General features: G+C 46.2%; 1 protein-coding gene across 5 annotated transcripts; it reads right to left on the reverse strand.

The window, feature by feature from the left end:
• Positions 1–15,862: 15,862 nt before the first annotated feature.
• On the reverse strand, positions 15,863–47,199 carry PMP22 (peripheral myelin protein 22). Of its 5 annotated transcripts, none has more exons than XM_069483201.1 (5): positions 47,026–47,199; positions 42,604–42,708; positions 41,306–41,405; positions 24,676–24,816; positions 15,863–17,138 (listed from the first exon to the last, which is right to left on the reverse strand). In XM_069483201.1, the coding sequence occupies exons 2-5, from the start codon at positions 42,679–42,681 to the stop codon at positions 16,975–16,977; spliced, it is 483 nt and encodes a 160-aa protein (XP_069339302.1). In that variant the 5' UTR covers positions 42,682–42,708; positions 47,026–47,199; the 3' UTR covers positions 15,863–16,974. The 5 variants fall into 5 exon arrangements, with proteins under 5 accessions (XP_069339302.1, XP_069339298.1, XP_069339297.1 ...); XM_069483197.1 differs by having other exon boundaries at positions 42,604–42,712; XM_069483196.1 differs by lacking the exon at positions 47,026–47,199 and adding an exon at positions 44,389–44,515 and having other exon boundaries at positions 42,604–42,712.
• Positions 47,200–72,089: the final 24,890 nt, after the last annotated feature.

Here is a 72,089-nt window from a genome sequence, read left to right on the forward strand (position 1 = left end):
TTTTCTGGATAGAGCTAGAGCCCATTCTACCAAGTGAAGTATCCCAAGAATGGAAAAACAAGCACCACATGTACTCACCATCAAATTGGTATTAACTGATCAACACATATGTGCACATATAGTAGTAACATTCATCAGGTGTCGGGCAGGTGGGAGGGGGAGTGAGGGATGGGTATATTCACACCTAATGGTGCGGTGTGCACTGTCTGGGGGATGGACACTCTGGGGATGAAGCTCTGACTTGGGTGGGGGGTAAAGGCAATATAGGGAACCTAAACATTTGTACCTCCATAATATGCTGAAATTAAAAAAAAAGATAAGGCTGAGCGGCTGAATTTTTGTCAGACACGATACAAATGAAAAGACTATGGAGCAACATCTTTAAAGTACTGAAAGAAAGAAACTGCTAACTAAGAATTCTGTACACAGGAGAATCAACTTTCAAAAATAAAGCAAAATGAAGACTCTTGAAGACTGAAAGAAATTATCTCTGACCTGCACTATGAGAAATGTTAAAGAAAGTCCTTCAGTCAGAAAAAAATGATGCTGTATGGAAAATAGATCTATAAAAGGATGAGAAGCACTGGAAATAGTGACTATGTAAGTAATATATAAACACATAACATTTTTCTTATTATTTGAATCTCTGTAGGAGGAAATTGATGACTTTGTTCTGGACAAAATGGCATAGATGCCTCTCTCCTTGTTCCTCCTCACTAAGTACAACTATACACCCAGGAAGTAATAACATGAGACAACCAAAGGAGAATGCCGGCAGGTAGAGAGAGAGAGGCAGGTTGGTTTAGAACCCCAGGACTGGAGGACAACATAGTGGCAGGGCGTTGTACGACCCCTCCTCCCCCCAGGCCTTCACAAAACAGAAGACTATCCAGGCCCGACATTTCCCAGTCCCCACCTAGCAACAGAAGACGACCCAGGTAGCCTCCTTCCTTCCTCAAATCAAAAGGCAGTCCCAAGGACAATCCCAGGCAAGCCCTGCAGATGTGTCAGGGGAACTGAACCTCCGCTGCAACCCCTCCACCAAGAAGCAGCCTGGAGAGCGGCATTCTTCCCTGCTGGGCCTGAGATGCTCCTCCTCCACCCAGGGACACTGCGCAGCAGACACACTGGCAAAGGGAAACTGCACACAACATTGCCCAGCTCGGGAAGCATCCTCTTCCACACCAGACCTGAAAATCCCCACCCACAGCAAGAGACCCGGAATTGCCAGGGGCTGCAGCAAAAGGGATTTCACCCCAGGAAGCACCTGGCCCAGGAAGTGTTCTTTGTCCCTGTGGGTCAGTCTCTCACTTGGAGGCATCAGGAGGCCCAGCTTGGGGAAGCTCCAGCCACGCCCTCAAGTCGCATCAGCAGGGACCAGTGGGAGCCATGGCAGCCTCAGACCAACAGAACAGACCAAAACAGCATCACACAGCCTGTGGAAACTCAACTGCCATTGGAACCACAGCCCATAGCCATAGGCCAGGACCTGTGTGCTCTAAACAGTGTGACTTCCTGCTAAAATTTAAAAATTCAGAGTCTCCTAACTTAGTAGCCACATGTCCAGGATAACAACAGAAAATCTCCTGTCATACCAAGAACCAGGAAAATGACAACTTAAATGAGAAAAGACAATTAACATGAACATGGACTTAAATCAGAGACTCGATTTATCTAACAAGGATTTTAATGCAGCCATCGTAAAAATATTTCAATAAGCAATTACAAATTATTTGGAACAAAAAAGACAAAAATCTTATCAAATAATTAGAAATATTTTTAAAAAGCAAATGGAAGTTTTTTCTTTTTTTGTTTTTTCAAGATAAATATTATTGTATCTATTAAAGGTATATAAATGATGTTATGGAATACAGATAGACAGTAAAATGGCTAAAATAGTGAAGAAAATTGACATATCCATCATGTCACACAGTAATTCATTTTTGTGTGTGTGATAAGAGCAGCTAAAATCTATTCATTTAGCAGAAATCCCAAATAAAGGACAATTTTATTAACCACAGTCCTCATGTTGTACACTAGATCTCTAGACTTGTTCATCCTACATATTCACTACTTTGTATCCTCTGATCTCATCTCCTCATTTCCTCCCCTCGTCTCCATCACTGCTAACCACTGTTTCATTCTCTATCTTGGAATATCAGACTTTTTTTAATTCCACGTATAACTGAGATCATGCAGTATTTATCATTCTGTGTTTGGCTTATTTCACTTAACATAATGTCTTCCAGGCAAAACCATGTTGTCATGTTGTGTCAAATGGCAGGATCTCCTTTTTTATGGATGAATAATATTCCTGTGTGTGTGTGTGTGTGTGTGTGTGTGTGTATGCGCACTCGCGCACTTTTGGTTTCCATTTGCATGTAATATTTTTTCCCATCCTTTTACCTTGAGTCTGTGTGAGTCCTTGTGGTTTAGTTGTGTTTTTTAGGTTGTGTTTTTTCATCCATTCAGCAAGTTTATGTCTTTTAATTGGGGTATTCAGAGCAACATGTTGAGTGTGGCCCACCAGTTGGCATGCAGGGCTGGGGAGCGTGGCCCACTGCACAGAATGTAGGTCCACAGGGGCATGGTGCATAGGGCCTAGAGGGCTCGTTCTTCCAGTCAGTGTATGGGACCGCAGGTGCACGGCCTGCTAGTTGGTGCTTGGGTCTACAGTGCACAGGGCAGGGGACCTTGTGCTGCTTGTAGGCACACGGGGCTGCAAGGGTCTGCTTGCTGGATGGCTGGGGCTCGCTCCTCACAAAAGTCCTGCTGAGGCTGCTACTGTGGGACCTCTAAAGCTCCGTTCCAGTTCCCCAGTGTGGGGGCGGGGGCACTTTGCTCCTAGTCACAGGTGTGTGGAGCATCTGCTCTCCCTGCACCCTTCCCAGCCTGGCAAGGGATGATGTCACGGCAGCTGCAACAAAGCTGACCCCTGTGCAGACTGGGAGCTCTGGACCCGAGAGCTTAGGGGGGCGTCAGCTGCGGCAACCTGGGAGCCGAGGCCAGTGGGTCCCTGCTGAGCCTGCTCTACCATGCAATGTTCTCATAACGTCTCCAAGCAGTTTGATCAGCACAGAGGCCCCCAGTGGTTGGGGTGGGGGGAGAGGGTCGTCGCAGCTCATGTGGCAGTGACCACGTGGGGAGCATGAAGTCCTGGGGCTATCTCCTTTATCCCTTCCCCGCGTGTAGAGTCCTCCCCCAGATACCTCTGATCTTGGCAGGTGGAACTCCCTGTCCCTGCCTCCTTCACTCCGAGTGTCCCCATGGTTCTCTGATTTGCAGTTATCTCGCTCTCCAAGAGGGCCCATCCGTAGGTGGGGATCTACTTGCAGTTTTTGATCCTCTCCTAGAGAGCGCGTGTGAGGGCTGTTTCTAGTCTGCCAGCTCGGCCCTCCCCGTCAAAGCCACTTTCATTTCATTCCCTAGACAGGTCTCAGAATGCTCCACCCCTGAGGGAACTAGGGGAAGCTCGGGGTGGGCTTTAGCACTGACCCTTGCCAGGGATCCATCCACTCTTCAGTTTTCTCATTTGTGGCTTCATCTGAAGCAGCATGATTGTCAAGAAGGCTTTGCGCAAAAACCTTTCAAAACTGCATCCCAGACACCCATTTGAAGCTTCTCAGCCTGTTAATAAACATGTCTCTTAACTTCAGAATAAGTGCAGTGGGACCGACGCGCCCCGAAGACAGAGGGAAGGAATTCCACACACTCCCAGGCCTTCACGGCCAACTACCAGCCACCAAATCCTACACTGAACCCAGCCTCCTGCTCCAGGGTCTAGATGTAGAAATGGCCATGTGGTTCCTGTCCACCAAAAAAAGTATTTTGCGCTTCGTGCACAAGTACAGCTGGAGGTGGAAAAATTATGAAAATGAATTCTAATTAAAATTTTTAGTTTGTGAGTTTGCAGTTAGGTAAGTAAGAGGAACAAGGAAGCAAATGGCCCCTCTGTTCCATTACCCAAGCAGGGGCTCCCTCTGCTGGAAATCTATTTGAAATCCATAAATTGTAAATGTCACCTTCTTGAATAACCTATTTGGTAGTAGAATAAGAAAAGCACCCATAATTTAAACTTTTAAGACTGATACCATCTACCTACGTAGGTAATGAGAGCTTTTCCAATACTTCTGGAGCTAAAATAAATGAAAGAACTTCAATTTGCTTTAGTATGAATTGCTCGAATATAGAATGGTACCATAAATCTTAGGAAAATGCTAATAGAGAATGCTTTTGTTGTTGTTATTCTTAATTTGGCAGCTCAATAAAATTGTCTTGGGAAATACCTAACAGAACCCAAAAGAGAAAAGAAAGTGAAAGGAGTGATTTTGTACTCAACACCCTGATGGACGATTAGGAAATGTTTCTTGGCTGCAGTCTCTCTGAGATGTGGACTCATTGTGTATTTCTTAGAGATTTAGGTCCTGACTAATCATGTAGGTGCTTCAGGGTGATTGCCATACCTCTCCAACTCTTAAACCTGCTTGCTTGAATGAGACAAATCAACAGGGAAGATTTTATATCGTAAATCTCTGATGCAGTAATAAAGCTTGAGCATTTAAAAATCTTATATTACCTTGGCTCCATTTGAAATTTTTTTTTAAAAAGGAACAATATAAATTCTAAATAATATAATTTGAAATTCTAAACATGTAGATTTAAGTTTTGGAAGGCACAGAGTAGATTGTGAGTGATACAGTCTAAAAGGCATTATCAGCTATGTCAAATCAATAGACCAATCAATTGTGACTTGTCTTGCAAGTCACAGCAGTAACTGGTAAAAAAAGTGCACACGTGAAAACTGCCAAGTATACAGAAAATGACTCCCTCCATAGAATGGCCAACAAAACTAACATTTTCTCTGTATTAATAGAGACTGAGTTTATATCATATTAAATATTTCCATCCTCAACACACACGTAGACACACACACACACACACACACACACATTGACACTCATGCAGTCTAACCAGTTGGAAAGCTTGGACATCAAAATGAGAAATCAAGATTCAATTCAACATTACTGAGTTTCTTCTGTGGACTCCCTGGGAGATTTATAACAAGGAGCCATGTCTAAAAGATGATAAAAGGTAAGTGCATAAGGTATGTTCACAAATAAACTTTTAGAGTGTGAGCTAAGTACTTTATTCATTTTACATTGAACTGGAAATCGATCCATGACTCCATTAACATTTTGGCTTCTGATATATTCCAGTTTAGAGAAGTGTTCTCCCTTACGGAGCATACAGCCTGTTCAAAGCTGAAGCCATGAAATCTACTATGGTATTGTAGATAATCAACAAAAATGTACTGAATTAAGTTGAAAAGAGTAGAATTATATTGAAATACTGTCTTATAGGCAGTTTTTATCATTTTACAATGCATTGTGATTTTATTCCCATTTTTATAAATATTGTTCTACATTCTTAATGTCTGATATTTTATTTTATGTATAAATCATCATTTATTTAAATATACTTTTATTATTGTTTCCATGTTTTCCTATTATAGACAAATTTGCAAAGAATATCTTTGAAGCTAAATCTTTGCATATGGCCTTAACTATTTCCCTAGAGTAAAATCCAATAGACAGAATTGCTAGGTCAAAGGATATTTTCATATGTAATAATTTTGATACACATTCACAAACTGTCCCCAAGGGAGGCTATATCAGTTTATAATCCTATACTAATGTCTCTTTTCTAATTTAGTAGCCAAAAAAAAGAATCTTAATTTTTAATTTTTGATTCATGTTTGGCACCTTTTATAATTTTTCATTTGCAAATTACCTGGTTGTAGTCATCCATTTTTCTATCAGCATGTTCATTATTTCTTATTCATTGGCAAGAAATTTTTATATTCAGTATCGTAAATGAGCACCCACTGATATATGCATTAGAAACATTTTCCCATTCATTTATTTGTATAACAAATATTTAAGTGTCTACAGCATACAAATATATATATACCAAACTCCATAAACAACATGGGAAAAAATCAGGTAAACTTTAAAAGAACAAAAATATCACCATTCATAGGCTCCTAAGATTCCACACTGAACTCCAAGAGGTAAGAGATCAACTAGCATCTTGAGGAGAAAATTTGTGAGCTCAGCGTTTCATATCCAACCAATGCAGGTATTCAAGTAACAGAAGGCCATTGTCATTTATTCACAGATTCAGAAAACACTGCACCCCCATTTTCTTGAAAAATTAGCTGAAAATGTCCTCCAACAAACTAAAAGATGAAGCACATGTGAGAATTAAGGAATGAGAAAGACATGGCCTAAAAATACTTGGCAAACTCAGAAAGCCATGAGAACAGTGATAGTAAAACATTTGCTGATACAGTTACAAACTTACAAAAATGATCGTTAGTGTTACAACCTATTTCCAAGTATATGTATGTGACAAGGTACAGGAAATGCTATGCCTTTTGGGGGTACCTCGGCACACGGAGTATTTTAAGCTGAAGGAAATTGAGAAAAATGCAGAAAATGGTCATTCTGACACTTTCTCTTGAAGACCCTCCGGTGACAGGTATCCTGTCCTATATCCACAGGGAAGGAATGTTACACAGAGAGGCCAAGAAGAATCTGAACAAACAGGATTTGCTAAGTTCCCCCAAGTTTATTATCATTAGGTCATACTCCCTTTTTGGCCAATCCTATTCTATACAACTATCCATTCTTCACCAAATCTAAGCATAAAAATACACAGTTTTCCCCGGGTGTTTGGGTCTTCATTTCTGAAGGCTCCCGTGTCAGGTAAGACTTTGGTAACATAAATTTGTAATGCTTTTCTCTTATTAATCTGTCATTGTTACAAGGGTGTTGGCCATAAATCTTATGAGTGAGAAAAAAGATATTATTTTTTATACGCAAAAATAGTAATATGAATTTTAAAAACCCAGTTCATCTTAATAAAAACTGAGAAATGGTGAATGGGGGGGAAGGGGTGAGAAGTGAGATGAGAGGAAAAGTGCATATGACACTTTTCTATTTCACGGAAGTCTGAAAATCAAGGAAATATAGGTTTGAGAGCTTAGAAACCCAACTGTAATGACTGACATAAAATAATAAACAAGAACTATGTCCTCCAAAATAGTGAAGAAGAGATCATAGTAAAGAACATATAGCCTGTGCCAAAGGGGGGATTAAAAAGATGTTTAATATTAAAAGCAAAGTAAAAGTCTGAGCAAAGGTGTATTGAAGAAATACAGACAAAAGGAAATGGCATGGTCAGGTTATATTCATAGAAAATAAAATGCCAGGCAAAAAACATTAAAACAAACAGGGCCATGTTACATTCTACAGAGTATAATTCAGACAAAGATACAATCATAATTATTCCTTATACAATAACTATCACAGTATCAATACTAAAGAAGCAGGAAATTATTAGAGATCCAAGGAAGAACTGATGAAGAAAAATAACAAGTTGAATGAAAGCAGGAAAGGAAAAGCAAGAAATATAAGCATGCTAGTGATTTAGAAAGAAATATGTGAAATTGATACATATAATATTTTTCAATAAAATAAGAGAGAGAAATCATTACCAAGAAGAATCAACAGAAAGAGAAAACACAAATATGTAAAATTAGGAACAAGAAAATGGATACAGGAGATTTAGAATGACTATTAGAAAATCTTGCATGACTTTATGAAAATAAAATAGAAAATCTGAACAAAATATATAATTTCCTAGAATATAAGAATTATCAAAATAAATCAGGAGTTCAAGTGCTTAAATAGGACACAACTCATGGGACAAAAGTTTGAGAAAGGTGTCAGTGTCCTGTTCTTTAGTTGGTAGGATAAGTATCCAAGAGCCACAGAGTTTTCCCTGCTGAGCTCTAACAAATCGTCAAGACAACCAATAACACCTGCATTACATACACCCTTTAAGCACACATACAAAAGACAGAATGGTTTCCATTCATGTGACAGCCCTATTATAATCCTATAATTAAAACCTGTTAAACATAGCACACAAAAACACTTAAAAATAAACCTCATCTATAAACATAAACACTAAGAAAATCCATAATAAAATGCTAGCAAATATTTCCCACAATATGTCAAAAGAATAATGCACTGGTAAGAAGTCACTTTTATTTTGTTAAAAAAAAGAATGATTCATTATTAAGAAAACCGTTGGTAAGATTCACCACAGTAATTGGTTAAAGGTAGAAAAATAAATATGCTCTTGATAAAGACTAAAAAAAGTGATAACATTTACTATAAATTATGATTAAAATTCCTGTTGAGAATTGAGAAATATGTACTTACTGAAAAAAAAATTCTAAATAACTAAATTATAAGCACTAGCATTCCCATTAAATTCAGGCGGAAAAAAGAAAATGATGCCTGCTCTCCCAGCTATTATTTGGCATGTTCTGGAAATTCTAGGTAATAAATAAGGCAATTAAAAAATTAAGAACTATCAATTTGGGAAAGGAAGAGACAGACACATTATCTCTTTTTTTCTGTCTTTGCTCCTGCTGAGATTATTTATGTGAAAAGCCAAGATAGGAAAAATATTGGAGGAAAAAAGACAATTCATAAGGGAACCAAGTATAAAACGGGGTTAGAAAAATCAATTGTTTTCCGACATGCCCACAATAACCAATAAAATACAGTGGAATAAAATCAATTCACAAATGCCATAAACCATGTAAATGCCTAGAAATAAAGTTAATATATTATAAGATATTACATTTATTAATGAAATTCATTAATATATAGTTATTTTTATAATGAAGACAAAAAAGTTCACTAGAGTTTAAAAGAAGAACTGAATAGAGTTATTCATACCCTACATCTGCTTGAGAAGGTATCAATTTTACTCCAATTAATTTATAAGCTTACCATAACTCCTTCAAAATAGCAACTGAATTTTCATTTCCAAAATGGAGGGGCCTTCTCTACAATCACGTGCCGCAGATAAGTTCTTCTGGCTGAGAATTACGGGAAAATCTGGATAGAATTTTTTTAAAAAATCTGCTTGAAAGCATCCAGAGATACCAAAGTCACCAGGACCTGAGAAGCCGGTAGATCAGAGAGAAGAAATCCCATTGAAGTGAGCCCAACACTCTTTCCTGAATTTCCCCTTAAGGAATTTGCCAATTGATAAACAACAGACCAAGAGCTTGAGAAGTTGTCCAGAAAGAAGATGCTAAGGGCAGAAAAGCCAAGCACAGTGTTCAGCACCTAAAAGAGTTAGGGAGACAAAATCGGAGTTCGGGGCTGCATAGGTGGAGCACACGATCCTGGAAAGAAGAGGCGAATGCCAGCAAGCAAGCCTGGCACCTTGAGTGAGCAGCTATTTCCCCCAGTGCACTTGCCACTTTGTAAACAAGACGTTCTCAGAGTCTGGAAGCAGAGCAGAAAGCAGCTGCTAAGAGGGTAGTTTCTAATCAAAACTCCATTTCTGTAAATTCCTAAGATTGAAATATTTCTCAGAAGTGCTCAAGGATGGAAAATAAATGTCATTGAAATAATCCCCTGGGAAAACCCAAGATTCTGTTAGCGAAGAAATATGTTAACTGTTCATCTCCAATATCCTGTTTCGCTTTATACTGCTCAGAAGGAATAAAAATCTTATCCCTTTAGAGAAAATAACCCAAACCACAAAAATAAAAGGTGTCTTACTTTTTAAACTGAAAGAAAAGACTTAATAAGAGAATTAGGAACATCTGGAGCAGACAGCTGTCTCTTCTTTTTTAACAGGTTTATTGAGATATAATTCTCATACCATACAATTGACTCATTTAAAGTATACGATGCATCAGGTTTTAGTATATTCACATTTGTGGAAAGACGTGCAGCCATCACCACAGTCAATTTTAGAACATTTTCATCATCTCAAAAGGAAACATCGTACCATTTAGCTGTTACAACCTCACCTCCCATCCTCACTGTCCAGCCCTAAATGACACTACCCTACTTTCTGTCTCTATAGATTTCTCTGTTCTGGGTATTTCATATAAATGGAATCAAATGTGGTCTTTTGTGACTGGCTTCTTTCACTTAGCATGAAGTTTTCAAGGTTCATCCATGTTGTAGCATGAATCAGTACTTCATTCTTTTCTAGGGACAAATTATACATTATTATTGTAACGTCCTAGCATCGTTCCAGGCATCAAGTAGCGTTTATCTGTTCATCAGTTGATGGGCTCAAGATGATGCAGGAAAGTGGCTCCCAATGCCAGGAGCCACTTGGATTTCAAGTTAGTCCTTGGCTTCACATAAGGAAGAATTCAGGAACGAGCCAACAAAATAAAGGGAAAGCGAGATTTATTCAGAAACTATAGAAAGCTAAAGTTTACTCCACAAACAGAACAGAGGCAAGTTCTCCCTGCAGAAGAGAACCAGCCCCCTGGTTCCTGTTGTCTTTCTGTTTAAGCAACGGGCTAAACAAGGGGGGGAGTATTCATGGCAGGGCTGGGTTCCTCCACCATCTTGGTTCTAACCAGTAGGAACTTGCCCTGTCTTCATCTTGTTTTGATCAGGGCAATTAGAAACTTTGTTTTGAGACTTCCTGATTCAGTAAGGTAATGCTGCAGCAATGCCCAAAGCAATGCCGTGCCCAAAGGTTGTTTCCACCTTTTGGCTATTTTGAGTAATGCTGCTATAAACATCTGTGTACAAGTTTTTGTGTGGACATATGTGTCCATTTCTCTTGGGTATATATCTAGGAGAGGAACTGCTGGGTCATATGGTAACTCTATGTTTAATCCTTTGAGAAGCTGTCAGAAAGTCTTCAGAAGCAGTTGCACCATTCACATTCCCAACAGCAGTGTAGGAGAGTTCCAGTTTCTCCATGTCCTCACCAACATGTGTTATTATCAGACTTTCTGATTCTAGCTAACCTAGTGGGTATGAAGTGGTATCTCATGGTTTTGATTTGCATTTCCCTGATGATTAATTACATGAAGCATCTTTTCATGTGCTTACCAGTCATTTGTGTATTTTCTTTGGATAAATGTCTTTTCAAGTCCTTTGCCCATTTTTGATTGGGTTCTTTGTGTTTTTGTTAAAGTGTTAAGAGTTTATTATATGTTCTGGATACAAGGCCCTTATCAGATATATTATTTGCAAATATTTTCTCTTGTGTAGTAGGTTGTCTTGTCACTTTGTTTTTGTTTTTTGTTGTTGTTGTTGTTTTTGTTTTTTTTTTTTTTTGAGATAGAGTCTCACTCTGTTGTCTAGGCGAGAGTGCTGTGGAGTCAGCCTAGCTCACAGCAACTTCAAACTCCTGGGCTCAAGCCATTCTCCTGCCTCAGCCTCTGGAGTAGCTGGGACTACCGGCACACCACCATGCCCAGCTAATTTTTTTATTTCTATTTCTAGTTGCCTGGCTAATTTTTTTCTATTTTTAGTAGAGACAAGGTCTTACTCAGGCTGGTCTCAAACTCCTGACTTCAAGGGATCCTCCCCCTTCAGCCTCCCAGAGTGCTAGGATTACAGGCGTGAGCCACTGTGCCTGGCCTTCACTTTTTTTATAGTGTCCTTTGAAACACAACAATTTTTAATTTTGTTGAAATTCAATTTATCTACTTCTTTTGTGGCTCATCCTTTTGGTATTATATTTAAGAATCCTTTGCCAAATGCAAGGTCATAAAGATTTTCCTACAAGCTTTCTTCTCAGATTTTTATAGTTTTAACTCTTACATTTAAGTCTTTGTTCCATTTTGAGTCACTTTTTGTATATGGTGTTAGGTAAGAGTCAAACTGCATTCTTTTGCAAATGGATATTCAGTTGTCCCAATACCATTTGCTGAAAAGACTATTCTTTCCCATTGGATGGTCTTGGCATGCCTGTCAAAAATCAGTTGGTCAAGATATGTGAGTTTATTTCTGGACTCCCAGCCCTATTTCACTTATAAATATGTTGCTGTGACAATAACATACTGTCTTGATTACCATTGTTGTGTAGAAAGTTTTAAAATCAAGACATTTGCGTCTTGCTACTTCGTTCTTCTTTTTCAAGATTTTTTAAATTATTCTGGGTCCCTTGTGATTCCATTTGAATTTTAGAGTCAGCTTGTCAATTTCTATACAGAAGTCAGCTGGGATTCTGATGGGAATTGCACTGAATCTGTAGAACAATTTGGGAGCAGTGACATCTTAATAATGTTAAACCTTCTGATCCATGAACATGGGATGCTTTTTTTGGGTGTTTAGATCTTCTTTAATGTCTTTCAACAATATTTTATGATTTTCACAATATAAGCTTTACACTTATTTAGTTAAATTTATTCCTAAGTATTTTATCTTTTTGGATGCTAAATAGATTTGTTACCTTTATTTCATTTTTAAATTTTTCATTACAAATATAGAAATACAATTTATTTTTATATTAGCACTGTATCCTGATACCTTGCTGAATTTGTTTATTAGTTCTAATAGTTTTTTAGTGGATTCCTTAGGATTTTCTATATACAAGGTCAGGTTATCTGTGAATAGGGATAGTTTTAAAGTTCTTTTCTCATCTGAATGCCTCATATATTTTTTTAATTGCCTAAATACACTGGCTAGAACCCCCTGTATAATGTTACATAGAGGTGGTGAGAGCAGACATCCTTATCTTATTCCTGATCTTAGAGAGGAAGCATCTAGAATTTCACTAATAACTATATTAGGTACGGATTTTTCATAGTTGCCTTTTATCAGGTTGAGGAAGTTCCCTTTTATTACTAGTTTGTTGAGTGTTTCTATAGTGAAAGGATGTTGGATTTTGTCAAATGCCTTTTCTGAGTCTATTGAGATGATCATGTGATTTTTGTCTTTTATTTTGTTGATACGATGTTTTACATTAGTTGATTTTCAGATGTTTAACCAACTTGTATTCCTAGGATAAATCCCGCTGTTCACGGTGAATAATGCTTCTTATATGAAGCTGGAATTGGTTTGCTAGTATTTTGTTAAGAATTTTTGAGTCCATATTTGTAAGAGATATTGGTCTGTAGTTTTTATTTCTTGTGATGGCTTTGGTTTTGATATCAGGGTAATACCAGCCTCATAGAAAGAGTTGGGAAGCGTTCCTTCTTTTTCTATTTTTTTGGAGGAGTTTGTTAGGAATTGGTATTAATTCTCTTTTAAATATTTGGTAGAATTCATTAGTGAAGTCATCTGGGCCTGGGCTTTTTTTATTTGTAGGTGATTTATTTTTATTACTACTTCAATCTCTTCACTGATTATAGATCTATTTAAATTATCTATTTCTTCTTGAGTCAGTTTCAGTAATTGGGTCTTTCTAAAGAATTTGTCCATTTTAACTAAGGTATCTAATTTGTTGGCATACAATTATCCGTAGTATTCTCTTACAGTTGTTGTTTTCTTGTTGTTTCTATAGGATCAGTATATTGTCCCTTCTATCATTGCAGGTCTCCAGGCAGACAGTTTCCCAAGGCAGTGAAACTGGACCGTGGGTGGGAGATTAGTAACAACCATGTCCAAAGAAACTGGTAGCAGATAAGCTGTTTCTACTCAAGTGTTTTATTTTAACGCTTCTCTGTTCTTGGTGGAATCCATGAGTTACATGTTGAAAGTAGGGCTCAACTGTCAACTGGAACTGGCATAATTTTTCTGGAGACTAAGCTGGTAATACCTATCAGATTTTTAAAAATATGCCTGCCCTTTGTCTTGGCAACATTCTTACCAGGAATTTAACACTTGGACACACTTTAAAAATTCACTAATATTCATGTATAAGGATGTCCACTGAAACATTTTGGGTTATAATAAAAATAGGGACACAATCAAATGCCTATCAATCAAATGCCAGCCTATCAATGGAGGCTGGTACATAAAGGTTTGTACAGCAACACACTAAAATACTACGCAAAATTTTGGAAGAAAGAAACAGTGCTCATTAAAAAGAATGAGGTATATGCTAATATAGAATGATCTCCAGTTTTTATCATTGAGTGAAAAAAATGTACAGAACCAAGTGAGTAGTCTGAACACCTTTGTACAAATTTTTTAAATACATAAATAGATGTATATATGTGGGCATTTTTTTTCCTGGAAGAAATTATAAAAAACTATGCTTTATAGTTACCTTTGGCAAGACATTATGGGTAGGTGGGAAAGAAACTTTCAGGTTTTATTTTTCCCTCTAAAAACGGTCAGGATGTTATAAACTTGGATATATTTTACTTTTTTTAAAATGCCAACAAGGTTACCTGGGTAGGAAGATCTGGGGACCATTTCTGGTTTTATTCTCTGTTCTTATCCATGTTAATTTTTGATGAAATGTTATAAAAGACAGCCTATGAAATTAAAACAGATGCTTTCAAAGTACAATCTTGTGAAATAAAATTCTTAGTTTTCTTAATCACTTAGTCTCATATGGCCACCTGTGCCACCTTAAAACTATCTTAGTCAAAAGCAGAATAGTGGGTCACTACTGAAGACCTTGGAAAGGAGAAGCCCGTCTGTCACGGATGCCCAAAGACAGAAGAACGTGAGGTGCCTGAAGCTGGCTTCCAGCTGGGCCCTTGCTACTCAATGCATGGGCCACGGACCAGCAGCCCCAGCGCCACCCAGGCACTCGCTGGAAATGCAGAATCTCACCCCACCCAGACCTACTGGACCATAATCCACATCCTACAGGATTCCCAGGTGTGTCTAGGTGATCGTTAGCACGTTGGTCTGAGAACTCCTGGACCATCTCAGAGGTTCCATCCTTAGTTACATGCTATCGTCCCCAGAAGCGTTCTTTAAACCTCTCAACATGGACTCACAGAATCTGAATCTCCAGCGTGAGCCCCTCCCTGCATGTGAGATTCCAATGTGCAGCTTGATACTGAGAACACCCCATAATAATCAATATTTCCTTCTTCCGTGCTCCTTTAAATACACTCCTATCATAACATTTGTGAAAACCATTCTAATTCACAGAGTGCTTTCTAGGTAGCACTCACTACGCTAAGCATTTTACCTGTATCACTTCCTTTTAATCCCTGCAACCCTGTAACCTTGATGTTGGCATCCCCGTCTTACAGATGAGAAAACTGAATCTTAGAGTTTAAGTAACCCTCCCAGCCCCCTACAGCTGGTAAGTTGCAGAGAGTAGGTTCAAACGCAGGCTGCTTAACTTCTATGCTCTTAACTCTATTATAGTCACTGATTTGCTTGTATCTGTTACTACAATGTGACCTTTCGATGTTAAGAATTGTCATTCTTTCTTGATCTTTGGTGCCCAGTTCAAAATAGGTACACAATAAATATTGAAGAATATCAAGTGCATCATTAGCTTGATATATTGCAGAGGCACAAAAGGTCGATGAGTAAAAATACGTATGCATGAGACACAGCCCAGAAACCTAGAGCCAGATGGCAAGGTCAGCCCTTCCCCTCCCTTGGGATGGTGTTAGGACCTCGCTTGGTGCCAACTAATGTTTTATCTGAAAGTCTGGCCTCAAGTCCCCATCATTCAGACCTTTCATCATGTCATACCTCAAGGTTAGGGCTCTGTGCTGCTCATGCCAACATTCCTGGTGTATCAGGGCAGCTCATGACATGCATCCGTGCTTCCCATGCGGGTCGTTAGAGAACAAAGCACGAGGGAGGGCTGAGCAGAGTGAACATTCCAGTCCCTTCCAGTCCACCCACAGCTTCTGTTTCGGCTGCAATTCCCAACTCTCTCCAGTTAGCAGACGTTTGCACAGACGTCTGAAGGTGTCATGCGTTCCCTGTAGCCTGCAAAACAGCTATGATTCTAGTCCCTTGGCACCATCCTGCAACCCAAATCACCAACTCCACTTTGCTTTCCACTGGAGCTCTCCACCTGACCCTGGCACACACCCTGTACCCATGCCCAGGTCCCTACAAAAACCCAAGAGAAATCAGTAAGTTACTCTGATGTTTATTTTAATGCGTCTTAGTCCACACAATTGGTATAAAATCAGAAAAAGCAAAGCAAAAACAAAGGTCTGGAGTCTTAGCATCAGAAGGGCACCGTATATACATCTACAGTTGGTGGCCAATACGAGTCATTGCCAGACAGTCCTTGGAGGCACAGAACAGCCTAGATCCAGCCGAGCTCTGGGAACTCACAGTCCCAAGGGGTCTAGACACTTGTCCTGATGCTCTGACCGTAAGAAAAAAATGCAGGAGTGAAGAAGGCTTTATGATTTACTCGTTATGGTAATAATAGCAGCCTAGCTAGGTACAAAAGCGGTTATAAACCATTTATATTACACGGAATTATTCAGGTCTCCATTCTATTTTATGCTGTAAATTGTTAATTGAGTTTCCAGTGAGTTGTTTAGATGATTAGTGATAATAAGGAATGGTAAATCCATAGCACCATTTCACAGATTTGTTGTCACCGATTTCTCATTTAGACGCGTGACCGAGATACCCCACCTGCAAGGGCAAGTACTCCAAAGCCACAGCCGTGTTTTTGCCGAGGGCTCCAGTTTGGGCATTTTGTCCGTGCATGCGAAAGGCTTCACACGGAGCTTTAGGCAGCGGGTGCTTCTGCTGGATGCACGGGGCCACCCACAACAACACGGCTTTTGGCCATGCGGGGTGTACCCACACTTTGGCTTTCTAAATGAGGTGGCCTGGGAGGGAGGTATCTTCTTTCAAATGAAAGGGGAGGGGCAAGACGGAGTTCTTTTGTTTGTGGGCAAAACGAATAAACACAAAAATACTGAGCGTGATTATACTGTTAGGATGTAAAGTTCCTTAGCTACTTCTTTAAGGTTCAACACGAGGCTGATGGTCAACAGAAAAAGCAAACAATACTATGTACATATATGTAAAAAGTGTTATAAATAGGTTTTATAAACCGTAGATATTATATACATCTTCAGTCAACAGCAACCCCCCCACAACTGCTTTCTGTTTGGTTTGGTTTGAGTTTGGGTTTTTTGGCTAGCTCTTTTTTTCTGTTTTCTGGTTTCCTTCCTCGCTTCCCTGTGTACGCTCAGAGCCTCAGACTGACCGTCTGGGCGCCTCATTCGCGTTTCCGCAAGATCACGTAGACGACGCCGCTGAGCAGGGCCAGGGGGAAGGCCACCCAAGCCAGGATGTAGGCAAAGCCGTAGGAGTAGTCAGAGTTGAGATGCCATTCTGGGTGCCTGACCGTGTAGATGGCCGCCGCGCTCATCACGCACAGACCTGGGGAAGGAGAGGGACAAGCGGGCTGAGAGAGAGTTCAGGGTGGGGCACACCCCCGCCCCCCCGCCACCCCCACCGCTGACAACACTGCGCAAGAAGCATCTTTCTAACTCTGGAAGGAATCTGCTCCCAGATCCAGAATTGAGAGGGGCGGCTTGAAAGTATAGGAGCAACTTGCTCTCCACTTCCAATCTTGGCCGTCCAGGCCATAATCTCTGAGGCTCTTTTCACATTTCCCGCCCCATTTTTCTTTCTTGAACTGTCACCACTCCCCAGGCCACATGAGGTGACCAGCAAGCATTCGGGTTGCAAGACACACCAGCCTGTCTCTTTCCCAGAGTGGTAGGGTGTGGGAGCCCTGGAAACCCCTGAACCACTCTACAAATGAGTGGTGGCATTACCCCAACCAGCAAGAGTGAAATGCACTTCACCGTTCCTAGGGTCGGGCCACAGCAAGAGCACTGGTCTCCATGCCGACCACAGAGCTCCGGTACCCCCGGCAGGGCTGCCACGTAAGAGACGGAACATGCCATGCCCGTGGGCACTGCTGGGCAGACGGAGGAACGTGCGGAAGGGGACAAGGAGGTGACGGGGAAACGAGGAGGACGGAGACAGGTGAGGGGGAAGCATGGCTTCAGAGGAGCAAGACTGTCGAGGACAAACTCCATTTCACTGGGTGTCCCCAGGGTGAGGTCTGAGGACCAAACAGGGACCCAAGGGCATCAGATGCACAGGCAGGTCAGGCCACCCTTCCTGGGCCACCGATGCAGTCCTTTGGGTTGTGAGAGAAGAAAGGCCTCCACCTCGGGCCTTGTGGGGCAGCCAAGCTCAAACTGGTGGCTCGAGCCCATGTGACAGTCAGCGTCCCCCGGCAGGGAGGGGTCTGGTGATGTCAGCACCCCAGCCTGGAGCTGCACAAAGCCCAGCCTGTTCCCTCCTGAAAACAAGGTCTTTGAGAAGCTGTGAGGGACTCTATTATAAACCCAGCATGCCGTGTGGGATTCATGTGGTTCCAAAGCTCCGAATGCCCCCTGGACCACCTACATCTAACCTACGCTGCTATTTGGGCTGCTATTTTACTGGACACTGCAACTTTGTTTGAACAAAGTGCAGAAGTGGGACTATGTCACCCGGATAAGACTGTCCTTCTGCACTCAGAGGAGAAAACTCCCACTCGACTGGCCCCTGTCGACAGAGCCACACAATAGTCCTGGAACTACAGTGGGATGGGATCCAGGACCTGCCGCCTACACAAGGCTCAGGAGGCAGCAAAGATGTCCCTGTCGGGGACAGCCGGTGAATTGTTGTCTGAGGAGAACAGCAGTTCGAGGTGCTGGGGACATATTTTACTTGCCATGGGGTCTGGGACCCTCCATTATCTTGCCCTGCTGCTCCACGGCTCACCTCCACAAAGTGCTAATTCTCGTCTTTCAGACATACTGAAGTTGTCTCTCGAGTTCTGTCTGACCTGCCCAGCGAGGGCAGGGCTACAAAACGGGAAATATGGCGTGGCAGAGCGCGAGGTGTTAGGAGAGTGCCAACAGGGCAGGACGGTGCTTATCGTGCGGGCGGGCTTGCCATCGGGGTGTCTGGCCAGCGCTGGAGGGAAAACCGCCCCGTAGCTGACTGGACCAGCTATAGCCTGATCTCACTGGCAAAGAGAAAACATCAGGCTCGTCCTTGACCAAGAGGGACAGAGAGAGGCAGGACACACAGGCGCAGTGACTGACCAAATGGCTTACGTGTATGGCTTTCGCCCTAGCAGAGGCTCAGAAATGAACGACTCTAAGCTTGACTGCCATAAGCAATACATTTGGATACCTACAAAGCCGGAGAGAGCATGCGCACTTATAATTACTGTTGTCAGGACACCAGTGTCTTAGGGAACATGATACTACAAGGCCATGTGTGTAAAGCAATAGATGCACCCTGAAATACAGAAAGAATGAAATTCTTTGGCTGGGTACCCTCCGTCTGCAGACCAGGGCAGTTGATGTCATGCAACAGTTGTCTCCCAAAGCCAAATATTCTTCCTAATAAGTGGATCATGACTCACTTTCTCAGCAACCAGTGGGTGGAGATGCGTCATCAAAGTCCCCCTGGTGAGGGCAAGCGAGGCCCTGACACGCAGGCAGACGTCCCGCCTTCCCTAAAGATGAGCAATCTGCTCTTCGGCCATGACCTGGACCCCCTGGGAGGGGCGTGAGTCTGGGAGTGGAGGTCGGCTGGGGGTGGAAGGACCCTGTCCACACAGCAAGAAGGTGCTGGGCCTGCAGGTCACAAGAGTCTCTACCTGGCCCTCGATGGCTGTGCTTGCAACGACTCCCTGAAAGTCCTCCCTGGCGCCCTTGTGAAGAGGCCTCCAGCCAGACCCTTTAACAGCAACGGCAACCCCGAGAGAGTGGCTGGAGCACAGCACCTTGCAAGGGGGCCCCCAAAGGCAAAGGGAGCCACGGGAATTCTCACTACTTCCTTATCGTCTCCGTCTCGCCGGTTCAGTCAACGTGTAATGAGTGCCTACTGCATGCAGGCACTGTTCTAGATGTTGTTCCAGATGCCGCCAGATAAATGGGACAAGGCCCAGAGACAGACACACCCACAGACACTGTCCGTGTCATGTGCGGAAATTTCGAGAGAAGGAGAGCAACACGCCGGGTGCCCCGAGAGCACAGATGGGCCATGAATCCCAACCGGGGCACTGGAGAAGCCACACAGAGTCTCGAGTGACAAGTTGACAGCTCGCCCCCGGAAAGAGAGAGGCTTCAAGGGCACACACGAAAGCGGCTGAGACGAGAAGCCTCTGAGGAACCTCGAGCAAAGGAGAAACACGCTCCGATGTGTGTTTCAGGACGGTCGCTCTGGCGGCAGTGCAGAAGAAGGATTTAGGGGCAGGGACCAGGCAGGTGGCTGGAAGGGGCACGAGGAGGGCTTTGCACAGAGGCACTGGTGTTAGTGAGCAAAGACAAAGGGAGCGGGCATGATGCCTACCAAGGATGCTACTGTGCTGGGGACACAGTGGTGGATGGGCCCAGGGTGAGGCCGAGGCGAGGGGCCCGCAGCACCACCTGGTGTGTTCACTCGGGCAGTGGGAACACGGGGATGTCCAGGAAGCCAAGGGAGTAAAGTCTCAAGCAGTGAGCGGCCGGCAGTGTTGAAAGGAGTGGCGCGAGCCAGCAGATGTCAAAGTGTGCCTTGGAAACGCCCGCAAAGGCACCTGCGCCGCAGAGGCCGGGGTGGAGGCCAGAGCGCAGCGGCCAGGAAGGGATGTCAGCGAGACCACCAGGACGGTCACGGGAAGGCCGTGATGTCGGGTTGAGGAGCGGTGCCTTTGCCTCACCCCCTCCTCATCCTCAGCACAACGAGGCAGGACAGAGGCTGAGACCTGGTCCCCTGAAAGTGCCTGGCTGCACGTGTGACTCACACAGAGGCTTCTCTGTGCTGCTGGCACAGTCTTCATTCTTGCATCCCGGGACCCCTGCTGCCCAGAAAGCCACCCACAGCACACACCCTGCTCTGGGCACCGCAGTGAGACATCCAGGGTGACTCACTCCACTAGAGCTGCTAAATATGGTGCCCGATGTGAGTCACGTGTCAATCTCCGGACAGAAGGGCGCTGTGCTTGTATTAATCCCCCCAAATTATTTTATCCTAAATGCCTACATCTGTATTGATCTGTCTAAAAAACCAGAATGAAACAAAGTAAATTTCAAAAGTGACCCTCACTCAGAAGTCCCCCTTACTATCTTTTCTGCTCAAATGGAACCACACATTTGCACTGCGTCTGGTTCCTCCAAGGAAACACAATTATCTAATCATCCAACCAACAGTTACTCAGGGCCTTCTGTGTGCCCTGCGTGGAGCCACTTGCTGGGTCTAAGTAGAGAAATAAATCGAAACATGTGAAACTTTCTTTCTAAGTCTGTATCTATACAAATTCCTTGATGTTTTCCCATCTAGTGTAACCCAACCCATCAGAGCTAAGGCAAGGATAACTGCGTCCAGACACAGATGGCTGTAGGTTCTGAAAATAAGAACGGCTCCGAAATCCAGACACACGATCAGGATGTTCCTTCTCTGAGAAGCAGGTTTAGAGGACTCGATAGCCCACGAATGGGATGAGTTGTCTGTGAGGGAAATGTCCTGGAAGACTTTATAGTGGGACTAGGGGCAGCTTAATGCTTACACCAGTGGTTCCCAACCCTGGAAGGGCATCAGAGCCACCCAGGGAGCGGCCCCAGAGCTCAATGGGACTCTCCAGAGATGAGGCCTGAGCACTGGCATTTTTTAAAAAGCATCCCAGGGGATTCTGAGATGCAGCTTAGGCTAGAAAGCACCGAACTAGAGGAAGGCGCCCTCTGAAATGCATCCCAGAAGCAGCCAACCTAAGGGAAGTATGTGATCAAGGCAAGACAGTTCTTAACAGGGAGTCTTGTGGCTCACTGGAGAAGGGATGACGTGGCAAACCAGGGAGACCTCTGGCCACACAGAACTGTCATCTAGAGCAAGGAGGCAGAGAGAGCTCCTCAACCTCAGAGCCCCGCACACCTTTCAACCTGCCTTTCCTGCAAAGCTCATGTGTATGCTCTGTAAAGACCACGGCAGGGCCCCCAAAGGGAAGCCAGTACAGAGATAATTCAGCCTGTAATAGCTGCTTGGGAGACTCAGCAGAGATTGTGGGGGCTTCCACTTAAAATGCGCTTGCCCTCCGTGGAAACTAGCTCCTGCGGAAGGCACACTCTTCGATTTTACATCCCGTGACAGTGGGGCTCCTTTCTTCTTCTTTCTTTCCTTTTCCCCCTCCTACCTTTCCTTATTATGTCTTTGGTTTTATTTTAGCTTTTCTGACTTCTCCCTTGATGTTAAGTTGTCACTTCCCAAGTTTTCACTAGTTCTAATCTTCAACAACCCTACCCTAGTTTGCTCTCTAGTTACTAGCTTCTTAATAGTCCCTGAATTGGGAAACAACGTGACAAAGTTAATTTAGAACTGTCACATGCTAAAGGAGTCAGGAGATCTCTAAGTAGAGCTCCTAACTCTTTCAGTTCTTAGCTTTAGCAGAAAGACCCTGCAGCAATTTCAAATGCAACACTCCAGAGAGTGAGGTTCTTAGCAGACCAACTTCCAAGTCTTTTGGACTGGGGTTGACAACAAAGGACAGCACATTCTCGGGACTTGTAAACTACACTGTTGTTTTAGCTCATTTCTAATTCAAGATAACTTCCTATTCAAACAGGGACCTAAACTGACCAGCTGACAGGTGAAGACTAGGCCTGGCGAGAGATGAGGTTTGAAAGGATCAGCGAGGAAGGGCCCACGTGCTTTCACATGGAGGTGTTCACAGCACAGTTCTAACCACTGGCATCGAGTTCAGAGAGGAATCAAGGCAGTGAGACAAGTATGAATTAGTAAATACATTCTGGAAGATTAGAAAATGTCGATACCTAAGAGAGTTTGGCTGAACTGAAATATTTTAACACATAGCAGTGCAGCTACTTGTGCGACTTAACAGTTCTTATCTCTGAGCTGAGTTTTGGCCTAAAATGTTGTGAAGAAGATATTATTTGAGCATTTAAAGCTGAACTATCTCAGTGGGAAGAATGGAGATGAAGGTGCTGTCTCTTGCTCCTTCGACAGCAACTGAACCCTCCTCGGTGCCTACTGCTAGTGTGACGAGGTGCAGGTCCTGGATGATGGTCCAGGTTCATGCTCATCACGGATGCTCAGGAACTTCAGAATAATGAAAGGTGCACATTTGCACTTCCCCTCCAGTGAGGGTAAATCAGCTCCAGTGGAAGATAACATACAAAGAAGGGTTTCTGCCTTGGATGTTGTGTTCTTTAAAATTTTTGGTGGAGTCTGTGTCTCTAAATATGAGGAGAGGCGCCCAGCTGTATTCAATCCACATTATGTGGAAGTGTGAGCACTCAATCGTCCCACGAGCTCGGTGACCTGGGCCTTCATTTACCTCTCCTGGGCTCAGTTTATTCGTCAGTAAAATAACAAGCTTGTATGGATTAAATATAAACATGTTATAAAACTTCTGGTCCATGAGTCCATAATAATGATCTAGAGGACATATTCACTGATGCAATGGATATGATCATCGTTCGATTTTATATCAAACCATGAGTGAGCAAAAGAAGAAACCCCAGAATAGATTACAGCTTTCTTTATCTCATCTGAAAATGGAGCATAGCTCTTCACTTTAATGTACCTAGAAATAGTATCTCATTGCATGATTAGCCACTTAACAGAGCTGGCGGCAATGCAGGAGCTCGGGCTTGGGATAATAAAACCTGTGCAAGTAGCAAGGCACAGTTTGGTTTTGAAATCCCCAAACCGTGAACATTGAAATGTTGTATTTAAATGTTTAACGAGGAGTGGCTCTTCAGTTTACTTCCTTTTTCCAGGGAAGGGTAACTCTCTGGCTTCTAGAAAGGGGCACCAACATTCACCCTCGGGCTCTGTCTTCCCACACAACCCTGTACGAGGCATCGTATCTGCCCATCCACGCAGCAAGCACGTGTGGGCTGCTCTCAGCCTTCCAGTGACTGCCCCTGAGCACAAGGCGGTGACATGGCGCCACAGGCGTCTGACAGCCAACCAAAACAAGAGATGCTGTGTCCTCTGCCGCCTCAGGGGGCCAGAATCCAGAACATCTCACTGTACCCAGAGCTTGTGATTTATGAACGTGGACCATAGACTCCACCACAGTAGCTGCCTCTTACTTCTCTCCAATGCCCTGCTGACTCAGTCAACCAGCAGCTGACAGCCCCGGGGGCTGGGGGTGGGGAGAGGAAGAGCCAAAGAAGCAAGACGCTAGCCAGAATCCTAGCCGGAATCCGGAGACACTGCCCATGGGGATAACCTGTCCAATGAAGCTGAAGACAGTTTAGGGAGGAGATGAAGGAGACTTTTCATGTGTTTTCATGTGTTATCATGTTCAGAAATGATGCATGTTACCTAGCAGTGCAAATGAAGACATCAGAGGATGACAAGAGTAAATCAAAGCCCAGCAGAACCTAGGAACTAGGGTAAAGGGCAAGAATTTATCAGTCTCACTGTGTCACAACCTACAGGCAAAAGACACATACAGAAGACACATGTGCCAGCTCTCAGCACAGGAGGGCCATTTTCTACACTGAAGGAGAGAAGGTTTCCTGGGCATAATGTAATCTACAGGCAACAGCCTTCAAACTTGGCCTTTGCTCTACCGATATCCTCAGTATTTACCTCTGATTGTACGTCCAGGTTTATTCATTTCTGATGATACATCTGGTTTGGGTGGGGACCTTCCCTCCAGAGCCTCTCAGCCCTCATTCACATGCACGTCATCCCAGGGAGAAGTGGAGAGTTCCCAAGCTCTAGGACACATGTACACACACACACACACACACCCCTGCACTGTATGAAAAGCATCCAACAGGCAGACTCACAAACACCAGTCACTCTGGGGTGACATCCTTCTTCTAAACTAGTCATTCTGCAGGCTTGGACAGGCCCGGCTGCCACATGGACTTTCCCACCCACAACTTACCAGCAAGGATTTGGAAGACTCCAGTGATGTAAAACCGGCCCCCTTTGGTGAGAGTGAAGAGCTGGCAGAAGAACAGGAACAGGGACAGAATGCTGAAGATGACGGACAGGATCATGGTGGCCTGGACAGACTGCAGCCATTCTGGGGGAAAGAGACACATGGTTAGGAAAGCCGGCCACAGCCAGGGAGGGCTCTGCCTCACAGGCGGCAGAAGCCCTCTCTCCTTAGCAGAACTCAGACAATTCATTTTTGCCCTCTACAAAGTCATTCTTCATTTCACAGTTTCTTTGGGAGAAAAAAAAATACATACATACATATACATATATAATGCATGTTTAATTGTGGACATTTTAGGAAAGGGCTGTAAGAAAATACCTACAGTCTTACCATTAGGGGTTAAACTCAAGTTAAAATATACTGAATTTCCTTCCAGCATTTGTGCCAGTGTGTTGTTACTTATGGGTATATATTAACGTGTGTTACAGAGGGCCTGGGCCTCACCCACTGTCTTTCCTCTTCTTGCCCTCGGGGGTCTTTTAAGGGCTTATCAGAACTCCCACAGGCCAGGAAGAATAGCTGAAAACCACTGTTCAAAATACCTGCATCCCCCAAAGAGATGTAAAGATCAAGGGAGTGGCTGCTAGAGCCCAAACTAATTTTTAGAGGAATGGAGGAAAACACTGACAGAGAAAGCTACGCTCTGTATGGGTCTGAAGGCCGTTTGCTTGGCCACGCCGTGCCTTTTGTCTTGGTCAGTCTTGACCATGGCCATTAGCCTCTGCACAGGCAGCTTGTGCTCAACAAATCACCAGATAGGATGGAGGCTTACACTTCCTCATCTCTGTTGAACCAGAACCTCAGATCAAATCTCCGAGTTTCCAACTGAAATTCAGACAAAGAAGAGAGTGTCCCTTGTAGTCTTTCCAGCTCACCATCCACTGCAAACTCATGTCATTTCAGGAAGGAAGAGGGGACAACCTGAATTCCACACTCTAGAGGGAAGGCACAGGGTTTACCTAGAAGAGCCGCCTCTGGCCTTTGTCCTGTCTTCCAAGTGCCACCTGACAGTGGGGCGGGCACTGCTCGCAAGGGGGAGCAGCAACTGGAGAAGCTACAGGGCTTCATCCTCTCCCACATCAGTGCCTAACCCAGAACGCAAAGCCATGAAATCTGGATGGTCTATAGTTAACGGAATAAGATAAACCAGTGTTGAGTCGCAAGTAGCTCACGGCAGAATTTTAAGGGTGCTGATGAGGTTAACTGTTACTAGGGTTTCACGTAAGATTGTTCCAAGACACAGACTGGAAGCATTTTAGAGTCGGAAGAAACCTGAGAGATCAAATAACCCAGCTTCTTTGCACTGAGAGAGATTTCCGGAGATGTCTGGCGAAGCCCAAGTGACCCCGCCAAACCGGGAGAACCTTGATTCCACCCTAGTGCTCCTTCCACTGCAGCACAACAGACGCTCCTTTTGTTTTTTCAATGCTTTGTCCATTAAGGCAAGAAAATGAGGTCTAATGGGTTGTGAGTCATCCTGATTCCACTGTGACATAACCTTAATTCAATCTGCTTGTCTTTAGCCAGCAGAGAGGTTCTTTCAGAGGAGCACTTTGCGATAAAGATAATGTTGCCATCATATTATTTTTTTTAAGTAAACGAATTATCTAGCATTCTGGTAGATGCAGCTGGAAACACAAAGAAATCTGAAATCTAAATCTGAAGCTAAAACAAAGAGATTCACTTGGGCCGGGAAAGGTTCGTCACTGTGCGCTCTCACTAGGAACACGGCTGGTGGGGATGACACCCTAAATCCCTTTCTCCGATTCTGCGAATTTGCCTCTGGCTTTACCTCCGCTGTCATTGTGAGCAAGAACTAAAACCAGACGGCACATACAGAGAAAACTTAAAATCTTCATATGTTACATCTACATGAGTAGGAAATGTCCCTAAGATTTAATAACGGAACTAAATACTTCTTGAAATTTCTTTCAGCAATAAATTGAATTTTAGTTCCAACCCCATTACTGAGTTTTAGTTCCAACCCCATTACAAAAAAACTGAGTTGTTTTGCCACAAGTTGATTCTCCAATCAGATCAGAATTAGGGGATCAAGGACGATTTTATTCAGTGAAGACTTGTTGAATACCTGCTGTTTTGAGCCAAGCCCTCTGGTTAGTTCTGGTGATACAAAGATGAAAAGGTGGTTTTCGCCATAACCACGATAAATAAAACATTAAGGCAGCAAGTCCAACTACAGCACCAACCGTGATCTATGTGAAGGGGTTCCAGGCACTCATTACAAGATGTGGAATTTTATCTTGGATTAAATCATTCCAGCTATATTCTGATACAAGAGATATAATAAAACAAACAGCAGTCGAAAACAAAAAGAAGTTCCAGGTCAATGTTAACAAAAAGAAGGCAAGTAAAGTAATAATAGCATCAGACAAAACAGAATTTATGTTAAAAGGATGAACGTGTCTAAAGAGGGTTGTTTCATGAAAGAAGGATTCAGTTGACTTGACCTTTACTTCCAGTTTACTTGATCTAAGAGTGAAGAAATCACAGTTGTAAATCTTTATGCATATAACAACATGGCCTGGAAAAGTATAAAGCAAAAACAATCAAAATATGAGAAGAAATTGATAAAGCTGCAATCACAGTGGAAGACTTATAAGGATATAGATTATTTATACATAACAGAATTAAATTCAAGCCAATTGATATTTAAAAAATTTGTGTCTAAATGACAAAGACTATAAATTTTTTTCAAAGACACATGGGATGATCTTACTGACTTGTCATACATTAGGCAACAAAGAAAATCTCCATAAATCTTAAAGAAAGCAGAAACGATATAGGTACAACATACAACTAAAGACAAACAGAAATTAGAAATGAAAACAAACTAGCCAAAATAAATTTGAAAATTCAGAAAGTGTTCCAGATAATCTCTTGGATAAAGAAATCAAAATGAAAAATAAATATTTCTTCAGCAAGGAATGACATGTCAAACTTGCAGGCTGTGGCCAAAGCCGTACTCAGAGGAAAGTGTGTACCCTTATGCGCATTTACTAGAAAAATACTGAAAACGAGTCAACTAAACTTTTAACTCAAGAAGCTAGAAAAAAAAGAATGAAATAAATCCAAAATTAGTTGACTTAATACCGATAAAAGCAGAGATTAATGAAATAGCAAAAGTATAAAAAATAAATTTAATAAAAATATCTGGTTCTTTGAGGGGAGACATCAGTAAGGCAGACAAAGTTTATTCAAGAACATAAAAGAAGCACTAAAGAAACAGAAACATGCTATGTTCCTGGATGGAAACACTCAGTTACAAAGATGCCAATTGTATCCAAAATAATCTACCAATTCAATGCTATCCTAATCAATATCACAAATGAATCAAAAATTCATCTAAAAGACAATGAACCATAATGGTCAAGAAAAATTTTGAACCAAACACAACAGCCACTGAAAAATAAACAAATGAAAACCAGAAAAACAAGTAAAATCAATGAGTCAGGATATCACCTACCAGATAGCAAACATATATCTATGCTACATTTATTATGATATGCTATATATTAAATACATAATTAATAAACAATCATAAATTTTCATAATTATATAATTATTAATTAATAAAATATCTCATAGTTTATATTTATATTATAAAGTTTTAGTAATTTAAACACTATAGTATTAGTCATGAAAGAAAAATAAAAGAATGGGGCAGAAATAAGGCTTTAGAGGTATGCATGTAAATTTAGCATATAATAAACATAGCATATGAATCAGAGGCTAAGAATACAACAGACAATAAGTGGTGTTGGCTGTTCATTTGGTAAAACATAAAATCAGATCTCTAGCTCACATCACTCACAAAATTAAATTCCAGAGCAATTCAAGAGCTAATATAAAATTAAAAAGCCATGTGATTAGCTAAGGGGAATATGAATGACCAAAGAACGTATTCAAAGATGCTCAACCTCGCTAGTCCTCACATGAAATCCATGAGGAATGTGACATCGATTTTTATCCATCAAATTGGCAAAAATTAAAAAAATTTATAATATCAGCAGAGTAAATGTGTGATAGGTAACTATATACACATTTAACATTACATAAACATTATTATATGTTAATATAATAATAATGTTTATATAATAGAATCCTTTTATGACCATCAATTTGGCAGAATATATTTAAAATTTTCAATGCCTGGAACATGACTCAACAATTTAATCACTATATCCTGGATAAATACTTGAGCATATTCTCAAAGAGAAATGAATATGGACATTCATTGTAGCATCATTCCTATGAGGGAGACCAAATTAGGGGTTATCCCTACAACGGAATATTTTGCAGCAGTTAAAGAACTCATGGGTTAGAAAATGAAGAGCCTTTGAAAGATCTCCAAGACAGTGAAAGCAGTGAGGTGTACACACAACAGGTCATCGCTCTGTAAACACACACCAAAAAACCATGTACGTGTATAGAGACATCCACACACTAGCACATGTTCATAGAAAAAAGGGCCAAAGATGTGTCAAGCTGACATCAACGGGGACCCCCAGGAACTGGAGTTGGAATGAGGGAGCCTTTTGCTCCATCTTTATCCTTTGATTTATTTTTAACAAGGGGAATATTTTCATGTAATACATGTACTACTTGAATGATTAAGACCAATTTAAAAAATTACAAGGTTAAGAAGATACAGCAGTCAATAATATTAATAAGTTAAGAGTTAGGATTTCAAAGTTCAGAGCGCTGCTGGAATCTTAGGCAGGACGGGGCTTCCATATGCAAAGAGAAACGGCGACTTTTCTCTTCCTCAAACGCCATGGATCAGAAACTATATGGGGCAGCAAGGGAAAAACAGCCCAGCCCAGGAGGACGCGGCCTCCACGCCAGCCCCCAATGAAGATTCAAGAGCCCTCATAGTTGTTGTTCAAAGGGAAGCCCACGGTGCCCTGTGGAGATTTCTAAGCTCGTATGACATTGCTCCCCAGCCAAAATTGTTCATCAGAACTGGAACAGACAGATGGCCGGGGCAGTCACGGACAGCAGATGCCACATGCTCCGGAAGTGACAGGATGGGATCCCGGTGAGGAGGTGCGAAGGCAGAGTCCACCCCGCAGTTGTGCACTCCAGCTAGGACAGCCCAGGGCACGGGCTCGTTGCAAATGCTGCTGACCACCTGCCTGCCTTGCCCTGTTCCTTTTTTGGGCCTTGAATTCCTCTTCTCTAACTTAGGGTACTCGCACATTTCTAGAAAAGCTCCGTTAAAGGACAGTGCAAATAAAACAACCCCAGCCAAAGGCTGATGTGAGCAGCAGGGTGGACAAGCCCGGCAGACTGCTACAAGGGTACAGTTCCTGGGCCACACCAAGCAGTACCATCATGAGGGCCCCAGTGTTCACACAAGCCAGGTCATGAGCGCACCAACCACAACTCCGAAGAGTGTTTTGATGCAACTTTGGCGTCAGTTCAGGTCTCTCTCCAACACGGTGCTATAGAATCAGACAGCAAGTACTTTAGGCTTTGTAGCTTGTATGGTCTCCTTAGCAACTGCGCAACTCTTCCTTGGTAGCACAAAATCAGGCAAAGCCAAGACCAGTGTGTCAACGAATGGGTGTGGCCATTTATCCAATAAAATCTTATTTACAAAATTAGGCCAGATTTGGCCTGCTGGCTGTACTTTGCCAACCTCTGCACAGCAAAACAAGTCAGATGTACAGACAATAATTATTAGAGATGAGAGAAATACAATGCAAGGGAACAAGCTGCCAGTTGCAAACCTGTTTTATACAGGTCGAACCTAAGCTTAGGTCAGGCCAACACCCCCAGTGGCAGACCTGTGCACTTCCACACTCACCCAGTGCAGCAACTGCAACTCTGTCCCTCCCCCGAGTTGCAGTCTGCAGAATTAGAGCCCGTGTCCAGTACCTGCTGTCACTCTCCAGGCCTCACGCAGTGCCTGGTGCAAAGTGGACGGCTGGTAAATATTTGTGGAGTTCCCAGTGGCAGAGTTTTAAGCCAATCTCCAACCTTCATGCTGAGCACTGGAATTAAAAACCCTAAAGCTCTTTGAAGACCTACTCTTCTACCGCAAATGTCAGGAACAAGAGCTGCTGACAGCCTTCTGACATGGGCTGCAGCTGCCCACAGCCCAGGCTCCCCCAGCAGATAACGGGAAGTTTGAGTTGCAAAACGATCAAAGCTCACTTCAAGGTCAGATTCCCGCTGCAGGAGCAGCTGAGCAGTGAAGGAAATGCATCTGCCCCCTCTGCTGTATTCTTAGCCCAGGGCCCACAGTCCGGTGAGTTAAGAGCTCAGAAAGGATAAAGCACTTTGAAATGTAATGTTCATCCGCATCTCTCATTACCAGCCTGGAGCCACCCCAGCCCTCTCCACCTCTTCCCCACCTGGGGTCTCACTCTGGGCACTTAATTCATAAAAGCTTCCTGACTCAAGAGAAAAGCTTTTGTTGAGAGCAAAAGGAAGGACAGTTGCAAGAGAGTCAGAAGAGATGCAGGGGAAGCCCAAAAAGGAAAAGCCACGAGCAAGGAGGCCATCAGAGGGGTGACTCGCAGAGGCAAGAGTTCATACCTCCCATGGGCATAGTGCTAGTCTGTTTTCAAAGCATGTGACCCCCAAGACCAGGACCCCACACCTCCCTACCCACTCCCATCACACAGATCGCCATTTTCCTAATTTCTCGGTGTGAATGCCATTCCGGGAATAGCTGAGTTCCCAAGAGGCCCCATCCTAAACAATGCAGCCTTTGCCTCTGCGCTTCGCCCACCCACTGGAGCGTGGCCAGAGCCCCACGTGGGTTCAGCTCCAGGAATTCAACTTCTTCCCCATACAGCCCAGGTGGTAGCTTGGAAATGGGGCACAGGCTCATTTTGCCAGGGACCCATGGAGAAGGCAAAGACGACGGGGAAAGCTCCCTGCAGGCCAGGAGCTCACAGAGATGATGAAGGTCACATGGAAGGTGTTTTCAACAGGTCGTTGTGGGGGGTATTTTAGCTGGAGCAAACCCTGTGGGTGGCCACTAGTGAGCACAGGCTGCCCAGCAGGTGGAAAGCGTGTCAAGGTGTCCCTGCTGCACCTGGCACAGTCATTTGGTCGCTGCACTCCTGATCACCAGGCTTCCGGCAGGCACAGGAACTCATTTCAGGGCTGGTTTTGTGGTTTGACACCCACATTCTTGTTCTGCTAACTAGTGCTTGGACTTGAACAGGGAATATCACGCAGCCACTGAGGTACCTGAGGTTACCCAAACATAGTAAGCTGTTTGAGGCTTTTTTTAACACTTGTTGGAAATCTCTAGAAACAGGAGGATCAGGGTAGGATGTGTTTCTCAAAGAATTGTTCTCGGAAGACTTACTCCACCAGCTGATATTAAAGAAAAGAGAGGGGAGGGGGTGCGCGGGTTGTATGATCAAGGATATTAATATTAACCTCCCTCCTTGAACATTCACAACTTACAATGAATTATCAAAGGCTATGAGAAGTCCTGCCATTTTTTTAAAAAGCCTGCTCGATTTTTAAAGTTTACTGGTTTTTTTTTTTTAAACCGATTTATCAGGAAAACTTTTTTTATTTTTTTAAGAACAGCCCACTTGAAAACGCTGAGTTTGGCCACAGGAAGTGCCCAGAAAGGAGAAAGACAGTTTCCCCTGCACAGCCATGAGCTGCACCAACAGAGAATGGACAGGGAATGACTGGGTTCCCTTCAAGATCTTTGGGTTTAGAAGATATTCTCCATATAGGAATAGTCAGAGTCCCCCCTTCCCCCCCAAAGTATACAAAAAGGCCAAGCATCAAGAAAACTAGGAGCCAGAAACAACACAGCCGCCACCCGCACTAGTGACAGTAAACCACACACCCTTCCCAAGGCATAAAGCCCCACTCTGCTCCCTGTGCCTGCTGAAATTCTGCCCCATCTCCAAGGCCCGGCCCAAAGGCCAGCTCCTTTTAGGGTCCCCTTACGCCACAATCACATCCTGAATGTGAACAGAGTCCCCGGGACCCGTGCGATGTGTGGGCACCGACCCCAGGGCCTACGCCTCCAAGCCAGCTCTGCTGTTAGGAAACCAGGGAACTGGCCCAGGCTCCCCAGTGTGTTACAGGCAGACCCAGTGCAGAAAAGCAAGGACTCCTGACCCCCCTCTGCTGTCTTCTTCACTACAACACACTGGGGCGCTGAGGAGGTCACTATGTTTGAAATCTAATGAATGAAATGATCCTGCCGCCATTGTTCAGGTTTAGAACCCACAGAAGCTAGAGCGAGAGCAGGGAGAACGGCGTGGCAAAGGCAGAGAGGCTGTCCCTGCTCTCCGCCCGTCACCCTGCCGTGCCAAACCACCGGCCCTATTCAGAGGGGCAAGAAGAGGCCCGCGCTTGCTGTCCACAGGCCGCATGCCACACAGCAGGGACTCCAGCGGGTCTCACCCGCATCACACGAGCCACTGAAGGAACGAAGGAGGCACCACCGGAAGAGAAGGGAAAGTTGGAGTGGTCAAATGTTTGAAGAGTTGTCACATGAAGGAGAGGATGCGGTCACCCCGCGCTGGTCTGGGGGCACCACAGAGATTTAAATGGCTCGAGGACAAGCCATGTGACTTGGTCAAACCCAAGTCCAGCACATCAGGCACGAATGAAGGCCGCCAGAAATGACTGGACAAAAGAGGGGAGGACTTGGATTTAACAAAGTGACTTGTTAAGTGACAATATCCCCTGGCACTCCTCCCACATCGCTGGCTGCCCCTTCCCCATCTCCTCTCCCTCCTGTGCCCCCGTGAACTGCCGGAGTGCCCAGGACTCAGCTCCAGACCCCATTCCCTTCTTCCCTTCTCCCTGCCCTCTCTTCTCCGCTCGCCCCGCACGTAACTCGATTCCGCACTGTGACACTGAATACCCCTCCGCATAGATGAATGTCTCCCCAGTCTGAATTTCCAGCCCAGACCTCTCCCCTGAGCTACACACTTCTAACTCCAAGTGTGGGCTGACACCTCTCATGGCCAAAACACAAATCCTGACCTCCACTCCTGCCCCGCACCCTCTGTTCCTCCTCCAGTCTTCCCTAGCTCAGCTCGAGACCCCGTTATACACCCAGCTGCTCAAGCCCAGAACCTCAAAGTCACCTCAAATCATCCTTTCCCTGTTCCCTCCACCATCAGCAAATCCTGTCATCAGCCCTGGTTCCTTCTCTACTCCCGTCTCCAGCCAAGCCACCACCTACCTCCTACAGTTCCCGTGCGGATCAAACGCAGAGCTCCTCAGAGAGCGCCTGGCCCCTGCACGAGCCGTCTGTGCTCCTGTCACCTCCGCACCGGCGTCCTTGTGCCCAGTGTGCACGATGGCCACGGCCTCTTCCCTGGTCTCCAGTTTCCACCCTTGCCTCTCCCCAGAATTCACTCTCAACATCGCAGCCACAATGAGCTTTGAAAGCACAAATCAAATCATGCCACACTTCCACTTAAAACCCGCAATGGTGTCCCAATCAGCCTTCTCAGTACAACAGCCTGGGAGGCCCCAGGCATCCAGCGCCCCTGCCCCCCCATCCTCCTTCCTCCAGCGAACTCGTCCTGCCTCAGGGCCTTGGCACCTCCCTTTATCTCCTGGAATTCTCTTCCTGTGGTCCTTCACAGGACTAGTCCCTCCCAGGCCTTTAAGGCTCAATCCACATGACTGGGGAAGGAAGCGGCCTTCCCTGACCAGCCCCTTCCTCCAAGTGAGGCTTTCTGTTTCATCACCCTGTTTGCGTCCTGCAGGCACTTTCCGCTGTCCGCCATGATTAATTGACTATATCTGGCCTGTTTCCCCCCAGCTAACTGGCGGCCTCACCAAGGCGGGGACCTGGGCTTTCTGGCTCCTCTCTGTGTGCCGAGCTCCTGGAACAGTGGACAGGACATAGGATGAGCTCCGTAGACTTGAGGAACAAATGAATGGACCTCATTGTTATCTCTCCAGAGATGAAAGAGCCCTCTTGAAAGGTAGTGAGTTCTCCATCACTAGTAGGATGAACACGTGTGGCCATCTGCAGCTAGCTGGGGTGGAAGGAGGGACGGCCTAGGCGACTCAGGTCCCAGCCACTGTTGGGGGCCCACGTGTGTGGACAACTGCACACTCAGAAGGCTCCATCCAGACATCACAGGCACCAAAAATCAACATCCACAACCTAAGGTCGCGCATGGCCAATCCCTGATCCTGAAATATAAGGGATATTTTCTCCAGGCTAGTGAAATCCCAGAGACGCAACTGAAGTTTTTTAAAAGCAAACACTTCAAGGATTATATGGTTCGGACGTAGGTTCAAACGAGCACTCCATATTAGCGCCTGCATTGGCATCTGATGAGAAATTTTGAGGACTGGAATATCAGCATTTTGATACCATATCCCATTCCCTCTCCCTTCTTCAGCCCTCCAGGGCCTCAGCATCCCAGAAGGGCCTGTAAAATCAGAGCCATTACTTGGGTAGAGATTGTGGGTTGGCCCAAGGAGCCACAAAGATTTCAAATTGTAACACATGAACCCATAAATGCAGAGGGCCTCTTGTGTTTTCTAAAAGCTGACCAAATGCTGAGCCACAGACGAGGAAATGGCCTGGTGTCCTTGCCAAGATGCCAATGTCATCACATGGATAAACAAGGTAAGTCTGGGATCATTTTGAAGACAGAGAGGACAGGAGACCACGAAGGCCCCAAACTGGGGGCTGCTGAGAAGGGCAAGATTTAGTTTTTCTAATTTCAATGCAAAGCATTGATCCTACACCACCCACAACCCATCGATTGTCATGCGTCTGCTGCTGCGGCTGCTGAGAAAGGAAGAGAAGGACATTCAGTGGGCGTCCTCCCCGCTTTGGGTCCTGGCCCAGCCCACGCTCTGTGGCCCAGGAGGCCCCCTGCTGTCACGGGGAAACAAGGGGCTGCAGGGACTGTCTTAGGCACTGGAGGTGGCCAAGGATGCTTTGGGGACAAACTAGAGGAGGCCCCAATGATGCCCTTTATGCTTTGGTGTTGAGCACAGGCCTCCTTTTTAAAAATGAAAATGATTCAAGAATGTACACATTTTATGTGCCTCTCGGCTCAGTATGAAAAAGTGTATCAACTCCTTTTTCTTCCGAGACGAGAGAACGTTGTTAAGAGGGACGGGGCATGGGAACAGGTTTTACTGAAGACAAGCTCCATGTGGGCCGAGCCTCAGTTTGATCTCTGACAGTGAAGACGGCCAGGCTGGGACCGTGTCCTTCCAGCTCCCAAGTAGCCGATGGCCCAGTTCTAGTCACCTGACCTGTCTGCTACACACCAGGCCCACATGGATGAAATAAAGAGTGGGGGACGCTTATGAGTACTGGGCTTAATGTCTGGATAATTTGGAAACTTCGAAACAAAAAGCACAAGTTTACTCCATAGCAAGGCAAACGTTTTTCCTGGCCCCTCTGAGTCAGTAGATTTTAAACTCACCCATGGGGACTTGGGGAGGAGGCTGGGCACACCCCCGCCCTGACCCAGAGCTGCCCAGATCTTATCAGTTTGATACCGGAGGCTGCAGGAACTGGCCTCACTATCCCCGCCCCAAGTCTGCCTGTGTGGACGCTCCCTACGCCACTGTCTGCCGTGCCTGGGGCTTCACTTTCTTCATTAAGGCAGGGAGAACCTGTGTGTTACTCAACACTAGTATTCTAACATAAAATCATGTTAGTAGTTACTCTGCGATTGTGAAAATAAAAGATCTCAACGAGGATCACAGAGAAGGCAACAAAGGAACAGAGAACAACAAAAGCGACGAGCCTCCCGTCACCCAGGACAATCGCCGGACACACACTGGTGTGTTTCTCCTTCATGGGACTTCTGATATACCTGCCTTACGCACATTTCTGGACTGTTATTCCAAGTTGCAACCAAACAGACCGCTGAGAAACACACGTAAGACACAGCAGGTTTGAACGAAATCATAAAGATGAGTGACATCCATACGCACCAACCCCTTCCTAGTGTCTAGAAGGACCTTCGGGGTGGCCCGTTATTCACCACCCCTCACTCTCCCTGCTCCCACCACTCTGCCTGCCCCGTGTCCCCCAGCTATGCCAAGCTCCTTCCCTCCCTGGCAATCTTGCACTTGGTGGTCCTTCTGCGTGGCCCCTCCCCAGGATGCTCACATGGCTGACTCCCGGTCACCCTTGAACAGAAGCAGGAGCAGATCATTCACGCAAATCCCGACGGGCCTTGTTAAAGATTTTCGTCTGAAGAGAAAGACCAGTGAGGGGTCTCTGAAAGGCTTCAGAGCGAACAATTAGGTTTGTATTTTTAAAAATATCACCCTAGATTCAATATGAAGAACGAATCACAAGAGAACAAGAAAGGGTACAGGGTGACCCGTTAGGGGCTGCCTCGGTGGCTCTGACAAACGAGGAGGCAGTGTGACCACCAGCACAGCAACATGGCGGAACGACGGGATGGCCTGCAGGACCCGTGACGACTCTGAGGAGGGAGAGAGAAGGCAACATGCCAAGGCAGACTCTAGACGCTTGGCAGGCTGGCTGGGGAAGCAGCTTTCACTAAAACACCAGAAGGTGGCAAAGCGGTAGATCTGGTGGAGGAAGATGAAGACTGACTTTGGACACATTGGCTGGGGTGTCTCTTGGGCGTCCCCGTGGAACTGCCCAATACACAGCTGGGATTCAGAGATGTCTGGACCAGAAGAAAACAAAGATTAAAGAGACCTCACTAAACAATGAGACCTGACGCATGACTAGAGAGGTGGGAGAGAAATAGAGAGAGATGCCCAAGAGGATTCCACAGTTTCGAGTATGAGTCAGTGAGAGGACAGACGAGGTGTGACAGAGCTCAGGACACAGTAGAGGTAGAACATTTGAAGGATGCCAAAATAATTGGGCCCTGCCCTAAATCTGCACAGGACCCAGCTGAGCTATAGTAAGAGAGTATGACTGGGCTTGGAAGGGGTGGCCAGAGCCTCAGAGAGAAGCATTTCAAGCCAGGCTTACAGGGAGGCACTTGCTATCAAATTTCTACGAATTGAGAAGCCATGCTTCCCACGGGGCAAAACGACTACATTTCTCCGCCTCCTGTGTAAACAGGTGTAGGTATGGCCATGTGACATTTCATTAAAAGGGAAATGGATGCATTCTTCCCCTCCTCCTTTCCCCACCCTACTGCTTGAGGCATGGATGAGATGGCTGGAGCTCTAGGAGCCATCTGGTCCCTGAGGATGAGAGCCAAACCCAAGAGACGGCAAAGAAATGAGCTAGAAAATACCTGAGTCTCTGACAATTTCATGGAACCTCCACACCTCGCTCAGGCTGCTTACTTCCAAACTTCTTTTCAAAGAGAGAAATAATCTTATTTAAGCCACCACCATTTGAATCTATTCTGTTATACACAGTCAATCCTAACCCTAACCAGAACACTAGCCAACTGGTCTACCACGTCCCATTCATCGCTTTCCCCTCGTCTTAGGTCATGTCATTGCCCCGACAGGGACTATCCTCCCCCTTGCCTGTATTTACTTAAATCCTGCCCATCCTTTGGAGGATGGATCAAATTCTCCTCCCACCCGAGATTTCCCTTCCTCTTCCTCCCCTGAACTCTGGCGCTGTCTGCCTGCCCCCACTCCTTGGGCATCTGGCCTCTGCTGCCTCCACAGAGTGATTCACCCTTCCAAACTTATCCTCTGGCTCCCCTGTGGGGCTCAAGGTCACCGAGGGCCCAGGCTTTCCAGGTCCTTCTACTCCCTGGGCTGGAGAGGCATCTGGTCATAATGAATGTGCCTGTACCGAGCCTCTCTTACCTCTGCCTACAGCCAGGATAGGGAGGAGGCCGGGAAGTATGTAAATAAATTTAGAAAAATGAGAAGGCAGGCAGAGTTGAGGTCAGTTAGTAAGCACTCTAAATCTACTTCCACCATCAAGAAGTAGCTTGGGGAAATTAGCTGATATGCTTCCTCCAAACTATATAGCTTAGATGTTAGACTGTCCCAGGGCACAATACCAGGAGGTGCCACTCACACAGAAAACAACATGAATGGCGCCCCCACCCCCACCCCCACCCCCAGAGAGGTGCAGTGCCACCGTCCTGCAAATAGAAAAACAAGTTCCTCTGGAAACAGAAAGCAAGTCACATAAACCAACACACTTGCAATATATTTTTCACAAATCAGTATCCATAACAAATGACTTCTGATTACTGAACAAGTATTTTTTCAAACATTATCTAAGATCAAATACAGACAAGGCAAATGGTCTGCAACTAACACAGGTCCCTTGTAAAAGCAGTCTAATGTTTTTAAGAACTCTGTAGTTTTTCACCTTATTGTTCACTACAGCAATTGTTCAACTCAGTGGAAGAGACAAAAGAGGCCCCTGAGGATTCACCACTGGAGCTGAAGTTGTGACACGCTGCTGTGTCAGGCGGATGTCGGCGGAGGTAGCTGCTACTGGGGAAGTGCACAGGGAAACTTCTAATTTAGAATAAGCCCGAGTGGAAACAAACCCAGCTCGTTAAGGGGTGTGTCCAGATTCCCTCAAAATGCCCTTACTGTGAGAGCTGAGAAGGCAGATATGGAGGAGGGACACTGTGGGGTCCCCACAGAAAGCAACCAGGCAGACTTGGAACCCACAGTAAAGACCCTGCAGTCATTTGCAATCGCACCCAAGAAGATGAGCTTGGCACACAAGGAACAAGTTGAGAGATAAGAAGCTTCCCGATTAAAATAATACTACTGCCTCTTTGAGATCTGCTTATAGCACCAGCTGACAGCTATTCGCAGCCGCAGAGATGCAAAATACAGGTCAGTAGGAGACGACAGGCAGTATGGCTTTCCTTCCTGCAGGCAGTTTGAGCACAATTTAGCATTTCCTCCGCCGCCTCGTTTCTGCTGAAACTCAGCCGGGTTTTAACATGCCTGCCAAAACTGCTCCCTTCTGGGCCTAAGAGTCCAGGATACCGTGCCAACCCGCGTGGCCAGATGCCACTCGGGGACAGCGCCTGTGGACACCGAAAGCCTTCCCTTTTCGTGCTGAGTCACCACTTGTGACCACCAGGTGTCAGTAGCGAGCACGGAGACTCCTATTACCGAGGCTTCAGGGAACTTCAGCCAGACCCCAAAGGGTGGGGGGGGAACCGGATGCTGTGGCTTTGGGGACAAGCAGCGCTATGATCACATTCTCAGGCACTCACGAGTATTTCATTTACTTGGTTGCCAGCTCACCATGCAAACTAACCATGTAACCTTAGCTTTAATTCAATGTATTTCACACACTCGGAGAAAGATTAAGCAGTGCTCACTTCAATAGGACTGTCATCTTTTCCCCTGTCCCCCTGGGAAGGTGAAAACATAAAGCAGGGTTTCCTACTCCTTGCCCATCCTCCCCATAAAAATTACCACATGTGCATTTTAGCAGTTTCTATTATACTGTGGCTCAAGGTGTTTGGTTTGCAATGCTTCAGCAACACACTTGGGTGCTACTGGGTGCAGAGCCCATAGGAGGGAAAGTCCAGCAAAAACCTGACTGTGCAAAGCCAGAACCGAGGGCCACTTCCCTGCCTGCTTTATTGAGCTGGATCTAAATTGGCCTCCCTTACCAGATGCAGCATCTCGAACATAAATATTGTATCTATGAATAGCTGCAGCAACATTTAAAGGTGTACTTTATTGGCCTTTTAAGCTCTGCCATATCTTTAGCTACTTTCCTGTCCAGGCTGAGGACACATCCTTTGGAACGCACGACCATGCTGAGCCAGACCTATAGGGTCTCAAAACTAGTCGCTGTGGCCTACCCAGCCACCAAAACAACACATACTATTTACCTCTACCATCTGCATCCAAAGATGCAGTGTCCCTGCTGGGCGCTCCTCCCCTCTGGGTGCTTGGGGTATCTAGTGGGTGTTTCCGCTACTAACTATCCCTTAACTTGACCCTAATAAAGCCTGGTTTCCAATATCTCATAAGCAAAGGTGCTGAGGACAGAGGAGGAATACAGTCTTCTGGATGAAGGACTCCCACGCTCAGCTTAGGTTTTGCAAATAGCTTCAGGTCTCCATTTTGCAACAAGGAAACCCTCACAGGTTTTGATGCTACCTGGCACCACTGAGGCCCAAGATCTGGAAAGGCAGTGTTGTAACCGGGAACCCAAAGCTGGCCCAACCATCCATGAGACAGCCCCACCATCACTGCATCAGGAAGAGGCAGGACATTTCCGAATAGAGACAGCCACCAAACCAAAGATGTCCATTGGATCAAATGTCTCAGTGGGGTATTCCTAAGGCTTAGCTATCACACCACTTGGATTGCTTACCTGTATCCATATTTTTCTACTCACAAAAAAGCCTTACACTAAGTGATCAGGAGGCAGTTAAGGGCATGTCTCTAGGGGGAGAGAATCACAGTGATACCAGGATCTTAGCTTCCACAGTGAGGTCACTGCGCCTCCCCGTTCGTCTTGGGTCCGTGGCTCCCCGTCACATTCCCTCCCACCCCGGCAACGACATTCCAGCTCATGTCTTCCAAGAATAAGTGTTTCCAGGTCTGGACTGAGAAATGTGTTATAGACATCAAAGGATGAGCTTGTGGAGCACAAAGCCAGTCTCACCGTTTGGGGACGATGAGAAACAGTGGTGGACGTTTCCCGAGGAGGAGGTGCTACAGTTCTGCCAGAGATCCGTCGCGTGTCCGTTGCCCACGATCCATTGCTAGAAAGAATCAAACATCGTGAGTCAGGGGGGTGGTGAGGGGCGAAGGAGCAGGGGAGGGAGAAGGCAATAGCAGCCTCATCCACCTGGCCACCCAGCCTGCCATTCACCCGCCAGAGGCCACTCCCAGCGTAGGAGTGGTGAGTTCACAGTCCCATCCCAAGAACAACAAAGATGGCAGTCTGGTACAGACAGCATGTCGAGGTGAGAGTCAATATCTTGTGAATTAAAATCACTTTGTAATGGAAAAGTATTTGACACACACACACATACACACTGCTATTGTGTGCAGAGGTGTGTGCTACAGAAGGCACCATAGACACAACCCAGGACACCTGTATTCAGGCTTCCTCTCCTCCCCTGACCTCTGGGTATCATGCCCCAAGCCACCACCTCTGTAAGCCTATTTCCTTACTTCTGATTCCTATGGATCTGACTAGGAACAATGAAAATGTTGCAAAGATGCTACTAAATGACAAACCAACTCACAAATCCCCAGCATAATTATTTCTCACATGGACTAGAAAATCATGCTTACAACTTGCCTTAAATTAAGTTAAAGCCCCCATCACATAACTGCCTGAATTTGTGCTCATCTTCCTAGTCAAGAAAATAGTTTTAAAATCTAACACGTCTGATAGTTTTGTAGCAAAAGTTATCCTGATGGCCAGTTCATATCAGTGCAGGCTTTACTAACAAAGTGCTGTGGTCACATCCTAAAACAGACCTGGCACTTGTCAACTTTTTTCCCAGAAAAATCAATTTTAACTTTGCAATTTCAAGTCCTTAAAGGGGAGTTCTATAAACGAAGCCACCCACCTGACCTATGGTTTGGAGAAAAACAAAATTCATAGATACCCCACTTACTTCCTCAACGAGGCTGCATCAAGAAAAAAGAAATGCTGAACAGCCTCATCAAGGGAAAGGCCGGAGCCCCCGGATCTGCGCTCACATTATCTGGCTTAAACACAGGCCCTGTGCACTAACCTAGTCCAGCGCCCGCTTCCTTCCTAGCCCCGAAGCTGCTCTGCTTTCCTCAAGACAACTGACAAGGGGCAGATTGCCAGAAACTGCCCTGGAACATCTGAGACTTCACGCTGCCCGCACATAACGACACAGTCCGGACCAGAGGGAGCACCGCCCGGGAACGGAGATGGGGATCGCGGCTGCCCGCGGAGCCGCCCCGCCCGGCACTCACGCTGACGATCGTGGAGACGAACAGCAGCACCAGCACTGCGACGTGGAGGACGATGATACTCAGCAACAGCAGGAGCATTCTGGCAAGTTCTGCTCAGCGGAGTTTCTGCCTGCAGAGAGAGCGCCGGATGAGCGGCCGAACGCGCGGGCCGAGCGGCGAGGGCCGAGCGCGCAGAGGGAGGGTCCGCGCGCCCCGGCGGAACGCTGGGGCCTGGCCCCCTGCCCGGCCGCCTGCGGCCCGCCCCCGCGGGGGCGAGCCCTCCCGCCGCCCGCCGCCGCCGAGAGGGGGCAGCAGCCGACTGCAGGATCCCCGCCCCGCGGCCGCCGGGCCCCCTGCTGGGGAACATCTTTTGCTTCTGGAGCAAAACAAGCTCTGAGCCCATCTAAATCGCCCCAGGAAAAGGGGTTTCCAGAAAGACGAGCGGAGACCACAGCACGCGTCCACCCTCCCCGACGCCTCCCGGGGACAGTCCGATTAGGGGAAAGGGGAGAGGCCACGTTCTCCGACCCCCGGTTCAGATGGCGAATTCCCCTACGGGGTGGAGGCAGGAGTGAGGGGAGGCGGGCGCCCAGATTTCCCTCGGAAGCCTGGGGACACCAGCGGCGTGCTGTGGGGAGATCGCGCCCGGGAGGCTGCTTTCCCAGGCCCCGGTGCGCTCCGCATTCCGTTAGTCTCCAAGTTTCCACCCAGCTCTGCCAGCGCAGGGGAGCCGTCCTGGCCCCAGCTGAGCCTGGCGTGTTCACCGGCGGCTGCGAAGAGGCGGTGCGGAGCCGGGGAAGTGCGGAAAGGAAAGAATGGCTTGGGAGGGTTGCCCGGACCCTGAGCTTCCCGCCCACCGTGCGCTTCCCCGGGCAGCCCCCGGGGGCGGGAGGCATTCTGCCTGAGCTAGTCCCACTCGTGCGCCTGGGGGTCCGTCTGCGCCTCTGGCACGCGGAGCCCAGACGCCGACCCGGTCAAGCCTGCGCTCTGGTCTGGGTGCGGCAGGACGCGAGCCCAGGAGCCTGGACGGAGGCGGGATGTACGGCGGGAGGGAGACCCAGAGAGTAAAAGGTAGAGTCCGAATTCCAGCCGGTCACAGCCCGCGGGACATCCATCCGAAGTAGTGCCATCCTACCCTCTCCTTTTACAGACTTTGGGGAACTAAAGGCTGGGGTGACCTGTTAGAACATAAGTAAGGCTGAGTCTTTGGGGATCACTTCAGGACAGAGTCTTGGGCCAGGGAGACGACGTTTCAACAACTCAATTTTTAAAGTAGCCAATCCCAGTCCCTTCCGTTCCTCTCCACAAGCAACACATTCAAAGAAACTGTGGAATGCACTGGAAAAAATAAACAAGGTTTTCTGATGTCTCCCAGAGGGTTTAAATTAAATCCGAAGGCTCCTAGTGCCCGGGAGCGGCAAAAGGAGGACGCTCCGGCATGTGGCTAGGAATCGGGGGACCACAGGAGTCCAGTACTCCCGAGATGTCCACCGCAGGGACTGCTTTGCCAATGCGCCCCCGAGTCGACGCATCTCCAGCAAGGCAAAAAGCAGGCCGCCCTCATCCTCTATCCAGAAACCAGCACCACCACCCTCGCCTTGAAAGGTCCACAGACCAAAAAGGCATTTGTTGTATTCCTCCGAGCCAGCTAGGAACGAAACACGACAGACAGGGCACCCTGCGCTCCTGACAAGTCTCAGGGAGCTGGCAGAGCCCCCGCGCCTGCTCTGCGCTTCCTGGCCCCGTGGATGAAAGATGCCCATAGATCTCTTCCATCTCCTCCACTTTCCCCACCAGATGACTTACAGCCCAAGGAATAACTGTCCTGATGCTCAGGGTGGCCTCGAGCACAAATTCGGGTGCGTTCGCTCCGCTGCTGGCGTCCGCAAAGACCGCTGCCCTGCGGGGCTGCGCGCGCGCGAAGCAAGGGGGCAGTGGGAGGCTCCCGGCGTTCCCTTTAACGGGAACAACGCCCTGTTTGCGTCGCTGCAGTAGGGTGTGTCCCCCGGTCAGCGTGCGCGGGAGGGCGGGACTGGAGAGGAGAGGGGGCAGGACAAAGGGAGGGCAGGAGACAGTTACTTGGCCTTAAATGCGCCTCAGGAAAAAGTTGATCTCTGCAAAACCGCAGCGACTTTCACTCGAAACTAGAGGCGACTGAGCTTTCTCACCTCCCACCTCCCCTGGCTCCACTGAGCTCGTGGAAACTAAGTGTTGACCGATACACTGGCCCCTCCGCCCCCTCAGCCCACAAGGGAAAAGCCGCCAGAGGTCGCCCCGCGGGTGCCCAGCGCTGGGCTTCGAGGTGCACCGACGCCAACTGCGCCCACGCGGGGGCTGGATGCCTCTCCCGCTGGTAGCGGGAGCAGAAAGCGCTGGAAATCGTCCCTCTCCGCTAAGGTCCTGCGCACCTGGCCTGCCCTGGTGTCCTAGTTGGGCACACCTGCAGCACAGGTTTCCCCACTATTATTAGTGTCTGCACCAAGGAAGTGTGCCGGCTTCCTAGGATTCAAGGGGATGGATCTAGGGGGTCCCGCTGGGATAAGAATTAGTGGAAGGAGAGTCCGGCTGATCACCTGACAGCAGGCCAGAGGATCCGGCTCCTCCTAGCCTGGGCAAAACCAGACCACTACGGAATACGCTCCAGGCGAAGTTTGCCTGCATCCGTCTGGCTTGGCTTTTAGCCTTGGCTGGCGTCCTGACCAGAGAGGGGGTGAGGGGAAGGGAGAGGTGGCCATTTGAGGTGGGATTGGAGCAGCCAAGGAAATCAGCTGATTCATAGCTGGCTAGATGTGGTCCGCCCGGCGTTGTAGAGAGAGAGGCCAGGACTTCTATCCTTGGCGAAGGTGCGCCCAGCTAAGAACGCTCGGCGCAGGCCAGCCTTGATGCATGGAATAGGGAGCAGGAATGTGGATAAGTGTCTTTGCCTACAAACGCAGCAGTTCACAAACACACACACACACACACACACACGTACACACACACACACACACACACCTCTCCCTACCTGCTCTGTGTCGTAAAAACTCATAACACTAAATGATTTGGATAATTCCATATTACTTTACCGTTTGAAAAGAGCTGCTATATTAGCTAATTGTATATTCTTACTCTTTAAAAAATAAATTTGAAAAATTCTTCAAACAATGATCCTTTTAAAACTCTTATATTATCAGATTAAAAAGAAGCACACTTGTAAAAATTGAATTCAATGCACATTATATGACAGGCACTTAACCGGGACTTTATACACATGATTTGTAAGAGGCAGGATGGTACAATGGTTAGGCATGCTGACTCTGGGCTCAGACAAACCTGATCTCACTCCCGTTGTGAATCTGAGCAATTGCTGAAGTTCAATAAGCTTTGGTTTTCTCAGGTGCAAAAGGCACTAATAATGCCTGCTGCTGATGATTAAAGAAGACAACAATGTGTGCAAAGCAGTTAACATAGCGTCTGGGACATAATGAGGACCAGTGCTCACATTGTCACTACGATTATTGTATCACATTTAACCCTCACGTCAACCCTTCAAAGAAGCCCTGACCACTTCTGCACTCAAACAGCTTATAACTCTCATAATTATATGTGTGCATGTGTAGTATATGGAAGTGCAAATGCAAGTAGAAAGAAAAGACTGAAGAAATGGAAGCGTTTCTTTCCTCCATGGGTCATTTCATAGGTCAGATTTGCTCTAGAAATTATTGCCTTGTTTTATGCCATTTGGACTTAAATTTATTTAACCAATATTTATGTGGTCAGTACATACTCAGTACTTTTCTAAGTAAGCACTTTACAAATATTAGCATATTTAACTCAGGACTTGCTTCCCTTCCCATTTATAAATAAACTTTTTAATGATATATAATATACATTCAAAAAAGTGTACATATTGTGAGACACAGCTCCCTTCCTCCTTTCTTTTGAACCGAATTTTTTAATCAATAACCACCCAGGTCACAGCAGCACCATAAGCTGCCAGACAGGTGGACTCATCAGTCCCTCACTGCCTCTGGCTCCCTGCCTGGCTCCCAGCGCTCCTCAGCTCATGCGCATGCTAACCAGGCCCAGCCACACCCAGGGCTCTGCCACAGGTGGAAGCTTCTCCCTACCCTGCTCACCAAGACCACCTACCAGCTGTGTGCACACAGCTATTTCCCACCAGGGAAAAAGCATCTAGACCCCTTTCTCCTTCCACTCTGGATGTGTTAGGGTTTCTGGATGCTCTCAGGCAGCCTCCCTGCCTCCCAGCCAGAATATATATCCAGCTCTTAAGCAAGGGTTTTAAAAATCCTCTGACTGACTCTCCAGTCAATTCCAACACAAATGCATTGTCTCCACTGCAATCCTTTCCATTTGCGGTTTGCAGGGAGTGGGGACTTAGGCAGCTCTCTGTAAAGCATAAGCCCACACCACCCAGAGGCACAGTTTGCCAATAAAACTCACCAGGCCAAACAGCGTAACCCCTTCCTCCAAGTAGATTTCTTTGCAGTCAAATGCAAGGGATGCTACGGCAATGCCCTCCCCACAGGGCAGCTGGAGACCTGCAGCTGACAGACTCTAAGCCTGCTGCTTCCAACTGGCTCCCCGAGATGTTCCCTGGTGGTGCTCCCTGTGACTGAAGCCAGACCAGGCGTCTTTCCAGTTTATTCAGGGGCTGGTCCAATGCTAGGATATGTCATGGTGGCCTGAGAGGCCTCTCAGCCTCTACTATTTAAAGAGACAGTGTCCAGCTCTGTGTACTTTCCCGGAGAGAGTAATCCCAAGAGGCCCTGCAGGGCATGGGGAGCCTGGAATGGGCAGGAGAAGTGCTTTGGGTATGCCGAAACCTGTCATGCCAAGGCTGTTCTCCCTGCAAGTGCCAGCCTGTGTAATGGCAAAGAGGTCCCACAGGCTCTCAGTGCCTGCTCTCCCCTTCCAGTGAATTCTGCGGAGATGAAATATACTGTGTGAAGGGTCTGTGTGCATAGCCATATATGTATGCAGATAGGTTTCATTTTAAATCAACATCATCATTTTAAGGAGCTCAAACATTGCACAGATAATCTCTCACAGCATCACCCCAGAGAAGCTAATGTTCAGAATTACCAAATCAAATCCCCTTGCTCTAACCCCCTGTTTGGAAAGGTCTCTGCCACCTGGCCTGTTTGCCTAGACCCTGCCCCAATTTACCAGGCTGGCCTCACATTGGAATGAAATTTAGGGAAATGAGTTCTTCCGGCTCTGTCTTTAATGTGCCCTTAATTAGTCTTTACTGAATGTTGACCTTCAGGAGATAATTCAATTCAAGTAAACAAACCTCTGTGGAAAACATTCTAACCTGTCGGGCAGGAGAGGCTGGGAGAGCAATTGGAAAGTCTTGCGAGGGAGGCAGGGAAGGCATGGCATCGTCAGGCTTTTCGCAGCACACGCCCACCCTTCAGTTCTCGGAGAGTCCTCGTCACTGGAGCTGCTCCTAGGTGGGAGCGCCAAGACTAAGGGACTAGGTTTCATTGAATGAGTTTTCCTGGAATTCTGGCAATTTCCCCATCTCTTGTCTCGGGGGTAGCGACCCGTAAGGTTTGGGGAAGTCCCCCCACTGCCTTAGACCCTTTATGTTTCCCAGGGCTCCCCAGTCATGAGGGGCTCTCGAAGCCTCTCTCTCTCCAGCTCTGCTCACAGCCAGCATCTTTCCGGTCCAAATACAGCAGTTCCTCCTTTCTCCCTTTGCTTCGGTCGTTTTCATTTTTCCCGGCAGTGGTTCTCAGCCCTGGCAGTTCTTTGTAGTCACTGGAGAGTTCTGCAAATGACCTAGCCTGGGCCTGTGGTCTGGTATGGGGCAAAGGGACAGGCAATTTCCAATGCTTCCCTTCCCTGGATGTTTTGTTGTCCAGCCAGATTGTCATCTGGGGTTAGACGGGGCCTAACTTCCTTCCAGCTCCCTCCTGCTGTGGGACCCAAACTGAGGCAAGACGTAGGGTGGGCTGCAGTACTGTGCAAGTGTGGGTCAGTCTGACCACACAAAACAGGGGTGTGTGTGAGAGAGAGAGAGAGAGTCTGTGCAGGGGCTGGGGACCAGACGGCATGGTTTTCCCAGCCTCTCCAGACAGCCCCTCCTTGGGCGCTGCCACGTTCAGACTCTGAAGGCTGCATGACACCGGCTGCTGCCTCTCAGGCCGGGACTAAGTCTGGAGACATCTGAGAAGATTATTTCTGATCCAAGAGGTAAAGATTCAGAGGAAGGAGGGGCTTCGGGGGGAATGGATTGTCTTCTGGCCAGAGAGAGCCAGTCTGATCAGCTCCCTCTCTCTCCGTGAGCTCCACATTCCTGGACCTGCTCTCCTGGCCTCTGTCTTTTTGCTCCCCTGCCCCCATCTCCAGCAGCCAAGCCTGGGAGGCCCTGCTGGCTGTTGGCACCAGAGCTGGGCGCTGCTGCGTTTCCCTGGCCCCATCTACCAGGTTCCAACACACTTGTCTCCACCCGTCTGGGCTCAGCTCTCTGCCTCCCCGTGGAGCCAGCTGAGGAAATGCCTTCCTGGTCCCGTGTCCCACCTCTAGTAGTCCTGTCCTCAGCCACCCCAGCATCTGTGTTGAGCGGTGTGTCTGCAGAGCCATGGAGAATATCCCACTGGGCTCATTGCCTAAGAATCACATAAAATAGTCACCAAATAACATTTTGTGTTATTATTAACTACCCCCCCCCCCTTATAGATAGGAAAGATGAAAACTGGGACACTTCGCTGAGGAAACACAGGTAAGTCACATCAGACTGGCTATTTCCAACACCTGAGCTTCTCTGCTGCACCATGTCCCATCAACTCAGCAATGACAAATCCTCCATGTCATTGATGGTAATAATTATAATAGCTCGTATTTACTTGGTGCTTACCACGTGCCAGGCATCAACCTGGACGTTTTATGTGAATCAAATCATTAAATCCTGACAGCAATGCTATGAAATGGGCACCACTATCATTCTCCTTTAGAGGAGGAGGAAACTGAGGCACAGCCAGACATCGAGTGACTTTCCATGAAACACTGCGAAGCAACAACAGAGGCCGGTTCCAGCCAGGCACTCTGGCTGCAGAGCCCACGCTCTGCCTGGGCCACCTCGCACCCTGCAGTGCCGCTAACTGTGTCCGCGCCATCTTCATTGTGCTTCCGCGGACACTGTCATTTCATTTCCTTTTCTCATAATGATACCAACACATTTTACATACTTAGGCATTCATATTTCTTTTTCCATTAAAAGGGAAGGAAAATGTTCTAAAACATCCATTTTTCCAGCACCAGGTACATTGGTACCACTTTCGAGAATCCTACCTCATCCTGTTGACAAGGCTGTGTGCTCCTGCGGGGAGGTCCATGTCACACACATCTGTGTGGCCCCAGCACTGGGGCAGAATCCTGCCAGTAGGTGACAGCTGGATTTCATAAGACCATCACTGTTGTCCCCGACAGTGGAATCCCCACAGACTCTGGAAGAGGAAGGAAACCCTTTTTGCATTTTCATGGCTAACAAAATGTTGTCACACGTAGTATCTTATTTAAGAGAAATCATCATAAACATTTTCTATGTGAAGAAATTGAAGCTTGGAGAGTTTACAATGTTTCCTCCAGGGGCCAGCTAGTGAACGCCAGGGCTGGAATTTAAAACCGGTTCATCCAATTCCCATTTTTCCATTATTCACACTCCCCAGAGGGAAAAGGAGAGGTGAGGCTGAATCTGGCACTTGTCCAGGTGATGAAGTTGTCTTTGGAGCATCTATCCCGCCAGGTGCTTGGTCAATATCTGGACAATGTTTACTCTAGAAACGAAGCCTTTCCTGTTTCCTGGTAGCCAGCAGCCTGCGTGGGAGTTCTTGGCCAGGCTTGGACACAGCTGGTCTGAAATGGTCCTGAAAACTCAGGTTACTGCCTCATCTAGACTCATCTAGACTGTTCTGACCTTGGGTGAGAGCAGCTTATTAAAAAAGCAAGCAGAGGGGGAAAGAAGGCAGAAGGGAAGGGAGGGAGAGAAGAAAAAAGGAAGGAAGGAAGGAAGGAAGGAAGGTAGGTAGATGTAAACAGAGAGAGGAGAGGGAAGTGGAAGAGAAGGGAGAAAGGAAGAAATACAAAAAGCCAGTTTTACTTCCATGACAGACCCCTCTATAAATACACAAGTTTGACATTATATCAAGTCCAGATCCCTGGAAGATGTTCTCTGTGGACAACACAGAGGCAGGCAGAAAACAGCCTAAAGATGCACAAAAAATGCAAGTTGGCCTAGGGCCATTCCCTAAAGAAGATCTTTAAAATTCACAAATTTATCTTGGGACAAATTGCATCTTTAGTTCCTTCACCTGTGGGAGAGAGAAAGCACAGCATAATTATGCTGTGGCCATGGAACAATACAAAGTACAAAGGATTCTCTGTTTCCAAATGCATTGTTGCTTAGGAAAGCCGGATTCCACAGATGCAAGTGGAGGGGGAGCAGTCTGTTCTCTGACATCTCATGAGCTAGCACAGCAAGGATCCAGCGGCAATTTAAGCAAGACAGGGTCAGAAACAGATGTGTGCTTGGGACTGCAAACTCGGAAACTTTTCTACGACTCTTACTCCTAAGTGACATGACTCTGCTCCAGCAGGGCCCAGGCTCATCTGCGGTGGGGAGGCCAAGACATCTTGCCACATAGGAAGGGATGGGAGAGGGGAGGGATGAATGGATTTTCTAGGCGGCTGCAGACCAGGCTTAGCAATGCTGAGAAAGGCAGCCCGGGCTTGGTGTGAGAGGTTGTCCTTATTGAGAGAGGTGAACAGGAAAGGCCACCATAACCCAAGGAAATGCTTGATTCAGGCAGACGAGGCCCTGCCAAGAAATGTGGCATTAATCTCCAGCGAGAAGAACAAGGTGAACAGAAACAGCCCTGAGTGGGATCCTGCAAGGACAAGCTCCACGGCGCATCGCTGTCCCTGCAATATGTCATGCTATGTCCTCCTCTGAGCTTAAGGAACAGCAGTTGCACTTACAATGAACTTGAGGGCAGATGTTTTCTTCATGTCCAAGTTCCTGAACCACTTATCAAGTGTGAAACCTCAGCTAAACCAGGGAAGTTCACAGACAAAGGTCAAATCCCTTTGAGAGGCTCTAGGGAAAAGTGGGTAGAGCTTCAGGAATGTTTACTCTGCATTATTAACGACTAGGAAATATCTAATCAAGAGAACTTCAGCCGTAAGCCTGACTTTGCCACATCCAAACCATGATTTGAGGCGTGCCCTTTCCCCCTTACAACAGTCACCCCCATCCCCCAACCTCCAAAGAATATTACTACTGTGTGAGCACCTTAGTGTTGATCAGTTATGCCAATTTGATGGCGTGTACATGTGGTGCCTATTCTTCCCTTCTTGTGATACCTCACTTTGGAGGATGGGCTCAGGCTCTATGCAGGAAATATTGTGATACTTTTTATAAGGAAGAAAAATGTGAACATCCTAAATCTCAAACAGTAGGGGAGTGATTAAGTAAATTTTGGTACAGTCATAAGACGAAATATTATGTAAGTATTAAAAGTAATGTAGAGGAAGAATAGTTAATGAAATGAGGAGACACTCATGATGTATGCAAAATACTACACCTACAACTGAGCACCTACTATGTACGGGACACTGTGCTACCCCTGTCATTTCATACCTGCAACAATCCCACAAGGGGAGAACTGCTCTGACCCACACAGCCATCAGATGGTGGAGCCAAGATGTAAACTTTGACCATCTGAAACCAAGACCCCATGTTCTTAACCACTAAACTCCCATCAAATGTACAGTCTTAGAGTTCCACTGTAGCAAAAACGAAAGCAAAGCCCCCAAACATTGCAAAGCTTGGAGAATGCCATGCAATAGAATTCTTCCAGCGCTGAGTTTCCAAGTTCTATCATAAAACGGGATGAATAACTGCGTGGAGCTGAACATACAACAGGGCTAATTGTGACGAATAATCACACATCTCAGTCTCAGAACCTGTGACTTTCTGACTTATGCGCAGGAAATGTGCACTGGACCCAGCCCAGGGAGGAGCTGGGAGGGCCACGGGCCAGGTCTTGCTTCATCTTCTGCACTGTTTCCAAAGGGAGCCTCGCGTCCAGGCACAGGGGTGGTACGACCGTACTGGAATAAGTTGTCCATCTTACAACGATGATGTAAAATGTTGGCATTTATATAGACCATGAGTTTGATAGCCTTATTTTGTATGTATTTAAATACATCAGGAGAATTAAAACAAACAAACAAAAAAGGAAGTGGCCTGGACCTTTCCTGATTTTGAGGGATCCTGAATGTGCCAACAGTTCATGGTTCAGGTATGTGACTTTGAATACGAGAATCCCTACGACCCACAGCAAACGCAGGATTGGATACGTGGTTCAGAGGAGTAAAAGCACATGGAAAATTGTGGTCAGTTCGACGGAGGGGGAAAGCCCTGCAGGGTTGGCAGTGGTCTGTCACCTACTACGTTGTCTGCTTTCTCAGAATCCTCTCCTTCCTCGCCCTCTCTCCCTCCCTCTCTGTTCCCCCCTTCTCTCTCTCTCTCTGTCTCTCTCTCTCTCCCATGTGCCAGCCTCACGGCATGCAATCATAATGAAATCAAAATAACATGAATGTCTGAATTCTACCACCCTCTGAGCTCCTCAGTGATTGGGAGACCTCAGAGCTTTTCGGAATTTCCCCTCCCAGCAAGATACCTCCACAAGTCTTCCCTGGGCACGTTCCACGTGGTATGCTCTTGTGCATCACTCTTATGTGATCCTGGATCCTTCTACATGTGTCTTATGAATTCCCAGGAGGGGACCAGATTACAAAGCATTGTCTAAATGTATTGGACCAGGGAATTCCTGTTCCCAGATCACCTCCAAGACTTAGGTTCCCTGAGTTCCACTGCTGGAAACATGGGGGCGACACTATTCTAGCCTTCATGGATGGAGGCTAATGGACTACAGTCATTTCAGGAAGGCAGGAAGCACAGGCTGAGGACTCCAGCCCAGCTCACTGTCCCCAGGCAGGGGAAGAGAAAACATCCAACATTGCGGAGAAGTCCAAAAGTGATTTGCTGCTGGGTTCCAAGTAGTTGGGTGGGTGTGGTCTGAGGTCACGCTGTGCTCGGAGGGAGCGCTACATCGCTCCCAGGGGCCATGCAGCCTCTCCCTTGTCATGTGTCTATTCTCCTTTTGGAAGGGAACACAGTGTTTCAACTCAGGGGTGGCCTTGTCTTGTCATGGTCTTTGGAAGAACTCTCCAGAACCCAAGCTAAAGTGTTATATAACTTTTTTTGTTTTGTTTTGTTTTGTTTTGTTTTTTTGAGACAGAGTCTCACTCTGTTGCCCCGGGTAGAGGGCAGTGGTGTCATTGTAGCTCACTGTAACCTCCAACTCCTGGGCTCAAGCAATCCTCCTGCCTCAGCCTCCCGAGGATCTGAGACTACAGGTGTGCACCACTGCACCAGGCTAATTTTTCTACTTTTTTTTTTTTTTTTTTAGTAGAGACAGGGTCTTGCTCTTGCTCAGGCTGGTCTCAAACTTCTGAGCTCAAGCAATCCTCCCACCTCGGCCTCCTAGAGCTAAGGTGTTATATAAATGAGCCCAAGATGGCCTCTGTGTATTGCTCCCTAAGGTGGTTTATTTCTTCACAACAGCCTGAGAACCATTAACTCAAGAGCCCATTGGCCTCAAATTCAAATTTTTACACATCTAGTTATTTTTAAAGTAACTCAAACAAGCATATTTTTAGCCATTTGGAACCTGACTGCTTTGCATACCTCATGAAACCTCACCCCGCATCTGCTGGCCATGGGGACCACAGAGCCTTGTGGTTATGAGACTCCAAGTTGCTACAGCCCTTCCAAGTTCTCTGACCCCGAGACGCCCCACCATGCTGTGAGTGACACTGACATCACCCAGACTAGTAGCCCTATCCCAATGTCCCCCTTCCCAGGAGTTTCCCCTCCCCTTCCCTTTCTGCATAGTGAGGCTTGCACCACAGCCTCTGGAAAATCTCATGCTGTCCCGAAACCCTGCCCAAGCCCCACTAGTAAAGCTTGTTGTGTCTTGCTGCCTCTTGTTGGCCTTTCTCCTCGATCAGCCCCCAAAGTCCCTACATATGGGCGGGGAGCAGTGGAATGCAGAGGACCACAGGAGCCGGGCACAGAAACCCAGCATCACCCCTGAGATTCAGGCATGAGGGGGACCGGAAACCCTCTGGAGAAATAGGAGCATCTTAGTGGGACTGTCACACAGCCCATTCCAGCTTCCTCCAATGACCCCGTGAAGAGTTCCCTCCCAAGAACCCAGGGGAAAGTGGTTGGCATGGACTGCCAAGGACAGCCCCAGCTGGAAGGCCTTGTGAAAGAAACCTTCACACCAGCACGCTGAGGGAGAAGACTGGGCCCGGGTCCGGATGCACCGGCTACTCGACGATGGCCTGGCGGCAAATGGTAACCTGGTGCGTACACCTGTGCGTGCCGTGCCTGGTGGCAGACCACGAGAGCCCCACCCTCTGACAGCACACCAATGAGGGAGCCATTTTTCATCCACCAGTTCCAGCATCTGATTATCAACCCTCACTCTGTCCACACAGTGGTGTGTGCAAATGCCTGGGGACAGCCCAGACCAGCCGGCCTCTTCTTAACAACTGCACACTGAAGTCCCTGTCTACACCGGTGGTTTCTTCTGTAAAGGAAACAAAAGTCATACGGTTCCTTTTGCTAAGGTCGCTGGCCTTTGCAACTTCTTCCAGGATGAGGGAGTAAACAGAAGATGACTAAGTGCTTTTGGCATCCAAAGTCATCCACAGTCAGAACCAGAGTCTGGGAGAAGAATGTTTTGAACGTTGTAACCTCGGCTGTGTGAGAGGGAAAACTGAAGGCCTCTTAGAACAATATTCATTCAATAGCTATTTACTGAGCAGCAGCTAGAGGCCGGGAGTAAACCACATCACTCCACCTCGCGGATCTTCAGTGGAAGCAAACGTAGCCCCAGCTGCTTCCCCTCCCCACGCGCATTGCTCCTTGCAAAGTGGCTTTTCTGTTCCCTCCATCCAGAGGGGAGGTCTGGTCCTCTACTCTTTGCATCTGGCCATGTGACCTGCTTTTGTTAATGTGACATTAACACCGGTACACAAACAGAGGCTTTACTTGTTCACTGGGGCTTGCTCTGTTGCTGCTGGGGACCCTTCCACCATCATCTGGCCAAGCCCAGAGAAGCTGCTGGCTACCGACAGGCAACAGCGAGAGAGACCCCAACCGCCTCCGCCACCCCAGCCCTAGACACATAAGCCACCCTAGGAGAGAACAGCTGCACCTGGCCCGGACCAGAAGGAATGCTAAACAGAGCCCAGCCATCTCACAGAATTGTGAAAAGCAATAATTCGTTGTTTTAGGACACTAAGTTTTAGGGTGATTTTGTTACACAGCAAAAGTCAACTGATGCATTAACAATCCTAGAGTTGGGGTAGATACCAAACACGTTGTATTTGGAACAGGACTCCATGCCAGTGGGGACAGAGGTGGCTGTCCCTTGCAGTAGCAAATTGACTTTTGCTTGCTCCTGGGGCCTGGAAAATCTACTTTAATAGTCAGCTCAGCTACATGTCTGAAGGAGCGGAGTGGTAAGGCCAGAGAGATTGAGAAGATTCCCGGAGTTCTGTGGGAATCACGTGACTCTGTATTTACTCTCGGGCGTTTTTCTGAGTCTCGTGGTACTGCAGAGAATCCTGTGGATCTGTAAAGAGTCCTGTGGGTTTGAGGAGCTCTCTGAGGTACAGTGTAGAGCAGGACATCTCAGAACAACTGTGGTGAGGCACATGTTTATTTGATCATCTTTCTAATTCACCACAGTCAATAACAGGATCTACCGGACATGGAAACACACAAGCCCACTGACCATGAACTTGGTTGCCATGGCAACATCAAATTGCTATTAAAGCTACATTCTTACTCTCACTGTCTGTCCTTACCTCCGGGCAGCCTGTGGCAGTCTGTGAACGGGTACCCATCCCGTGTGTGGGCCAGGCTCTGCGTAGCTCTGCTGCAGGGAGAGCGGAGACGGCCCTGCAAGCACACAGCCCCAGGCCCACAGCCGGGGATGCTCATCCTGACTATTGACGTTCTTCTTTGCACACTGAATCCAATGGCAGTTCTTCAGTCCCCAGTACCAGGCCTATGGGGAATCAAATAGCAGGAAAACTTTCATGAAGAACAGAACCCTTGCTTAGGACAGGTCCTGAATAATAACACTCTCTCTCCACATTCAGCACCTCACTGGCTACAAAAGGTGGCTGGACTAGGAAGCATTGATCTACAACCATCTGTGAGCCACAGTCTTAATGGCAACAGTGATCACGTGCCAGTTCTTCCCCGAAAGCTGGTGTAAGGAGTGCTGGTGAGGTCTGCTCAAGGAGCCACAGGAACGGCCCTCGGCGCCGGCTGGAGTTCTCCTGCCTTGTGCCGCAGCCGAGCGCTTTCACCATTATGGCCCTGCCCTCCGAGGGCTCCATGGAACACACAAAGTGTTAATATTTGTCAGGGGGAAAAAAGCCCATTGAGGATTTCCTGATGGACATATAAAAGTGTTCTAAAGGATCTGAGAAGTCCTGCAATTAAAAACCAAAGCAGAACAAAATAAAAACCTGTTATAGCCTGTTTGTTGGCCAGTTAAAATCCTTTTCTCCTGTAACCCAAACTGTGGCATGATGGTGCTTTGAATCCACTACATTTTCCCTTCCAGGTAACAGGCGGCTCACTACCTGTGGTCTCCCTGCCGGGCGGGTTCAATCTGTCAGCCCTCCACACTGGCTCTTCCCACCCCGGGAATTCTCTGTGGCCTCTGTCTGCTGTTAGCTTCTCAGACTCACATTCATCCTCCAAGTCTCAGTTTGTTATTTTTCGGAAAGTTCCCACATTCCCTGATTAGTATCCATCTCCCGTGCTCCTGCGGCGCTCTGCACAGCCCCACAGACAGCCCTCAGCCCGCCAGAGTCGGCGTTGTCTTTCTCTGCGTCTGTCTTCTGCACGGGTCTCTAATTTGGGCAAAAGCACCATTTCTGATGCACAGCAGGTGGATGGCTGGAAAACCATAAAAGTAAATTTTAACCTTAAAGTTCTGAGCAGAAAGTAAGTGGCCCAGTGTGTCACCAACACGCGCCCTTGAATGACGTTTTGTTGCACGTGTTCTTGTCCCACAAAACTGCAAACATCACAATCCTGTCACCTGACATGGCAAGGATTGTGTGCCCAAGAACCTCTGCCAGGCTGTTCTTCACCCAGAGGGGGTCACTGACTGACATGGGGAGGGCACCCAGGCTGGCTGTTGACCATGGCCGCGGTTGGACTCAGAGGACGGGAAATGAGCAAGAGGGAGAGAGCTCCGATCTCGGCCAGCCTCGTGATTCCAGTTCAACTTCACGTGTTCTTACAACAATCCTCCTTTCTCTTCCTCTGTCGCTATTTGTACACCCAAATGCCTAACCAGCACACCTGGGACTTTTAGCATTTCTCAGTGTCATTGCTGGAGAGGTATTCTTTTAGGTTAGGATTGTTAAAACAGGCACGCTTCAGTTTTATCGGGAGTAAGGATATTTAGGGAGCACCAAAATGTGCTGGCCCTAAGTGCGCGTAGCATCATTTCCCGCAGTCTTCACGGTAGCCGCACACGGTCGGCGCTCGTGTCTGCAGGTTCCTCACCTGTGGGCTCCACGGCCTCAGATCCAGCCAACTGCGGATTGAAGATACTCTAAAATAAATAAATAATACCAATGCAACAATAAAAAAGACTAATTTTTAAAATACAGTGTAAGAACTATTTAAGTAGCATTTCATTGTATCAGGTACTATCAGTGATTTTGTGATGATTTAAAGTACACAGGAGGATATGAATAGGAATATGCAAATACTATGCCATTTTCTGTCAGGGACTTGAGCATCTGTGGATCTTGGTATCCTCAGAGAGTCCTGGAACCAGCCCCCTGCAGATACCAAGAAATGATAACAATCTCAAATTAGCTGAGGCTAGGAGAAATCCAATGAGATGCCCAAAGTCACACAGTTACCATATGCTTACAAAAACTGTACTCACTAATGATGCAATTTCAGAGAGTTTGTTTCCTTTAAATCTTTTCTTTTTTAATACCTACAGTGGACACTGTTGGTGCTCCATCCATATCCTGTCAAATCCCACCTGGTCTTTTCTGCGTACCGGCTCCCTGGCCTGTCCCCATCACTGGGCTTCCAACGGCCAGCACCTGCCACTCTTCTTTGGAGGTGCTTTGGGCATCTGGACCACTCCCCTTGCAGGTGGGAAGAACTGGAAATGCCTGGAGGAACCCGCTTGTCACCTCCCACCCATCCCTGGAATATTAACCAGAAGGTTGAGGATAATGAACTTTCAGAGCACCTGCTGTGGGTTGGGGCAATTGCGAGGTGTAACTTACCCTCAGGCGTTCCCTGTGGGATCAGGCTAAAGCTGCCGCTGCAGGACTTTGCCTGGGATCCTGCCCTTGCTGGGTCCTCTCCTCCCCGCACCCCAGCCCCCCACCCCCCAGCCCCCTTACCAGTCTGCCCTGGGAGCACTTGCTTAATAAATCACTCATTCACAAATTCTAGTCTCACTGTCTGTTTCTGGGGAACCTGGTCTAATCTTTTCTTGAAGGTGATGGGAAAGGAAGGGGACAAAGAGGAGAGCCGAGAAAGAAGACAGAAAAGGAGAAATATTTTCACCTCGGATGACCCTTTGTTGCTTATGGCCTCGGAACACGTTAGCTTGAAGTGGCTGAGACATTTCTTTCCACACCACTGTTTCACATAATCGTTGCTTTTATGTCTAAAATTACAAAGATAATATGACATTTACAGTTTATAAAATACTTGAGTAGACTAGAGGGATTGCAGAGATCGGACACTGGCAGTCGATAGGCTTAACTCAGCCCAGGGACACGTTTGGTCTACACAGTATTTTAAATCTGAATTCATATTCAGCGTTTTAAACCTAGAGTAACATGAAAAATCCCTATTTCTGGCTAGTCTTCAAAAACTGGGATATCTGGCCTGCATTACAGGCAGTAATCACTTGGAGCTGAGTAACGGCTCACAGTTAACACATTAACTGCCATGTGAGTTGTATTTAACTCATGCTGGTTTTGAGCCCGGGAACTTGTGAAGCAAAACCTGGCCAAAACCCTGCAGTTGGTTCATGAAAATCTTACTTGTTGATGTTCTTATTGTTACCATTAATATTGACAAATTAATTTTGAAAATGTGGGCTAAATGAATAGAAGTCAATAAATTTCATTTTTCATTAAACTTTTCATTAATTTACAAAGGATAACATTGTTTTTGAAGTTTTTGCTCTATTTTCATAATAAAACACCGTGGCCCCAAGGAAAACATTTTTTTTTCCTAGTGTGGCAGTCAATGTGTTAAATAATATATTAGTCAAGATAGAATGGGCTCTGCTGAAACAGCAAATAAAATCCTAAATCTTAGTGGCTTAATCCTACAAAAGACTTCTCATCCACTCAAAGGCCACGAGGGCTGGCGATGGCTCCACTCCAAGCAATGACTCAGGGATCCAGGATTCCTCCTCCTCGTGACCCACCCTGTCAACCAGTAGCATCCGAGGGCAGTGTGGAAAGGAAGGAGAGAAGGAAGGAGGCATATGACTCTTAATAACCTGGACCACCATTTGTCTTCAGAGTCCATTGACCAAAACTAACCCAATGGACCGAGGCCAACTGCAAAGGAGACCAAAAAGTGTGAGCGAGTACGTGGTCAGCACCGTCTCTACCATGGAGTGATGTGTGTTCTCTGTTTTGCCAATTATCCATAGACCCTGATATCGCCCTGGCACTGACACTTATCTGCCGTTTATCATCTTACACAACCTCTTCACTCATTACATACTCCGGGTTAAAAAAATATGTATGAAATCAAAGAACCTCTAGACCCATAAGAATACACCACTTCCCTCTTCAGGACTGATGTCTGAAGTAGCAGGAGCTTTGGGCAGGCCACCAAGGGAGGGAAAAGCCCTCCACACCCCCAGACAAGCCACTAACCAGACACTAAACAGAGGTGGTACCCAGTTGTTCCCAGATGCCAGACTTATCACCATTACCTATTTCCGTCTTAACAAACACTTGGCAGCTGGGAAAAGAACTTTTTGAACAAACATGTTTTTTTCTTTCTGCATATAACCCAACATCTTTCCCCCCCAAAACATTGTGTAAAGCAGAGACTGAGTCTTCACCAGGCCACAAAACTTACTGAACGCAGAATGCAGTTGAAATTCTCCATGTGTCCAAGATGAGTTTTGGTGGGCTACCTAGGAATGAAACTATCACTTAGACCTGATTCTATGGGAAACAATATTTCAAGGGCAAGCAACTGGCTTATGAACATTTCTTGCAATTATTGCTTTGAAAACTGGAAATTACCTATATTGAACAATCTGAAACTGATTCATTAAATGTCCATTTTCCCCCTGACACCTTCTATGAAAATTAGACTCTAAACTCCTTTTACCCTCAGATTAGAAGAAGCCTATATTAACTTGTTAATATCAATCAAAAGATGGAAGAGTCATTTGCTATCTTCTACAATTGCAAAAACCCTCTATGTAAGTACTGCCTAATGGAAATACAATGTGAATTAGGTGTGTAAATTTAAAACTTCTAGACATCACTTTTATAAAAAGTAAAACAGTTAATATAATTTAAATAATACATTTTATTTAATCTAATATATCCAAAGTAATTTCAACATATAATTAGTATAAAAGTATTGAAATATTTTATTCTTTTTCATACTAAGTTCTCAAAATCCAATGTGTGTTTTACCCTTGTATCATATCTCAGTTTGGTCTAACCACATTCCAAAAGCACAATAGCTCCATGTGGCTAATGGCAGCCATACTGAACATTGCAGATCCAGATGTCAAATCAGAACAGGACTTAGGATAATAGAGTTACAATATAAAACACTCAAGTATTAAAAAGGATTCAAGAATCCGAAGGAAATCACCATTCAATATGGCTTACTAAAGATGATCATCTTCTGTAAAGCTTAGCAACCGAGGCATTGCTAAATCAGAAGAGAAAGGGAATTCTGAGTGCAAAGCTGCACCAGGAGTTGATCGAGGAGAGCCTCTTGGTTTGTGTCCCTCTAAACTCCGACCTGGAGGCAAGGGCTTGGTGCAGGCTTTCTATCTGGGAGGTGGTTCCAGGAATCAAAAGCAAGAGAATTGGAAAACTAACATGTTGGGTGGTGGGTGGGGGATGGCACGGGCAGGGGCAGAGTCAGGATGGATTCTTTGAGGAGAGGGTTACCACCGTGGGCAATGGGGCTCACTCCTGCTGGGGACTTTTTAAAGACTCAAGTAGAACAGCCCTCACAGTGTCTCCCTGATGACACTGCATGTCTGGTCATATTGACTGGCTGCCAGACGATGTGAATTTCACCTTGGTGGGCGCCGGATATTTTTGTCTTCCTATAAATATTCTTGAGCTTTGTTTTATGGTACCGTTGAATCACTTGGAAACAGTTTGATTCTTTCTGGCTTTGCTTTTAAGATTTGTTGGGCAGGTCCAGAACTCTACTTAAGATGTATTTGGCAGGTCTAGAGTTAATCATCGCCCACTACCGAGGCAAGACCCTCTGACTCGACCGCCAATTACAGGTGTTTACAGTTTAGATGGCGGGACGGGCATTACTCCCAGCCCCGGGTGAGCACTGAGTATTGATCCTCTAATCCTCTTGGATGGTTCTTTTCCTGGATCTCAAGTAGTTGGTGTTTTCTCACATACGTGTGTTGGTCAGCACTCTACGGAGTTTTCCAGGGCAGTCTGTCTGTCAGTCTGTCCCCTCCCCCTTTCTCCCCTCCCCCTCCACCGCCGTCTGTGGTTCCCTAGTCCTGTGGACTGGAGCTGCCTCAGTCGACCCAGACTCTCACCTCTTTCTCCTCAACTCAGAGAGGTCACCGAGCTCTTCCTCGTGGCAGGAAGCTCAGGGCTGTGGGCTGCGGCCGTCATGGGATTCATCTCACTGGTTTCTGGTCTCCGTTGTCAGGTGTCCGGTATCTCACAAACAGCGGTTCTACACTTTTTGTCTTATTTTTGTTGTTTGCTTTGTTGTTGTTCTTATTTTTTCTGGTCAGAGGGTCAATCCCATCCCCATCACCCCGTCTTGGCCAGAAACAAAAGTCCCTTTGGTTTTTCAAACTGTATTTTCAAGCAGGATAACGTCTTTCTTAACACTCGACCTTTCTCAGAGGATTAGCACGTGACTTATCTTCCAAGAATCTGATCCACGTCCTCTCCTGACACCGTCCACCTCCCGTTGCACATCGTTCCTGGAATATGGTCGTCCTGCTCGTGGGGGACACGTTGCGAGCACCGCGTGACTTCCCACGTGGTGTCCCCCATACAGAAAAGCCTGTCTCTCAAATGCTCCCGTCGCCTGGATAAGAGCCATCGCTTCCCTAGAAGATTTTAATTTCTCCTCATCTCCATCCTTATCAATAGAAGCTGGCTTTTGTCTCAAGGCTGTTTCTCACAACAATACTGGGAGACCACTTTGTCACACGAGGGTGACGGTGCAGGTGGCTCCCGCAGAGAGCCGGTGGCGCCCTGGTCCTGCTTGTTACTCTCAGCCAGTCAGGTCAGCCTGCACCTCAGGAGATTAAACCCCTGCGTGTCACAGGCCTGTGGGACGGCTCGCACACTGCCGACCCCACGGCTTCCAAATCCAGTTGCTGCGGATCTAATACGCCTTCCTGCATTTAGCTCTCATTTATTGCTTTATTGGATTCCTCCTTCGAGGCCACGGAAGGCTGGAACTAGTCTCACTGTTTTTTATTCCTGTGCCTCATTACAGTCCTTGGCATAAAATAGGTATTTGTTGAATGAATGAATGAATGAATGAATGAATAAAAGCACAGTTAGAAAAACATACGAGTCTCCAAACCTCCCCATATTACTATCAAGAGAATGCCTGCGCTGTGTTCATGTGCAGTACATTTTGGCTGCTAAACACTGCTTTGAGCTGTTTGGCAGCTCATTTATTTGCATTAATTCAAACATTTTACATTCCCAACCCAATGGCTCATCTAGTGTTATTCTGTCACTTGGACTTCAAGACTAGTGTAAAAACAAACAAACAAACAAACAAAGAATTGGCATAGTAATGTCAGAGGATGTCTCAAGAATGCTTAGTGTGAGGATAAACCCCTCCCAGAAGGACTGTCAGGTCATTCTCATTTCACCACCATCGCCTCGGGGCTTCCTGAATGCCGAGAGCTTCCCGTGCAGTAAGTCCCTTCTCATTTTTCTACCTGATCAAGTGCTCAGAGGCCATGTGTATGAAGACACGTCTTCATTATTATTAATACTCTCTGCCTCCCTACCTACAGCCCACATCTGCAGATTCAACCAAGCTTGAACTGAAAATATTTGGGGGGGGACAATAAAAGATAACAATAAATAATACAAATAAAAAACAACACAGTATAACAACTATTTACATAGCATTTACATTGTATCAGCTATTATAAGTAATCTAGACATGATGTTAAGTGTTAGGGAGGATGTGCGTAGGTTAGGAGTAAATGCTATGCCATTTTACATAAGGAACTTGAGCATCTGTGGATTTTGGTATCTGCAGGGGTCCTGGAACCAACCCCCTGCGGATACCAAGGCGTGACTGTATTTCTATTTTAAACATCAGGAAAATGAGGTTCAGAGTATAAATAAACTTCCCAAGTCCATTAGCAAAGAAGGCTGACATTGGACCCTCATGCTCAACTCAAAACTTTAGCTTTCTCCCCGGTTCGCTTTTGTCTCGACAAGATGAACGCGTCATGGTGTTGGGCTACTGGGACAGGAGATCTGACAACCCTTGACCAGCCGCCGCCTGGACCGGGCTCAGGATTTGAGCTCTGCGAAGGCCTCCGAGGAAGAGCCATGCGGCATGAACACTTAGTCATGCTCAAAACATCTGAGGGAATGAACTATGTTTATCCAGACCTGGTGACTTCTGGGTTCAAACTATTTTCCTGGAGCACCCTGGAGCAGCTATTCTGTACCAGGGAACGTCCCGATAATGTTTCATTTCCCGCCACCCTGCTCTGTACGAGCAGACGATGGGATGCCAGCTGCCTGTCGGCCGCACTCGCAGGCCGGCTCACAGGGCTGCGGGAACACACAGTTCCCATCCAGACGCTTGTAAACACCTTCATCACAAAGCCCTCCCGGCATGTGCAAGGGAAGACTGTGACCATATGGTTCTCTGGACGTCCCGGCCCGTTCCTGGGCAAGCCTGTGGCTGTGATGCCTGGGTTCTGTTGCTCCTTTCCTGGCCGCAAATTCCGGCCACAGGCTGCTTGTGGTTCTGCGTCCCAACCCCGGTCTCACACGCGACAGCACAGAACTCCGTGCAAAATAGCAGCCGCAGCCCCGCAGAGCTCCCGCTCCAGAGGTGGGGAGGGTCCAAGGCACTCACCCCTTTCCACGTCTTCTCGCAGCCGTGCTGTGGGACATCGCAGGGAGGGTCATTTCCCGCAGTCAGCAAGGGCTGCCTTCACAGAGCGCAACGGGAATGCTTTCTCACGAGTCTGCAGGCTGGAGCCCAAGAGCAAGGTGCCGGCAGGTTGGTTTCTCCGTGGCTTGCAGGTGGTCATCTGCCCTGTGTCCTCACATGGTCTCTGTGTATGTCCTAATCCCCTCATCTTATAGGGACGACGGTCATATTGGACTAGGTCGCACCTGCATGACCTCATTGTCCCTTAATTGCCTCTTTAAAGGCCCTACTCCTAATGCAGTCGCTCTCTGAGGTGCCGGGGTTTAGGACTCTGGTGTATAAATTCAGCTCATCACCCCCCTACAGAACAGCGTGGTGGGGCCTTGGCGGTTAGTGAAGGTTCCCCAAGGACAGGAACATTTGGGAGAAGAAAATTTCAGCTTCAAGTCTGGCCTCCCCTCCCCCACAATGGATTCTCCCCCCCAGAGCAGACTGGGAGTTTCTGGTTTCCTCTTTATTCACAAGAATTATATTTCTTTGCAGTCTGTCTCTTAGCCAGGCTCCCCTGCTAGACCGTGTCCCACCCACCCCTAACTCGACTGCCCCCCACACCTCCCTCCTCCCGCAGGCCCCGCACCCCACAGCTACACGTGGCCTCCCACAGCGCAGCTCAGCCCTGTGTCCTCGTGGCCTCGCGGGTGAAGTCTGGGGAACCCCACCAGCGTTCCTTCCAGCCACTGCCCTCCCGAACCCTTTGCTTCAGGTAACCAGAGGACTCCCCGGAGTCTTCCTTTGTCCTTTGTGTCTGTCCCAACCCATCCTACGCATCCGTGCCCTCCTGTGCATGCCACCTCCCCACCAAACTTTATCTGACTCAAAACGTAAGAGTGTGCACTCACCCCCTGGGCCTGCACGTGCGTCTGCCCGAGCTCGCTCTCCCGCCACCCTTCCTCCTGACACCGTCAACTTTGCCTTTCTCGAACGGCACTCAGTCGACTTGGCGGTCCATGACACCCCTCCTGTGACCCCCCGGAGCACAGAGCAGCCCGGTGTCCTCGCCACACACGGTGCTGTGCCTGTGCACTGCCGGGCCTCTCAGCTCCAACACCAATGTGATTGGATGGAGTTGCTGACTTCCTGTTGATTTACTTACTTGCTTGCTTGCTTATGTATTTGAATTGTGGCAAAATACACATTTTCTGGTTTTCCATAATAGCCATCCTAGTGGGTATGAGGCAGTATTTTACTGTGGTTTTGATTTGCATTTCCCTACTAACTAGTGACGTGGAGCAACTTTTCATGGCCTTATTGGCCATATGTATTTCTTTGGAAATATCTATTCAAGTTCCTTGGCCATTTTTTTGACTGTGTTGTTGTGGGAGTTCCCTATGGATTCTTGATGCTAACCTCTTATCAGATATATAACTTGCAAATATTCTCTCCCATTCCATGAGTTGCTTATTCAGTGTGTTGATTGTGTCCCTTGATGTACGAGGTTTCTAATTTTGGTACAGTCCAATTTATCCAGTTTTCCTTTTGTTGCCTGTGGAGTTGCTGCCCCTTCTCTGTGAGCCCAGCACAGCATCCAAGCTCGTCATGGCTACCACTATCTTCTGAGTCACTACCACTCGTGTCTGCTAGAGGGAATATTTTTCTAGACCTTTTCATATTCGAGCCCATAGAAGAATGGATTTTGCTCTCTTCCTCCTTTAGGGGAGTGTTAAAGAGAGCATATCCAACCTCTCCCCCTACCTCCTTCCAGGGTCCTTCCTTGGGGAGAAGCAGAGACCATCAGACTCATCAGAACTTGTCACTTGCTGTGTCTACTCGTACACAGGGTCACTATGCAGAAGCAACCTACACCTTCTGGTGTTTTCGGTGGCTTCCTAAAGCAGGCCGCTACAGCAATCGTGTGGGAGAGTCAGTGAGCCGCGTCAGGAAGCCTCTCGGGGCCTCATTTCCCTCCCTCTCTCTTGGCACCCAAGAACGTGGGTGTCCAGGTCTCAATGCTGGGGTAAGGATCAGGAAGGAAGAGACCCCGTCTTGTTCTACCTCCAAGAGAACTCTTCTCGACACCAGAGACTATCCAAGCTTTGCATGGATATACCAGACTCTCAACTGATACATCCAATTATCCACTGAAAAGGAGGCAGGAAAGTGGAAATGTTTCTCTGTTGCTTAATAGAAATTTTGTATATATTTCAGCGGGAGGAGGGAAAATGGCCCTCTGACTTTCTGTTCATGCCATGGAAATGGGTCAGAAGTTAAAAGGGGAGAAAGTCCATGAAATGATTGGGGAGGCCCTTACATAAAGGAAAAAACCAAAACAAAACAGAACAGTTGGGTTTATTGAGATGGATGTTGTCTGACAGCATGGAGGAAAAAAACATTTTCTCTGGAGATCCCAAGGAGATCTTTGGGATCCTTTCCAAATCACCTTTCCAGGTTGCTCCTCATTTTCTGAGAATCAAAGAGGTAAGATACTACGAATTATCTGTCTCTAGGGATACAGAGTCCTTTTATATTATTTTCACAAGTCACCCAAATACAGGATCTCTAGTATATGAGCTACCTCCTCTGAGTACTTTGCTCAGAGATATCTTAAATATTTCTGGCACATTCTACACTTAATCTGCTGGTAAATTACCTTCTTAACCCACCTATGAGATGGAAAACATTTCCCATTGAAGATTGTAGAAAATGGGGTGTATTTTAAAATCAATTTTATTAAATATGTCCGTTCTGTACAATGAAGTCTATCTTAATTCATTTAGCAATCAGTTTCATTTTCTTTGCAAATTATTCTTTGTTTTTAAAATTTATCACTTTATTTTATTGTCACTATTTTGTTGTGTTAAATTCTTAGCTCATAAAAAAGAATCAAGTGGCTTGTTAAAGAATAAGAGTGTAATGAAAATAGTAATATAAATACTACAGCTCAAAATAACATCATAAGTATAAATAGGAAAGAGAATGCCAGTCTAGTTCAAATATAGATTGTAAATATGCATGTGCCAGAACAAGTGATATGTAAATATACTTCCTACAAATAAACAAAACCCCAATTGCAGAGTTGATTAGGAACTTTGACAATAAATTTTTTAAATTGAATTTCCCTGGACCAAGGAATTTGTTTCTGCTCTGCAAGGATTTGTCTGTTTAGAAATTTGTTAAAGAGGGATGTGAAGATTTTGCATCATTTTCCAACAATGATCTATTTTTAATAAACCCATTGAGTTTTTTTAATCCTAAAACAAGCACAAAATATTGCTTTTCCAGTTTTAAACTGAATATTTTTCTGTCTAAGGGGTTTAAAACACACAGCCAACATTCAAAACCTTCTCCAAAGCATAAACAGGTTTGGGTCAAAATATTCCCCCAAAGTTTGTAAAACCAATTTCATACTCTTTGACACTTATGCTCAGAAAGGAAATAGAATTAGCTTGCGGAAGTCATTTGTACTGTTCACTGCCTTTTCTTCAGCTCTTCGAGAGATTGTATCTCTCTGCTGCCTGTGAAGTTAGGAATGTCCTTAGGAATAGCTTCGGCCAGGAAATGAGAGTGGAAAAACCACTGGAAGAGCCAGTATGTAATTCACTACGCTGTCTCTCCCCCTGCCACCATGACAATTTGGCACTGTTCTGATAAAGGCTGTCAGACATGCAGCAGAGCCTTCAGCTGACCAGTGGTGGACGTGAACTTGGCTGGATAAGATTTGGAGGTCAATTGTTATTGCAGCATAACTTAGCCCATCCTGAGTGGCACACAATCATGGACGGAATTCTTTAATTGTTGGATGATGCAGAGTATTGATAGCACACAAAGTGCATACATATAGCACATAGTGAGCTACATTATGAGCATGTGGGGATGGTAGTAGGGCTTGTGTTTGTTTTTGGTGTGTGGTTGGATAAAACCACTGATATAGCAACTTTTGAACTCACTCTTGGAATAAGAGTGATATATATCCAAGGAAAAAGTGGCTGGTGACGTTTTCCCCTTGGAAATTTCTGTTATAAAAGGAGAGGTGTTCGTTTTAGTTAACAATTATTGCATGAGTCATTGTGAGGACTGGAAAATGTGTGCTGGAATCATGATACACAGAAACTAGGTAAGTAGGCATTGAGGACGGGAGATGCCTTGGAAATAAAAGAACTTGCTCCTCAGTGTCAGTCCTCTCACTACTTGATACCCAACATTATGCTTAGTAATTGTGATGCAATAATGAAGGAATACACTCAAACTGGAAATTAAAGTCAAATGGTGCCAACTTGGTGCATGTCTTCTCAGCACACAGACTGAAAGCATTGGCAGGAGGATGAGATTTTACTTCCCATACATATCATATTGGAAAAAGGGAGTATTTGAAATTAGGAATGAGGTTTTTTTTTTAAAAGCATTACTATATGGAACTGGGAATAATTAAGGCCATTTAAACAACTGCAAGTGATTTGCCCATGTGGTACATGGACTACCTTAGCTGCGTAGTTGGCCATCTATGAGGATTCTTAACGAGACGGATGCTGAGTGTAAGTGACTTAATCACTAAGAATTCAACTTCTTCCACACATTTGATGATTTTCTTCAATGACTAAAGGAAGAGACTGATGACGTGTTGTTGGACAGACAATACTTCAAAACTGTTACCAAATGACACCGTGGAATTTGAAACATTCCAAAGCTCAACTCAACCAAAAAGCGTATTAGGAACCATTCACTGCTGCCTCCCAGCTTTTGAGTTTAATCTGCTCTTATTATACTCCCGGATGTTCAAATGGATGCAGAGAGTCCAGACGGTTTCTCACCACAAGCTGTTCCGTTCTTCATCATATGATTTCTGACAGAGACACCTAGAATTTGTTTCCAACTTCAATGACCCTTGACTATGAGTTAGGATTCTATGCTTTCACTATGTTTACATTTTCTTTTAATACAGTCATGGCTTTCTAAGACCTGTAATAATCTGGAACTTATGGTAGCATATCACACGAAATTACAATCTAAAGTTCTTTTTTTTTTTACCCAATCGTTGGACAATCCATCCTTTCCCTCGCTGTTAGGAACTGTTGGTTTTATTGGTTCTATAAACATATGTGGGCCCATTTTTGGACTTTCTATTTCATTGATCTGTCTGCCTATCCCAGTTTTAATTACTATAGTTTAAAAATACTGCTTGTGGAATAATCATCAAGTAAGAATGGATAAAAATTTTTGTTAAGGATAATGAGAGCAGCCTTACCTTAAAAATAACTTCAAAGTTTTATAAAGTATTTCATCTATCACTAGAAGATAATGCAGGCAATATGATTCTTCTGATATATTCAATTTCTCACTCCATGCTTATAAACATGAACAGTTTTCTTTGTGCAGAAGCAACTTGCATTGACTTCATTGTGTCTTCCTGGTGGTTGTTTTTCTCTCCTTCCTGTGACTGCCAGTCCGCCCCTGCTACTCGTGGAACACACTCTCTTTCTTTTAAATTCCTTTGCTATCTGGCTACACGGCACTCCCCAAAGAGAACTATTAAAAGTTATCAGTGACCTCCTTGGTGTCCTTCAAGACTATTTCTGATCATCAACCTCCTGCGACCCCTTCTCTGATGTCGCACCCCCGTTAGAGTCTCTGCACCGTCTGCCCTGGCCGCCTCTGTCTTCTCCAGTGGCCGCTTCTCTGCTCCTTGCTTTTCCTGTGCGTGTGCTTTCTGTACAAACTTCACTTCCAGATACGACCCGGTCTGGACAAGTTATTTAATCTCACTCTCCTGCGAACCCTAAGAGCACGAGATTGTGTAGCTCGCGGGGCCTGTGTCCCCAAGCACCAGCTGAACGTTTCACAGTGTCATCTACTAACATCTAACTGTAGATGTTAACATCTACAAGTTAACATCTTCCCTGTCGAAAACGCACTTCTCGCCTTCCTGTGGCTCCCAGGACGGTTCCTCTTCCTGACATTCCAGTGTCACCTTCGTTCCCCCCGCACCTCCGAGACATCTTCTGGATGTGAGAGAAAGGAGCCCCTAAGTCACAAATTTCTTACCACGTGATTTCTCTTCTTCCCCCCTGACCACCTCTGCTAGCCTCTTCCCACTTCCTAAGTAGCCTCCATTGAGAAGTTCGCTGAAAGCTGCTCTGGCTTCCTGCTGCCAGGTGGATGAATCCAGTTTCCAACCTTGATCCTCAAGACCCCCAGAGTCAGTGCACAGACACTGTTGGCAGCCTCTGGACGCACTGCGACCCTAACTAATGCTTGAGTCTCAGAATCAGGATTTCAGTCTGGCCTTTGTCTCTTAGTAGCCGTGTGGGCTTGAGCAAGTCACTTAGCTTCACTCTCACCAAACCCAAAGGCCTCAGGGTGGCATAAGTGGAATTGGCCACAAGTAGCCCATGTGTGTCACATGCTGAAGACCCTCCAGTGACCAAGAGCCTTGGTTGTCAAGCACAGAGGCAGAAGGTGACTCATGTCACACAACAGTAGTGGCACCACCTCGGGACTCCAGAGGTGAACGAGGGGACCCCCCCTTCCTTCCTCAGTGCTCGTGGAGGCCAACACAGGGACTCTCCTATCTTTTTTCTTCACTCTTGAAGGTCAACAAAGTGATTTCCTCTTCTTTCCCTGTTGCTCACCCCTTTTTGGCCCAATGGAGCTATTTTATTTGTTGGCATCTCCAAAATACCTGTCACACTTAATAGGTCTTCTACAAAGCTTTGCAAGTAGATGGTTGTATGAGACCATCCATTCTTAGCATAGAGAAAAGGTCACTAGGTACCAGCATCTCTGGGTTTATGTCTGGATTTGCCCTATTCTGGCTTCAGGACATTGAACAACAACATAACCTTGCTGAGATTTAGTGTCCTGTATTTTGTGTTGGGCTCTGATCAGTGTTCAATAGCCACATGCAGCTGGTGACTACCGTGTCAGACAGAGAAGATACAGAATATTTCCACCATTGCAGAAAGTTCTACTGGACAGTGCTGATCAGCTAAACACCACTGGAAGGGTG

Source organism: Eulemur rufifrons, chromosome 9, assembly GCF_041146395.1.
Source record: "Eulemur rufifrons isolate Redbay chromosome 9, OSU_ERuf_1, whole genome shotgun sequence".
Taxonomy (NCBI): Eukaryota; Metazoa; Chordata; class Mammalia; order Primates; family Lemuridae; genus Eulemur; species Eulemur rufifrons.

What these genes read in the sequence shown, in the direction of transcription:
- PMP22 (XM_069483201.1), bottom strand. Translation starts at nt 42,681, where the DNA reads ATGCTCCTGCTGTTGCTGAGTATCATCGTCCTCCACGTCGCAGTGCTG. An exon ending in TCGTCTCCACGATCGTCAGC is followed by an intron (nt 41,406 to 42,603) that starts GTGAGTGCCGGG and finishes GATTCTTTCTAG; the next exon opens with CAATGGATCGTGGGCAACGG. An exon ending in AGTCTTCCAAATCCTTGCTG is followed by an intron (nt 17,139 to 24,675) that starts GTAAGTTGTGGG and finishes CTCCTTCCCCAG; the next exon opens with GTCTGTGCGTGATGAGCGCG.